Source organism: Aristolochia californica, unplaced genomic scaffold (assembly GCF_029961685.1).
Source record: "Aristolochia californica isolate CCGP_79_NKW_82.1479 unplaced genomic scaffold, dmAriCali1.0.hap1 SCAF_16, whole genome shotgun sequence".
NCBI classification, from domain to species: domain Eukaryota; kingdom Viridiplantae; phylum Streptophyta; class Magnoliopsida; order Piperales; family Aristolochiaceae; genus Aristolochia; species Aristolochia californica.
In genome coordinates this window covers 11,828,435-11,900,523 of record NW_027181837.1, presented here as the reverse complement: position 1 = coordinate 11,900,523, position 72,089 = coordinate 11,828,435, and the positions used below count along the sequence as shown (strand labels likewise).

The 72,089-nt window shown below is 42.3% G+C and overlaps 1 protein-coding gene and 2 pseudogenes across 1 annotated transcript; all 3 read left to right on the top strand.

Annotated features, from left to right (window-relative positions):
- The first annotated feature begins 12,842 nt into the window (after positions 1-12,842).
- Positions 12,843-14,650, top strand: LOC137952591 (aspartate carbamoyltransferase 1, chloroplastic-like; annotated as a pseudogene).
- Positions 14,651-19,304: 4,654 nt separating this feature from the next.
- On the top strand, positions 19,305-46,442 carry LOC137952590 (3-ketoacyl-CoA thiolase 1, peroxisomal-like; annotated as a pseudogene).
- Positions 46,443-56,775: 10,333 nt separating this feature from the next.
- Positions 56,776-57,636, top strand: LOC137952589 (puromycin-sensitive aminopeptidase-like). Its single transcript, XM_068799667.1, has one exon. It carries the CDS (start codon positions 56,776-56,778, stop codon positions 57,634-57,636), a length of 861 nt encoding a protein of 286 aa, XP_068655768.1.
- Positions 57,637-72,089: the final 14,453 nt, after the last annotated feature.

Genomic DNA, 72,089 nt, shown 5'->3' with positions numbered 1-72,089 from the left:
ACCACACTCACGTGTCCGTTTGGCACCTATGCTTACAGACGCATGCCTTTTGGTTTATGCAATGCGGCCGCCACTTTCCAACGGTGCATGATGAGTATCTTTTCTGACATGATTGGTGACTTTTTAGAGGTCTTTATGGATGACTTTTCTGTGTTTGGCTCTAGTTTTGATACATGTCTGCATAATCTTTCACTCGTATTGTCCCGTTGCATTAAGTCCAATTTAGTCTTGAATTGGGAGAAATGCCATTTCATGGTAAAAGAATGAATTGTTTTAGGACATGTAGTGTCTGAGCGGGGTGTAGAAGTGGACAAAGCCAAGGTTGACCTAATTGCCAATCTGCCACCACCTAATTATGTGAAGGGGGTGTGTTCTTTCCTTGGCCATGCTGGGTTCTATAGGCGCTTCATTAAGGACTTTGGCAAAATTTCTCGTCCTTTGACGAATTTGCTTGCTCAAGATGTTGCTTTTGCCTTTGATGATGCATGTATTCATGCTTTTGAGACACTGAAGAAATGTTTGTCCACTGTACCCATTGTCCAACCCCCTACTTGGTCTTTACCTTTTGAGTTGATGTGTGATGCCTCTGATTATGCATTGGAGGCTGTTTTGGGGCAAAAGACGGATAAAATTCCCTGTATCATTTAGTATGCTAGCCGCACTCTTCATGATGCTCAATTGAATTACACTACCACTGAGAAGGAGTTGCTAGCTGTTGTGTTTGCCTTGAACAAATTCAGATCATATCTGTTAGGGTCAAAGGTTAGAGTGTTCACTGATCATTTTGCTTTGAAGTACTTATTATCCATCAAGGACACTAAACCTCGCTTGATTAGATGGATCTTGCAATTGCAAGAATTTGACCTTGAGATTCGAGATAAGAAGGGTTGTGAGAATGTTGTTGCTGATCATCTATCTAGGATCTATGTAGCACCTCAGGAAGGATTCCTTCCTTTAAATGATTCCTTCCCTGATGAACAACTTCTCCAAGTATCCCAGTTGCCTTGGTTTGCTGACATAGTCAACTATCTTGTAACTCATAAGATTCTTGATTATTGAAGTAAACAAGATCGGTTGAAATTCTTTTCCCAAGTCAAACATTTTTTTTGGGATGACCCTTATTTGTTCAAGGTGTGTCCTGACCAAGTAATTAGGCGTTGTGTACCTGAGTAAGACTTTGCCAACATTCTTGAATTTTGTCATTCCCACGCATGTGGTGGACATTTTGGTGCTAGAAAGACCGTGGCTAAAGTCTTGCAATGTGGTTTCTATTGGCCTTCATTATTTAGAGATGCCCATGAGTTTTGTCGTGTGTGTGATAGATGCCAACGGACTGGTTGTTTGTCTAAGAAGAACATGATGCCTCTTAACCCCATTCTTATTGTTGAATTGTTTGATGTGTGGGGTATTGACTTCATGGGTCCTTTTCTTGTCTTGTTCGACTATCAATACATCCTTGTTGCTGTTGAATATGTCTCTAGATGGATTGAAGCTATTGCATGTAAGACAAATGATCACAAAGTAGTGGTAAAGTTTTTAAAAGAAAACATCTTTAATTGGTTTGGTACCCCGAGAGCGATCATCAGTGATGGGGGATCTCATTTTTGTAACAAAGCATTTGAGACCTTATTGAAGAAATACTCCATCACTCATCGGGTGTCCACTCCGTACCACCCGCAAACTTGTGGTCAAGTTGAAATCTCTAATAGGGAGATCAAACGGATTTGGGAGAAGTCGGTTCGCTTTGATAGGAAAGATTGGTCCACTTGATTGGACGATGCTTTATGGGCCTATCGAACCGCTTATAAGACTCCTATTGGGATGTCTCCATTTCGCCTAGTGTTCGACAACGCATGTCATCTACCAGTTGAGCTTGAGCATAGAGCTTATTGGGCCATTAAGGCTTTGAATTTTGATTTGACTCAAGTGGGTGAGGAGAGAAAATTGCAATTGAATGAGTTGGAGGAGATACGTCATGATGCTTATGAGAATGCCAAACTGTATAAGGAACGAACAAAGCTTTTACATGATAAATCTATTTTTCGCAAGTCTTTTACTGTTGGGCAGAATTTTTTACTTTATAACTCACGATTGCATTTGTTTCCAGGGAAGCTAAGATCCAGGTGATCCGGTCCATTTGAAGTTACACAGGTGTTTCCTCATGGCGCTGTTGAGATCCGCAATCACGGAGACGGGTCGGTCTTCAAAATTAACGGTCAGAGGCTCAAACCGTATCTTGAGAATGTCCCCACACCAGAGGAGGTGATGGATTTTCTTGGAGGAACCTATCATTTCATCTTGACTGCGTCAGAGTCTTGCTTACGACTATAAACTTAGCACATTGTGGGCAATCCCCACGTTTCTATCCCTTTGTACATTACAGTTTTATTTGTGGTTTATTCATTCTTATTGGGATAACCTTTGGTGTACTCTGGTCTTGATTGATCGGAGATCCCCCGGCGATGCCGGCCCCATCATGGACTCGGGGTACTCTCTTGCCGGCTGAGAGCATAAATGGTTCCAGTAGTCGATGACCAGACTTTTGGTCCCTAGTTTGAGAGGTCTGTACTCAAACAACCGTTCTGGGATTGACCAGTTCGATCTTGAAGTATTGAATGAAAACCTTATGGTGAGTAACTCAAGGACTTGTGTTCAGCGTGTGATTCTTGCTGCCTTCAGTGGCCCGGTGATTTCTTCAAAGTGTGATGTGGGATAGCGGTTTCATCTATGGATGATTACCTATGGGTACGGCTGATACGAGTAAATATTCTTCGAGGGAGACTATGTATCATTCCGGGGGGTCTTTATTGACTCTTCGGTATTATTGTTGATGACCAAACACATATGGTCCCACATATGGATTTAGGAGCCCTGAGGGAGCTTAACCCTTACTCTGCTGGAGTATAACTAGTTAAGCTGTGAGTCAACTGGAGTAGTAGCTACTAGACGAGAAGACTGGCACCAGAACCGACGTTAAGGCCAGCGATAAATCATCTAGTAAATCAGATATTTGAGTGATTGTTAGTTGGTTTGCTTGACGATGTGTCATGCTCTAGATTTGGGGGTGTTTGTTGATATCTCTTTTCCTTGCACTGTTTTGGCTTTGCTTTACTTGTTGTGTGCCAATGGAGCATGTAGTTTCCATGAGTTTTATTATTCTTTAGCTGTTATTCCTTTTTGTAGTCGTGTTTTAATTTTTCCCCATTGAGGACAATGTCAGGTTTAGGTTTAGGGGGGAAACGGCTCTTTTATGTCTTAGCAATGATTTTTTTTTTTTTTTTGTTCGTGGTTTTCGAATTACTCCTCTTAGTATGTGGTTAACTTTAGTAGAGTTAAAATAAGTTGCTCAAATGTATTTCAAAATTTTTCGTAAAACTGTGTAGAATATGCCTATTAGAAATCTGATATCATTTGTTGTGATCCATGGGAATTCAGTGGGATAACTTACTACTGCATTAGACTTGGAACTTAGTTGCAAAAGAGAACATGTAAATCTAGTGTTGATCTATGTTAGTCTGAATAGTCTTGTATGCCTGTTTGAACTCTTTCCTTTTTATATCTCAGTGAAATTCCTTGTTGTAATGTATGAATGCAAATGGAAATGCTCTTTCATACAAAAGACAGATAACTTCAGAAACAGCCTGGGCTAACCCAGGGACATGCACCGGAACAGTGGGTTACTTAAAAATAAGTGCATCTGCAGTGAAGACGAATACAAAATGCTGGTAATACCAAAAATATTCAGTGAAACAAAAATTACGCTGGTAATAGCAAAAATGCGCTGGTAATAGCGTAATATGGGTTTAAATCTGGAAGCAATGAGTTTCCTTAACTTTGATGATGAATTGTAAGTTGAAAGAAGTTGCAAGTCAAGATTGAAATTGGTATATTTCTTTTGTGAGATTGTCAGACAACAGGCGTACTCTACTATTTTCTCTTAACTCTGATGTGACCAGGATTTTATTGTTATTTGTTGCCTCTTTGTTCTGTTGAAGTAATTGGTTATGGGTCACATTGGTTCAGGTGGAGTAACAATGAGTGTATTTGGATTGATAATGTGCTATATTTTACACAGATTTTCAAATTGAGTAGGGTTTCAAATGATTTTCAGATATTTTACGATACTAAGTGTTAGTAATATGCTAATGAGGAGTAAATTTTCTTCAGTTTTCTTTTTATATTGTTGATTTAGATGAATTTTGTGGGTAAATTCCATGCAAACCCTCACGAGACACAACTCGTCCACTACTGTAAAGTAGGGGTTTAACGGCTTGTTGCATGCGCTAAATGCAATCGTGTTCCCTACGAAAGTGACATTTTGTTTTCCTAGGCTTAATTTTGGTTATGTTGTTGTTTTGCTAGGGACTAGCAAAGACTTAGGTTTGGGGGTGTAATAGATGCCAGATTCTGACATGAGAACTAGGTTAATTATAATTGAATAACCCTTATAATTGTGTTATAGGTGGTTATTTGTCGATTTTCACTTGAAACGTGCATTTATTGAATTTGACATTAATTACTGCTTATATTGCATATTTTTCTCTCCTGAATGATATTTCATTCCTTTTAGGGTTTATTTCTTCTTGAAATGATTTTTATGGATTTAATTATGGAATTTCAGGAGAATTTTGTGTGGAGAAGGAGATATTTACCAAAATGCCATTAGTAGGGGAGGTGATTTTTTAGGGCAAATCGTATTGAAAAGGGGAGATCGTTGACCGTAAGAGAGGAAGACCCGAGAGGATTTTTCAACTGTCGTTCGTCGCACCACCGTCCTCCACCGCCGTCCGGCAACCGAGAACAGACCCGAGGAGAGCTCGAGAGAGTCTCCATCGCGGCGAGTTCGACAGTGCCAGTTTCTGCTCGCAAGGCCGAGAGGTGACCGGAGAGGGCTCCTCCGGCGCCGATTCCGCATTCCGACCATCCTCTGGCGTCAATTACACATTTCCGACCATTCCCAGAGCTATTCCGACTCCGACCGAGACTCGAGAGAGCCGGTTAGAGGACTTCAGCTCCGTTCCGTTCTTCGCCGGTCGTCACCTCCATCCGTGGGTTTCTATCCTTCTTCGCCGGCGTCGTCTCTACCTCCGGCCACTCGCTCTTGCTACCCGAAGCCATCAATTTTGGGAAATTGCAGCACCCGTGAGAACGAGTTTGCTGCCCGAGCGAGAGGAAGGAGAAGGGGAGTAATCCGTCATTTTGGAATTTAATTTTCCTATAGTTTGAACTTAGGTTTTGAATGTTTATTAAATTTGATTTTAAAATTAATGTTTATCGAATATTTGTTTTCCGGATATTTGATTAAATTAGATAATTAGGGTAGGATTGTAATCTAGGTTGGAATTTGGTATTTTAATCCGTTTTCTATCTTTCATTCTATGCACCCGAGAGGGGATAGACACAAGGATTGAGAAATCGGATTCATGGTTACGTGGCGCTCGAGATAGGCATGAATCACGGTAAAATCTAGAGTTGATAATTTTAGCATCATCATAATAGGAAATTGATTCTCTGCATTCTATTGTAATCCGATCTCTGTCATTAACTCTAGGCGCCTGAGAGGGGCTAGACGCAAGGATTGAGAATTCGGATTCGTGGTTACGTGGCGCTCGAGAGAGGCACGTATCAAAGTAAAATCCAGAGTTGACATTTCCTGTTGTGCAAGTAGTTAATCAGATTATTGCTTGATAATTTAGGATATAATTAGTGTTTAGTTCAGATTAATTCATCATATTTGGTTAGGCTAGTTGACTGAAGAATACACAAAATTCAATCCTCCCTATGGATATGACCCTCGCTTCCCGCTAGATTACATTAACGATTCGTACGCTTGCGAGGTATAAAAGCCAATGTAATTAAATTTCACATCAGTAGGGGGGAAGGACCAATTCGCCATGTTGGTAGGGGGGGGGGGGGGGGGGGGGGGGGGCATAACACCCAAAAATAGTCCACTAAATACAATGGCAATAGACACAAGAATCAAAAATTCAACTACCCCATTTATCAAAAGCATACAGCGGCAAAACATCTTCAACTTGGTATCCAGCCTCAACCAAATGTCACAGTTTCAGTTGCCAATGGTGAAAAAGTCCCTAGCTACGGGGTCAATGAGGCGGTAAAATTTTCCATTGGAAACACCCACTTCACCACTGAATGTTTTGTCATCCCCTTAGGCAGATTTGATATTGTGCTCGGGATCAAATAGTTGCAAATCTTGGGCCCAATTTTTTGGGATTTCTTGGCCTTAACAATGAGTTTTGTGTCAGAAGGCAGCCCAATGACGCTCAGGGGCAGTCAAGCTGCAAGAGCCCCCCACGTCCACCTACTACATGAGCAGGCACCATTGGGCAGAAACATAGACAAGTTACTAGAGGAGTTCACCGACATGTTTCGGGAACCTTCAAGGCTGCCCCCATTGAGGCACTGTGACCACAAAATTTGTTTAAAAGCTAGATCAGATGTGGTTGTTGTTAGACCATACAGGTATCCACACCTCCAGAAAGATAAAATAGAATGGCAGTGCCAAACCATGTTGGAACAGAGCCTTATCCGCAGTAGTTGTTCCCCATTTTCTTCACCAGTCCTATTAGTTAAAAAACATGTTGGCACATGGTGGTTTTGTGTGGACTACATGGACCTAAATGCAAAAACCGTCAAAGACAAGTTTCCCATACCAGTGGTGGATGAGCTATTGGATGAATTACATGTCTCAAATTTTTACCAAGCAGGATTTACAATCGGGTTATCACAAGTTGTTAGGGTCCCGAGTCATGGATCGCTTAATACGGCGAGGGACGGATGGATCCAATGCTATGAGGGGTCCCACAGATCCGGAATGGTCTGGCCCACAGATCTGGGTAGGTTGGGATAGGAGCTTGCTGTTGTTGCTTAATGGAATGTGGATTTTATTTATCACCGTAGCTCATCGATATGGAAGATGCAGCTCGCTGGAGGTTGGCCAGATCAGATTGCTACCTTCCGGCCGTCACCGGGGGTCGGGAAATCCACTGTGGTAGTGCTCAGTGGCTGGACAGTAAGGGACCACCGGTGGCTCAACGTCTGAACAGAGCCCTACTGTCGTCGTGCTCAGGGCCCTCCTCAACAAACGAACTACGCTTCTGCCCTGTTGTAGGAAGCTACCTACTTGCCAAGGTGTTGCTTCATCTTCCCAGTGCCTGGGTTCTGCCATGAAACACCATGAACAACAGCAGCTAAAACCAAAGAAGCTTTGGCTACTGTTCAGTGCTTAGATCTCTAGAAAACGGAATGATTTAACAACAATAGGGGAGGATAAGGGGGGATAACTAGAGCTCAAGAAGGAGACCTCAGATCCTGTTTGGAGGTAAAATGCATCTTGACGTTTCATTTCCAACTCTGCCTTACAAATATTTCACGCCAACATGAATTTAGGACAAAAATTATAAAAATTACCTTGAGGCAAATTTAAACAGAAATAGCATAAAAATAGAAATGTAATTAAAAGATTCAGTACCTAATGACTCACCCACGGTGCCGTTGAGTTACACGGCTCACTATCGAGTTCATAACATCATTCTCCCCCTGGAGAAAGAGTTTGTCCTCAAGTTTGAAGGTAGGACAGGCTCGGCGAAAAGTCTCCACATCTTCCCATGTGGCTGCTGCTGCATCGGTGTTAGCCCACTGGATGAGAACCTCCCACTTGTTGTGACGTTGATGCACTTGCAAGGCAGTGGCAGGAGAGAAAATAACACGCCCCTCCTTGACTGGCAGTAAGAACGATGGTGGAGATGGTGTGGATCCCTTAAGGGTTTGAGGAGGGAAACATGAAAGACGTTGTGGAGTTGAGCGTCAGGAGGAAGCTGCAACTGGTACGCCACTTGGCCAATGCGCTGAAGAACTGGAGAGGGCCCAAAGAATTTGGGAGAGAGCTTGTTCCGAGGCCCGGCAAGAGATTGTTGATGGTGTGGTTGTAAGCAAAGCCACACATGCTCATCGGGGTTTTACGTCACATCTTGGTGACCCTTGTCATAGTAAGCTTTCATTCTGGCCTGAGTGTGTTGGAGACGTTGGGTGGCTGCTAGTGGTCTGTGCGGATGAGGAAAGTGCGTCCCTACAAGTAGGGCCGCCAGTGTTGAACTACCTTGTCCAACCCAATCAGCTCACGCTCATAAGCTGGTAATTTCTAGTGATGTGCTGCTAGCTGCCGGCTAAAATATGCGATAGGGTGTTGTGCTTGCTGTAGGACCGCCCCCTGAAGTGTTACACTCCACTACAAATAGGGCCTCAAAGTCCGGTAGTTGTAGGACAGGAGTAGAAGCTAAAGCCTGCTTGAGTGTCCTGAAAGATTCTATTGCTGCCTCCCCCCAGACAAAGGCGTTGCGCTTGAGGAGATTGGTCAATGGACAGGCTAGTGGACCATAATTCTATATAAATTTCCGATAGTAGCCTGAGAGCCACAAAAATCCCCGTAGGGTCGAAATATTATGCGGTTGCGGCCATTTGGTGATTGCTGTGATTTTTTTTGGCTCCACTGTGACACCCGTTGCTGAAATGATGTGACCAAGATTGGCTACCTAGGCCTCCCCAAAGGAGCATTTTGAGCGTTTGATGAATAAGTGATGTGCTCGGAGGAGTTGGAAGACATGCCATAAGTCTTCGAAATGTTGTGCTCTTGATTTGCTGTAAATGAGGATATCGTCAAAGAAAACCAACACAAATTTGCGAAGATAATCACGGAATACCTCATTCATCAAAGGTTTAAATGAGAACGGTGCATTGGATAACTCGAAAGGCATCACCACAAATTTGAAGTGGCCATGGGAATGAGGTTTTCTTGATATCTGGCGGGTGTATTCTGATATGGTGATATCCCGATCTCAAATCCAGCTTGGTAAAAATGGTTGATCCATGTAATTCGTCCAAGAGCTCGTCCACCACTGGAATGGGAAACTTGTCTTTGATGGTCTTGGCATTGAGCACCCTGTAGTCCACGCAAAACCGCCATGTGCCATCATGTGTCTTAACTAGGATAACCGGCAAAGAAAACAGGGAGTGACTACTGATGATAAGGTGCTATTCTAGCATGGTCGGGCATTGCCGTTCGATTTCATCTTTCTGAAGGTGTGGGTATCTTTATGGTCTAACCACCACTGCATCTGAGCTGGATATTAAACAAATACGGTGGTCACAGTGCCACAATGGGGGAAGCCCGGACGACTCCCAAAACACGTCGGTGAACTCCGCAAGTAACTGGTCCATGTTGCTGGCCAGTGGTTGCTGCTCGTGTAATAGGTGGACATGGGAACCGGCTGTAGTATGACTGCCCTTTAACTGCACAGATTTGCCTTCCACTACAAAGCTCATCATTAACGCCGAGAAGTCCCACAAAATGGGGCCAAGTGTTTGCAGCCACTTAACCCCGAGGACCATATCAAATCCGGCGAGAGGGATGACAAAAAATGCAGTGGTAAAGTGAGTGTTACCAATGGAAAATTGTACCTCTTTGCTGACCCCGTAGCTCGAAACCTTCTCCCCATTTGTGACTGAAGTTGTGGCAATTGGGTGACGTTGGATTTCCAATCGAAGATGTTTTGCCACTGTCATGCTGAGGAAGTTATGTGTGCTGCCTAAGTCCACTAATCCCACTAGTTCCTGGTCAGATACTTTGGCTCACACTTGCATGGTTTTGGCAAATTACTGTCTGGTAATGGCATGTAAAGAAATTTCTGGTTCTGCCTCCTCTGGAGCATCTTCTGGTGGTTCTTCTTCCTCGGTCCACGCTTCCAACCCAACAAAAAAAAATGTTTACATTGGTGGCCTGCCCGGTAAGGTTCGTTACAATTATAGCAGATGTCGGTCAGCCATTTCCATCCTCGTTAATTTTCTGATATAAGGGGTTGGGTGTTAAGCACCTAGCCAATATTACCCAAAAGACCGGCCTGTTAGGAGCGGAAGACATAAGTACATAACCCAGGACCATAACATCAAACCCACGCTGGCGAGAGCCGACCTCCACGGTGGCCCACTTGCGACGGCCTACTCTAGCGATGGCCCATGGTACGGGAACACACTATGGTCGCCCCTTCCGCATATAGCGGTTGCCCATTGGTGCGGGAATCACACTCTGGTCGCCCCTTCCGCTAGGTTGCCCCCTCCGCAGTCACCCCCTCCGGGATTTGAACTCGCGACGTAGCGCTAGCTCTGATACCAAATGTTAAGTACCTAGCCAATACTACACAAAAGACCGACCTGTTATTTATTTTAATATATAATTATCCATATAAAGTCTCTTTCTTAATAGCATAAAATACCTCGGAAGCTGAGGCTTTCTGATGTTGCTCGAACCTTTTTTCAATCTGACCTTTACTGCTTCAAATATCGATTTCTCTTTGTAGATAACTCAGATAAAAAATTGGTTGAATAGGTAAAAGAATATACTTACATATATTTCTTTTTATATACATTTTTACACTTAAATTCTAGTACTAGGTAGCAAAAAATACCTCAGAATCTGAAGATTGCTGCTGCTGCTCGAACCTTTTTTCAATATGACTTTTGCTCATTCAAATATCGATATCTCTTTGTAGATAACTCCGATTGGAACAAATCATTCTTCTTTAGAAAGTAGACTCAAATATCTTTCTGTAAATATATAATTTTCAATATGTTAAAATCCTTATAGAGGTAAAAAATACAAATAAATATAATAGTGTAGGGACTGAAAAAATAACTACGAACCTAGACCTAGGGTTTAGGGTTTAGAGAAAAGGATCACATTACCTCTGTGGGTTGACCACGTCAACTCACAGAACCTGCTCTGATACCATGTTGAATTTATGAAAAAGATAAATACTTTATTGACTTGTTATAATCAGAGTACACGAACCTCTATTTATAATAGAGGAAGGTAGTAGAGTCCAATTACAATAAAACTGCCTTTGTCCCAATTACACCCAAAATCTAACACTTAAAGATAAGTCCTAGCATAATTAAATAACTCAATATAGATAAAAGACAAACATAACTCAAACTAAAACTCTTCTTGGTCGTGAACCTATGATAAAGATACTTTTGTGGGTCCCTTTTTATCGTCCAACTGATGTGATAAGGATGCCAGCTCATGGTAATCATTGTGGGTCCTACTTCTTATGGGCTTGGGCCCATCTTGTCGGCCTTCCTTGGTCGAATGGGCCTGGGCCCTATCTTCCAACACATCTCTGAATTACCAACTCATCCACGTCACCTCTGTATGACTCATCCTGCTATCGAGTCCACAACACTTCCCTTTTGGCTTGATCTTCGTCTTTCTCTTCTTCCTCCCTACGAATCCATGTGTCAGATTCGGGACCGTAACAACTTGGTATCAGAGCTGCATAACATGGGGAATTCCAGCAATGGGGAGTTAAGAGAGTTGCCGATCAGAGAGCTGAATGCGCATGCAAAGGCACATACAAAAAAAGAGAGAAGGTTTGCTCAGATCATGCAAAAGTTGGATCTAATCCTAATTATGAACCAGAAATTACACATTTTCAAACGGGGAATGGCAGATATGAATGAAAGGGCCGCAGTCAAGAAGTATTTTGCCCATGACGCAGAGAGGAAATTCATGGAGAAAAATTGTCTAACAGATGCTATCTGGGACGGGAGGACAGGCCACGGGCCAGAAAAATTAGAAACTTCCCAAGCAGGGAAATGCTCATCTTGCTGTTCACCCTCCAAATTTGTTGTGGACGATTTGGGTGCAACCTCAAATCCAAAACCGGGAACCATGAAAATATCCGAGAAGGACACCGAAAATCCAAAATCAATCCGCTCCTGCTCACGGAATGCAAAAATCCTTCCCGAATAGAAGAAGGTAATATTTCCAGCAACTCTTCCTACCAGGATATGTTTCTGAGAGCCCTCTGTCTCGAAAAATCCCCAACCGGCGAAGACCCAAAGGGCTGCTATTCGCCATTAGAAATAGAGGAGGCTCCATCGGCACCGTCAGAAACAAATCTGGTGGGCTTTGGCTTTCGGAGTCTCACTCTCACTCTCAATCTTGCACTCGACAGTCCAGTGGGGAACCAACTTCAACGTATTTTGGGGTAAGTTTCTGAAATGCCCTCAATTGATATGTCTAGATGATTTTTCCATGGGGGTGAAGGGGCTGAGCACCAACGACGCTGGTTGAATTTTTGGCCTGGTGGTTTTTTGTTCCGGGAAGCAGAGAAACAAAACCATTTTGACGAAATTCCAGCTTTTGTGAAAGAATTCTGAGATGAAATTTTTTTGGGGATGCCGGGATTGATAGAAAAAATTTTAAGTGTGCTGTTTCATTTTTCTATTGACGAGAACAACAGCAGTGTGCATGTCCCATATCAATTGGCAACCTTGTGTTTAATTTTTTGGATGATTTGTATGCTGCTCGACCACTATTTGTCAAAATTCTTCAACCAGGTGTGAATTTTGGTGATAAAATTTTGTTGGGTATTTAGGGCAGGGTTGAGATAATTTTTTGGATGAAGGATTTTTTTATTGATGGGACCAGCAGCAATGAGTTTGTTATTGGTCAAATTGACAACGTTGTGCTGATATTTTTAGGTCCCATGTATGGACTGGTTATGCAATATTTAGTGTCGTGGAATTCCATGATTATGGGTTATGCAAGGGGCACCATAACAAAGTGTCATCCAGCCACTTCGTGTGGTTATGCAAGATTTCTATCTTAACATTTTCTGGTTCATAACTTTCTGTATAGAAGTTCATTTCCATCACATCAACGAGGCTTGCCATGTATGGACTGGTTGGAAGAGCAAAATGAAAGAATGTCACTTGGTCAAGGAACTCAAGGCTTTTACTCAGGTTCTTGAATTACAACTTATTATTTGTGAGAAATATTTCAACTAGATGATGTAATTGTGGCTCAACAATTTGATATTCTCAATGCAATATGTGAAGTGGCGTGGGAAATGGAAAAGATAAAGAAACATTCTTCTAATTGTCAAAATTTGAGGGGTTATCTCCTGGCCACTCTCTTTTATGAGCCTTCAACTAGGACCAGATTGTCCTTTGAGTCGACCTTGAAAAGGTTGGATGGAGAAGTTTTGACGATAGAAAATGCACGAAAATTTTCTTCGGCAGAAAAAGGAGACACACTTGAAGATACCATAAGAATTGTCGAAGGATACTCTGATATAATTGTCATGAGGCACTTTGATAGTGGTGCTGTCAGAAGAGCTGCATCAACAGTAGGGATTTCTGTTATTATTGTTGGGGATGGTCTAGGCCAGCACCCTACACAGGCTATGTTGGATGTGTATCCAATCGGAAGAGAGATAGGCAAATTGGATGGTATTAGTGTTGCCTTAGTGGGATATCTGGCAAATGGTAGGCATGTTCGCTCATTAGCTTATCTGCTCGAGAAGTACCAAGATGTGAAATTCTACTTGGTGGCTCCTGATGTTGTGAATATGAAGGATGATATCAAGGAATACCTGACATCTAAGGGGAAGAGTGGGAAGAAAGCACATATATGATGGAAGTCGCGACTAAATGCGATGAAGTCCATGATCTTTTGTATTTTGGAGAGGCTCATCGGTTGTTCCACCAACAACAGTGTTGTTTTTCCAAGGACCCATTGCTACTAGACAGCCAAGGACTCAGGCTGCTACAGTGCAAAAAAATATTGCTGCTAGCCAGCCAGCAACCAGTGTTGAAAACGGTGGCAGTACAACAAAACTTACTACTAGACAGCCAAAAACCACTACTGAAAAACAATGATTTTTTTGCTTTGCAATTGGGTTTTTCTAGAAATGGTGGAGAATAAACTGTGGAGAATGATTTTTCATACTGTGGATAGAACACAAATCAATATCTGGACAGTCTCATGGACAGCAATGTTGTTGAGCTCTACACAAAGGTTTTCCGAGGCTTATTCATTGTCTTCAACAAAGGGAGCTGATGGTCATCGCCTTGGGGCAGCTGGGACAGTTGAAGCATTCCTTACTGTCCTTTTGACAGTAATAGCGATGCCATACATGGCAAGGACTGCCAATTTCCACGTTGCTGCTACAGAAATTCCCCAGAGCTCACTACATACTCTTGGTGACTACTTTCAACAGAATTCCCACAATGTTGCTACTGCCAACACAGGTATCCACCATATTGGTCTACAGCTATAGCAAAGACTTCAACAACGGAATGTTGTTGTTTGTGCGAACTTCATCAGTAAGGGATCCATAGATAAAGTTGATGGTTTTGCAACAAGGATTATGCATAGCTTCACTAGAACTATTTGGTTCAATGGAAACTCATGCCGTTGGACTAGATGAGGTCACTTACCTACGTCCATTCAGTGCTTACACTCATGGTACTTTAGTCAAGAATGTTGAGAACTTTGTTGAACATTAATTGGGTCCAAAGACTGATGTTACTGGGGACATGCTGCATTTTGCCAATGAGGCAACTGTTGAGGCAGATCACACAAGGGCTGTTCATATCAAAGTAGAAGTTGCCAATTTGGAGCAGGTGATACTTCAACTTGTTGTTCAGTTGCTTATTCGTATTGGGGTATGCTACAGCAAGTGATGCTGGCAATGTCGGCAAAAAAAAAAAAAAAACTGTTTCTCTGGTTGGATGCTCCATTTTTGTAGTCTAGAGGGCTGCAACAGATACCGCGGTTGATACTTGAGATCAGGTGGAGATGTCAACACGGGCAAGTAGACCCTACCTTCAAGCTTGAGGACAAGTTCTTTCTGCCTGAGGGGTGTAATGTTATGCACGCAATAACATTAATATTTTAATTATTTTTCTTTACTTTACTTTATTTTATTTCAGTTAAATAATTAATTGGCCACATGGGTATTTTTGGAATATTTTATTTACAAGGGTATTTTTATAATATTTTATCTTAAACCTTGTCAGCGTGAACCCTATTTAAGGGGTAAGATTAATGATAAAGGGAATCATTGATTTAGAGTAAACAAGGGTTTTGAGTTCTCCTCAACGAGCTCAAGGGTGTGCATTCTTCTCAAAGAACCTAGGGTTTTCAAGTTTCCTTTTGGCTTGATCTTCGTCTTTCTCTTCTTCCTCCCTACTAATCCATGTGTCAGATCCAGGACAGTAAACCATGCAGGTGTGAGCCAAAGTATCTGACTAGGAACTAGTGGGATTAGTGGACTCGGGCAGCACACATAACTTCCTCAACGTGACAAAAGCGAAACACCTCCGATTGGGAATCCAACATCACCCAATTGCCACAGTTTCAGTTGCAAATGGGGAGAAGGTTACGAGCTATGGGGTCAGCAAGGAGGTACAATTTTCCATTGGTAACACTCACTTTACCACTGCATTTTTTGTCATCCCTCTCGTCGGATTTGATATGGTCCTCGAGGTTAAGTGACTGCAAACATTAGGCCCCATTTTGTGGGACTTCTCGCCATTAACGATGAGCTTCATAGCAGAAGGTAAATCAGTGCTTTTAAAAGGCAGTGGTACTACGGCCGGGTCCCATGTCCACCTATTATGAGAGTAGCAACCACCGGCCAGCAACATGGACCAGTTACTTGCGGAGTTCACCAACGTATTTTGGGAGCCATCTGGGCTTTCCCCATTGCGGCACTATGACCACCGTATTTGTTTAAAAGCCGGCTCAGATGTAGTGGTGGTTAGACCATACAGATACCCACACCTTCAGAAAGATGAAATTGAACGGCAATGCCCGACCATGCTAGAACAAGGCCTTATCCGCAGCAACTGTTCCCCATTTTCTGCACCGGTTATCCTAGTTAAGAAACATGATGACACATGGCGGTTCTGCGTGGACTCTAGGGAGCTCAATGCCAAGACCATCAAAGACAAGTTTCCCAGTCCAATGGTGGATGAGCTCTTGGACGAATTACATGGATCAACCATTTTCACCAAGCTGGATTTGAGATCAGGATATCACCAAATCAGAATGCACCAGATATCAAGAAAACCACATTCCGTACTCACCATGGCCACTTCGAATTCGTGGTGATGCTTTTCGGGTTATCCAATGCACCGTCCACTTTCAGACTTTGATGAACGAGGTATTCCGTGATTATCTCCACAAATTTGTGTTGTTTTTCTTTGACGATATTCTCATTTACAGCAAATAAAGAGCATAACATTTCGAAGACTTAAGGAGTGTCTTCCAACTCCTCCGAGCACATCACTTATTCGTCAAACTCTCCAAATGCTCCTTCAAGGAGGCTCAAGTAGCCTATCTTGGCCACATCATTTCAGCAACGGGTGTCACAATGGACCTAGAAAAAATCACAACAATCACCAAATGGCCGCAACCACACAACATTTCGGCCATAAGAGGATTTTTGGGGCTCACAGGCTACTATCAGAAATTTGTATAGAATTATGGTCCACTGGCCACTCCATTGGCCAATCTCCTCAAGTGCAACGCCTTCGTCTGGGGAGAGGCAGTAACAGAATATTTCATGGCACTTAAGCAGGCTTTATCTTCTACTCCGGTCCAGCAACTACCGGACTTTGAGGCCCTATTTGTGGTGGAGTGTGAGGCTTCAGGGGGTGGCAATGGGGTGATCCTACAACAAGCACAACACCCTATCACATATTTTAGCCGGCAGCTAGCAGCACATCACCAGAAATTACTAGCTTATGAGGGCGAGCTGATTGGGTTGGCCAAGGCAGTTCAACACTGGTGGCCTTACTTGTGGGGATGCACTTTCCTCATCCGCACAGACCACTACAACCTGAAACTTCTGCTAGCACAGCGCATCTCGACATCGCCACAACAACACTGGATTAGCAAATTATTAGGGTTTTGACTTCACAGTGGAACACAGAACAAGGTGGTTGATGCATTGTCTGGAGGAATCACCACAACTCTATGCAATTAGCCAGCCCAGATCTCTCTTGCTAGCTTCCATTAAAGACGACCAAAGGATTAACCCCACTCTCTAGGTGCTATCTCAGAAGATCACTGCGGGAACCATGGACTCCAGGTGGGCCATTCAGAATGACATTGTTATGTATAGTGATCGTATATATGTTTCGCACTCCTCCCCCTTGGTTGCCATCATTTTGTCTACCTACCATGATAGCTCACATGACGGAGTTCAAAAGACACTACATCGGATCAGGGCTGATGTTTACTGGCAAGGCATGAAGTCCGCAATTTCTAAGTACGTCGCCTCGTGCCATACATGTCAACAAAACAAGGATGATCATTTATTACCTACGGGCGTCCTTCAATTTCTTGCCCTTCCATCACAGGTTTGGGCTGATCTTTCCATGGACTTTATTGATGGCCTTCCCAAGGCAGCTGAAAAATCCGTCCTCTTGGTGGTGCTTGACAGATTCTCCAAGTATGTTCATTTTATCCCGTTGGCTCATCCGTATAGGGCTTCCAGAGTCACTGAAGTATTTTTCGACCAGATTGTTCGTCTGCACGGCATTCCATAGTCTATTGTGAGTGACTGTGATGCGATCTTCACCAGCCACTTTTGGAGAGAACTCTTCCAATTATGCGGTACCAAGCTAAACTTTTCTTCTTCTTATCACCCGCAATCAGATGGGCAGACAGAGGTTATTAACCACACAGTGGAAATGTACTTACAGTGTTCGTGGGAGACCGGTCACACCGGTGGCTGGAATGGTTCCCCTGGGCTGAATATTGCTACAACACCACATTCCACACCGCCTTGCAATCCACACCCTTCAAGGTCCTCTACGACTGGAATCCACCCTGGTTGCTGTCCTATATGGCCGGTTCCACCGAGTTGATGTCTTGGACCAGGCACTGCGGGACCGTGATGTATTTCAAGCAGCCACCCAATGTCTCCAACACGAGTAGGCCAGAAAGAAAGCTTACTGTGACAAGGGCCACCGAGATGTGACGTACAACCCCGATGAGTATGTGTAGCTTCACTTACAACCATACCGTCAACAGTCTCTTGTCGGGCCCCAGAACAAGCTCTCTCCCAAATTCTTTGGGCCCTTTCCAGTTCTTCAGCACATTGACCAAGTGGCGTACTAGCTGCAACTTCCTCCCGATGCTCAACTCCACAACGTCTTTCATGTTTCCCTCCTCAAACCCTTCAAAGGATCCGAACCACCTCCGTCGTTGTTCTTACCGCCAGTCAAGGAAGGGCGTGTTATTTTCTCTCCGGCCACGGCCTTGTAAGCGCGTCAATTTCACAACAAGTGGGAGGTTATCATCCAGTGGGCTAACACCAATGCAGCAGTGGCCACATGGGAAGATGTGGAGACTTTTCATCAAGCCTATCCTACCTTCGAGCTTGAGGACAAGCTCTTTCTTCAGGGTGAGATTGATGTTATGAACTTGATAGCGAGCCGGGTAACTCAGCGGCACCATGGGTGAGTCACTGGGTAAAATATCTTTTAATTACATTTCTGTTTTTATGCTATTTCTGTTTAAATATGCCTCAGGGGCATTTTTGTAATTTTTGCCCTAAACTCTTGTTGGCGTGAACTATTTGTAAAGCAGAAATGGAAATGAATCGTCAAGACTCATTTTATCTCCAAACAGGATCTGAGGTCTCGTTCTAGAGCTCAGGGTCGGAGTTCCCCTTGAGCTCTAGTTATCTCCCCCATAATCCTCCCTTATTGTGTTAAATCATAAAGTTTCCTACAGATCTAAGTACTGAACAGCAGCCGAAGCTTCTCTGGTTTTAGCTGCTGCTGTTCGTGGTGTTTCACGGCAGAAACCAGGCATGGGAAGATGAAGCAACACCTCGGGGAGCTGCTGCTGAGGTGGTCGGAGAGAAGCTGGCAGGTAGCTTCCTACAGCAGGGCAGAAGTGTAGTTTGTGTGTAGAGAAGGGTCCTGAGCACGACGACAGCAGGGAGGTGCTGTCGGATTTCCGCCAGAACAGACAATGAGCCACCGGTGGTCCTTTGCTGTCCAGCCACCGAGCACGACCAGGGTGGATTTCCAGTCCTCCGGCGACGACAGGGAGGTCGCAACCCATTTTGGCTACCTCCAACGAGCTACATCTCCCCCATCGACGAGCTACGGTGAATAATAAAATCTCACATTTCATTTGGCAACAGCAGTAAGCTGCTGTCCCGACCTGCCAGATTCGTGGGCCAGATCAGTCCAGATCTGTGGGGCAGACCTATCCCGATCTTTGGGTCAGATTAGTCCAGATCTGTGGGTTAGACCAGTCCAGATCTGTGGGCCCACGTCTTCACAGTCACTGCTGTGTTCCAGATCAGTTCAGATCTGTGGGCTAGACCAGTCTAGATCGGTGGGCCCACTCCTTCACTGCACTGGATCCATCCGTCCCTCCCGGTGTTACGCGATCCATGACTCGGGACCTAACAATGGGTTCATGCTTGAATTCATTACTTGGAATTTCTTTATTGGATATGTATGTGCAATGTGGGAACATTGGTGATGCTCGTTGGTTATTTAATGAACTAACTGGCGTTGATCTAGTCTCGTGGACAACACTGATTTTGGGCTATACAGAACACCTTTCTGTAATTGTAGTTCTAAAACCTCCGTGGGTCCGTCAGGGTGGGGATGCACCTGACAAAACAATTGACGAAACAATTGACAGTGCAGTTTTAACAAGAATCAAACATTTCAAGGCAATGTGCCCCGTGGAGGGTGTTAAGCTTAATGGGGTAAAACCTAATCATATTACTATAGTGGTTGTATGTCAGAGTGAATAATCTTTAAGGTAGTGTTATATTGGGTAAACACCATGGCACAAAAAGACATAAAAAGAGGTGTTGAATTTATGGAAAAGAGAAATACTTAATTGACTTATATAATTAGAGTACATGAACCTCTATTTACAATAGAGGAAGGTAGTAGAGTCCAATTACAATAAAACCTTTGACCCAATTACGCCCAAACTCTAACACTTAAATATAAGTTCTAGCATAATTAAATAACTCAATATAAATAGGAGACAACATAACTCAAACTAGAACTTTTCTATGGGGACGTGGCCATAAGATAAAGATGCCAGCTTGTGACTATCTTTTTGGGTCCCACTTGATCTTCTAACCAGCTTGTGGTTACCTTTGTGAGTCTTTCTCGATCTTCCAACCAGCTTGTGGTTATCTTTGTGAATCCCACTTGATCTTCCAACTTATGTGAGAAGGATGTCAGCTCATGGTAATCATGGTGGGTCCTACTTCCTATGGGCTTGGGCCAATCTTACAATACTCTTAGATATGTGGGTCTTCCTTGGTCGTGTGGGCTTGGACCCATCTTCCAACACTCTCCCTTAAGCTGGGGGTGAGAGAACATCATGAACTCTCAGCTTGTTGAAAATTATGTATATGATCTTTTTATATAAAATGGCAGTCCTCCATATCTTTCTGCACTCCCCCTTATGCTGGTGGCTCTTCCATGAAGCCCAGTTGGCATAAGATAAGTGAGAGTAAAATCACTCCAAACTGTGTGACATTGCTCCATACTCTAGTAGGTAGGAGCACAGTCCTATCTTCTATAAGTGGTGGGTCTATACACAATGCTCCCAACCCGGGCACTGACTCTCATAGGTAAAAATTAATGGGTAACATAGATGTAGCAATAAGCTCCTCTTTCATGGTGTCTCAACCATAGCAACACTCATAAGGTTACAATAAGGGTTGGCCCAAAGATATTTGTAAGAGTCAAATAAAGGATGGTATGAGAAAGGATACTGAGACCACCACTTCTTCAATAATAATGTCTCATCCAAAGAGACACAATAGTTGCAGCTAAATGGGTTTGGGCCCATATAACACGAACCAAAATAATAAACTTTATAAAAGGACCCAATAAATAATCTGATGCAAAAAGTTCTTCTTAGATGCATTTACCACAAGGAGGACAAGTACTCCAGTGCTGTTTACTCACTTGACAGTTTTCACAATTGAGACTGGAAATGGAATGTAGCAATAATCTATTTAAGTGATTGAAGGGAAGGATGACCTAACTTATTGTGCCACTGAGGAGCCGTATGTGGTGGTTCTTAGTGCTTTTCAATCAAGATAGTAGAGCCACCCCCTTTCATGACCTCCACAAATAACTTACTTTGTGTTCAGATCTTGAAGAACACAAAACATGGGAGAAAAAGTGAAGGAACAATTAATTTTTTTGTTAGTTGATTAACAACAACAAGAGGTAAGACTTCTAATCTCTCTTTTTTTGGGAACAACCATGTACTTCGGGAGAAATCATCCACAAATGTAATGAAATACTTAGACCAGGAAATATTGGAGATGTTCATAGGACCCCATATATTAGTATAAACTAAAGAAAATGGGGCAACACTCTGTGTTTTACCACAAGGAGAATAAGTACTCTAGTGGTGTTTACTCTGGAAATGGAATGTAGGAATAATTTGTTCAAGTGATTGAAGGGAAGAATGACCTAACCTATTGTGCAACTGAGGAGCCATATGTGGTAGCTCTTAGTGCTTATGAATCAAGATAGTAGAGCCCCTCCTTTCAGGGCCTCCACAAATTACTTGCTTTGTCTTCAGATCTTGAAGAACACAAGAGGTGGGAGAAAAAGTGAGGGAACAATTAATTTTTTCGTTAGCTGATTAACAGATAAAAGATTTGATGGAAAATTAAGAACAAATAAGACATCTTTTAAATGAAGAGTAGGTGTAGAAAATGTGGATCACACCCCACATACCTTGGTTTGGGATCCATCTACTATGGAAACAAACTTATCAAGTAAATAAGGAGATATAGAATTCAATAAGGTACCATTACCTGTTAAGTGATTAGAGGCCCTAGAGTCAATGATCCAGGATGGAGAAGTAGCTTAAACCATATCTGTTATAGAAGTAATAGCAATAGAAGAATTTATGTTGGAGGTGGCCTGGCTATTTGCATAATCCATCAGACACGTTATCATCTGAAGTAGTGTAAATTCTTCTATAGAAACAATTTTCATTGTAGTGCAAGGTAATACAAATCACTGAATATTAATCCAAGGTAATTACCCAATATGCAGTAATGAGGGTAATGAGACACAAGGAGCGTGTCAAGCCAAGTTAGGATCCAAAAGAAGTCAGTCAAGAGACTGAGTCCAGCCGACCAAGGTATTGATTTAACTTGACTCAAGCGACAAAGTCGAGATGAGATAGGTACTGAGTTAGGATTTTGAGTGAAGTTGAGTCAGTTGACCAATGTAGCCGAGTCAATGGATGAGTAGATTTTAGATTAATAATGCACAAGCTTTCCTTAGAATGCAATAATAAAGTTGATTTTTAGGACTCCATGGATGACATCTTGGGTAAAGGAGAGAACACACGTTGGGGAGAAAACAAGAGGAAGAATGGGTTATGGACTTAGTCCAAACCCTTCCCCTTAAACTATACTTATAGATATTAAAAGTATAATATTACAATTATGCCCTTAACCTAGTAAGAGTGAAAAAGAAACAGAAAACATAAACTAATTACATCATTGGCGCCCTAATTACATCATATCTTCCAATACTCCACCTCAAGCTGGGAGGTAATGGTAGTGATCCATGCTTGAAATGAATAACATGTAGTAAAAATTTCCTCAACCCCGGATTTCCAAGGATAAGTATAAAATAGGGCACAAATTGTCAAAGGGTAGAGATGGGTGAAAACATAAGTCTTAACCAACCTCAAATGATTTTGAACAAATATAGTGTTATGGTCCCTAGCCATGGATTGAGTAACTCGGTGTAGGATTGGTGAATCCAGCACTGTAATAGAGCTACTGCTCTCGGTAAAGATGAAAAGAGTCTCTTTTCTTTACATCTCGGTTGTTGTTCTCGGTAAGGTTTGAGAAACCCTTGCTGCTCTCAGACAGGAGAGATATTGGCCTGGCTGCTCACTGCTGGGTTAGATTAGGACCCTTCTTAATTCTTGTTGTTGCTCAAGGCTGAGAGCGGTTAGGGATCCCTAACCCTGCTGCTCGCTGGAATAGGGGCTGAAGCACCTCTATTTGGGGTTGCTCACGGTATAGGGATGGGAAGCCCCAAACTTTCGTCAGAACGAGAGAAAGAAACCTTCTCTTACTCCTGTGGATGATTGAGAGGCTATAGCCTCTGGTTGTGCTCAAAAAAAGGGAAAAAACTCCCCCCCTTGGTTTCTATAAGATCAAGATAAAACAGAAATGAAGAGAGAAAGAAGAAAAATTAGATTCAAGAAGGAACCTGTATGTTAGGTTCTCTCGCCATGGATCGAGTCGCCCGGCGATCTCCTCTGGCTTCCAGATTGGCAGACAAAGAAGGGAAAGCCTAGGGGGTCTTAGAACGCCCAATGATGTAGGAACGTGAGCTTTTGAAGAAGCTCCACCCTTAGGCCTCCTTAGAGAGAGTACCCGATCTCGTCTATACTAATTGATCAATACTTGTTTCCCTTTATTCACCTGACCCCCTAAATAGATTAGGGAAAACGTCAAAGGTTCCATAATTACAATTAGACCCTTATTGAACTTTAAATTACAATTAAACCCCTAAGATACTGAAATACAAGTTTACTCCATCTATCCTCTTCTCCGGTTCGCCACTCTTGATGCTATGGAGTCCATAACATCACCCCCCCTTCTGAAGAAAGAGCTTGTCCTCAAGGTCGAAAGTGGGGAATAGAGTCTGGAAGGACTCGAGTGTCTCTCAAGAGGCTTCCACCAATTCCGCGTCTGTCCACTGAACGAGCACTTCCCATGGGGAATAGAGTCTGGAAGGACTCGAGTGTCTCTCAAGAGGCTACAAGAGAGAGTTGGCGGTATGGTTGAAGTTTGAGCCAAACAAATTCTTCGGGTGCAAAGGAAAGGGGATGATGTCCTTTGTCATAAGTGTGCTTCATCGTGGCTTGTGAACGTTGTAACTGAAGGCGAACCTGAGCAAGCATTTCATCTCTGTCAGCTAATGCTTGGTCCAGTGCTGCTACTAGAGAAGACCCCGGTTCATAAGATAGTAGACGCGGGGGGTCTCTTCCATAAACGACTCAAAAGGGGGAAGTATCCAGTGCGGTGTGGTATGACGTATTGTAACAATACTTTGCCCATGCTAACCAACGAACCCACTGCTGGGGAGTGTCCCCCACAAAGCACCGCAAATACATCTCCAGTGTGCGGTTTACCACCTCTGTCTGGCCGTCTGTCTGAAGGTGGTATGATGAAGAGAAGGCTAACTTGGAGCCGTAGAACTTAAATAGTTTCCCCCATAATTTACTGGTGAATATAGCATCACAGTCGCTCATGATGGTCTCCGGAAGCCCATGGAGTTGGACAATATGATCCATGAAGAGCTAAGCGACTTGTGTGGCAGTATAAGGATGGTTGTGGGCCATAAAGTGTACATATTTTGAGAACCGGTCTACCACAACAAGAATAACAGATTTCCCTATAGAAGGAGGAAGGCCATCAATAAAATCCATTGAGAGATCTACCCATACCTGTGAAGGAAGTTGAAGGGGTTGTAGTAAGTCGGCGGGTTATTCCGCTGACAGACCTAGCACGCGGCAACATAATCAGCAATGGCCCGCTTCATACCCCTCCAATAAAACTCCCGGCTAAGGCGGAAGTATGTTTTCTGCTGACCCTCATGTGTACTGTCATGAAAGGAGGAAATAATGGTGGGAAGGAGTGCCGAAGAAGGATGTAGATATATGCGTCCTTTATAGAGAATGAGACCTTCCTATAGTGTCCAGTTATTATCCTTGGAATGGTTCTCGATTTGAGCTTGTAGGGCAAGGAGATCTGGATGATGGCGAGTATCCTGATGGATTGTGTCTAGCAAGAGGGACCCGGGGTGGCTCAGTGCCTGCAGGTGTGAATCCCCTAGTTCTCTGCGTGACAAGGTGTCTGCCCCACGGTTGAGATAAGCTGGTTTGCATTCCACCTGAAAATCAAATCTCATTAATTTATTGAGCCAATGTTGTGGTGGGGATGTAGTAAGGCACTGCTCCAATAAGTATTTGAGGCTACAGTGGTCTGTTCGGATCATAAAAGGTCTGCCCCACAGATACGGCCTCCAATGCTGCATGGCTTTGGCCAAACCGATGAGTTCCCTTTCGTAAGTGGCTAACTTGTGATAGTGAGGAGCGAGGTGGTGGCTGAAATAAGCGATGGGGTGTCCCTGTTGCTGCAAGGCGGCACCTATGCCTCCCTCGGATGCATCACATTCTATTATGAAATTTTTGGCAAAGTTTGGCAATTGAAGAACTGGAGTTGTCGCTAATGCTTGTTTCAATTGGTGAAACGATGAGTCCGCCAACTGAGACCACTGAAAGGCATGCTTCTTCAATAAATTGTGCAACGGTGCTGCCAGCTGACCATAATCTTTTATAAATTTTCTATAATACCCTTCGAGACCAAGGAACCCTTTCAAAGATGTGGCGGAGTGAGGTGTGGGCCATTCCATAATAGCCTGTATTTTTCTGAAGTCTAGTTTCACCCCAGAGGCAGAGATCACATGCCCCAAATAAGCTACTTCAGAAGTGGCAAAGTCACATTTGGCTCTATTGAGAAATAAATGGTGTGCTCGGAGAATGGTGAAAACCTGTCTCAATTGGTGCAAATGTGCTTCCCAAGTTTTGCTATAGACCAGTATATCGTAAAAAAAAACTAAGATATGCTTTCGTAATAAAAGGGTGAAATACCTCGTTCATAAGCGCTTGAAAGGTGGACGGGGCGTTGGATAGCCCAAATGGCATCACCAGGAACTCGTAGTGACCAAGGTGGGTGCGGAAGGCCGTTTTTTGACATCCTCCGAATAAACCCGAATCTGATGGTACCCAGATTTCAAGTCCAGTTTAGTAAATAATTGAGATCCGTGTAGCTCATCCAATAATTCATCTACCACCGGAATTGGAAATTTATCTTTGATGGTGCAAGCATTGAGTTCACGATAATCCACACAAAAGCGCCAAGATTTATCCAACTTTTTTACCAGCAATACCGGGGACGAGAAGGGGGAATGGCTAGGCTGAATAATACCCTATTGGAGCATTTGTTGACATTGCCTTTCTATCTCATCTTTGTACACATGTGGATAGCTGTAGGGACGCACTACCACTGGTTTTGTGCCCATCTTCAAACGAATTATGTGATCACAAGCTCAAATAGGCGGGAGATCTGCAGGTTCCAGAAATAAATCGACATATTCGGCCAACAATGAAGCTAAGTTATCCCACTCTAAAGGACCCACGGAAAGTGTCTGGAGAGTGCATGGGCATTGGGTGCTAGTGCCCTGGAGGGTGAACTGATGGTTGTCCTGTATAAAACTCATGGTAAGGGATTGGAAATCCCATAAGATCGGACCCAATCGCTGCAGCCATTTAATGCCCAATACCAGGTCAAAACCAGCCAGTGGTATGACCAAAAAATCCGCCACAAAGGAGTGACCCTCAATAGTAAAGGGCACTGCCGAACAAAAGCTGACAGTGGTGACCTTGTCACCGTTAGCCACTAGACTGATATTCCTGACTTCTGCTGGAGTGATAAACCCAACTGTTGTACTGCCTGGCTGCTTATAAAATTATGGGTGTTGCCTGAGTCCACCAGTGCTAGCAAAATAAGATGATTTGATGGTGGCGTGGACCTGCATGGTATTTGTACTGTGCAGGCCTGTCATTGTGTGGAGGGAGATTTCTGGTTCCTCCTCCTCAGTGTGGTCCACATCTTTCGGAAAGTCATCCTCTGTTAGGTCTTCTATTTCTACCCAAAAGAGCCTTTTGCATTGATGGCCCCTTATAAATTTTTCATCACAATTGAAACATAGTCCCTGAGCCCTTTTCTGATCAATTTCTGCTTTTGTAAGACGTTTGATAAATCCAAGTGGTGGTGTTGTAGAGGGGGTGGGGGTTGAGGCCGTGGGTTAGTGGAAAAAGGGCCATTGGGCTATGGCCGAGGTTGCCATGGGGGACGTTTGGTTAATGAATCTCAGAAGAGGTGCTGTTTGGTGTCCAATACACTTGCCAAATTCAAGGAGTGGGCGAGAGAGGTGGGGGCTTCCAATTCCACTTCTAGGCGAAGTGGTTCCACAAGGCCAGCAGTGAACAAACTGACATAAAGTTCAGGGCGCACCAAATGACTTGCACGGGCAAGCTTTTTCTGGAACAATTTCATGTATTGTTCTATAGTTCCAATCTATTTTAAACTAACCAAATCCCCAACTGGGTTGCTGCGAATCAGAGGACCAAACCGTAGCATGCAATTTTCCTTGAAAAATTCCAAATCATAGACCACAAACTCGTTTTTGAATTGATGAAACCACATAAGTGCTTCATCGAGCATGTGGAAGGCAGCTAATTGAACCTTGACCTTGGGCAGAATTCCTTGATTGGAAAAGAAATGATTACACCTGTGGAACCACATTAAAGGGTCGGAAGACCCATCATACGTTGAAAAATCAAGCTTTGTGTACCTGGGCATAGTAGGGGGTGCTGGATTGATGCCCCCCACGAGGTGGAGGTGTTTGGTGCAGGGGAGGAGGTGGTGGCGGGGGCTGAGGGTGTAGATGTTCTATTGTGCGTGAGGAAGAAGTCATCAGGGCAGAAAGCTGAGCAAAGCCCTCCTCCACTCGGGACATCAACATGTGGAATTTTCCATCAAGGCCATTGATTTGAGATTGAAGATCAGCATGGTTCTCTTCCACAAAATTCTGAATTTCTGCAGGGAAAGAGGAATCGCCAATTGTGGTCCTGTCTGATACCACGATGTTAGGTTCTCTCGCCATGGATCGAGTCATCCGGTGATCTCCTTTGGCTTCCAGATTGGCTGACGAAGAAGGGAAAGCCTTGGGGGTCTTAGATCGCCCAATGATGTAGGAACGTGAGCTTTTGAAGGAGCTCCACCCTTAGGCCTCCTTAGAGAGAGTACCCAATCTCATCTATACTAATTGATCAATACTTGTTTCCCTTCATTCACCTGACGCCCTAAATAGATTAGGGAAAGCGTCAAAAGTTCCATAATTACAATTAGACCCTTATTGAACTTCAAATTACAATTAAACCCCTAAGATATTGAAATACAAGTTTACTCCATCTATCCTCTTCTCCGATTTGCCACTCTTGATGTTATGGAGTGTCGCTGCATCGCGCTCAAAGGTTGGATTAAAATACAGGTAGGTCGTAGGATAAAAACCCGGGTTGGGCCTGTGTCGTTGCGTCGCCATGGTCGACGGCTCACGAAGGAGGAGGGGGGGGGGGGGGGGGCGCGGGGATGTTATGGGACATCCTGGTTATGGGACTGGGTTAAGTACCTAGGTCTTCCACTCCTAACAGGCCGGTCTTTTGGGTAGTATTGGCTAGGTGCTTAACATTTGGTATCAGAGTCGACCCTCGGTCGCGAGTTCAATTCCCGGCAATGGTGCAGAGGCTGGATTTAGTAGGTCGTAGGATAAAAACCCGGGTCGGGCCAGTGTCGTTGCATCGCGCGCAAAGGCTGGATTAAAATACAGGTAGGCCATAGGATAAAAACCCGGGTCGGGCCTATGTCGTTACGCCACCGTGGTCGTCGGCTCGTGAAGGGGGGGGGGGGGGGGGGGGGGTGATGTTATGGGACATCCTGGTTATGGGCCTGGGTTAAGTACCTATGTCTTCTGCTCCTAACATGCCAGTCTTTTGGGTAGTATTGGCTAGGTGTTTAACACTGTACTCTTGAGCTCGTCAAGGAGACCTCCCAAACCCTAGAGCTCGTCAAGGAGAACTCCAACCCTGTTTAACCTAATTCAATGTTTTCCTTTCTTCTATTCCTTTACCCTCTAAATAGGGTCTGACGTCATTAGAGTTTAGGGCTTAAAAATTATAATTATGCCCTTGTGACTTGTACCCTTACATACTTAATGAAAAATTATACTTAAAAGCAATATAAAATATGAAAGTAAAAGTAATTAACTCAGTGAGTCATTGACACCTCCTTTGGGTGACTCGGTTAGCTATTGAGTCCTCAACATTTGCCTCTCCTTGGAGAAAGAGCTTGTCCTCAAGCTTGTAAGTTGGGTAGACCTATTTGAAATTGTCCAATTGTTCCCATGTAGCAACTACTGGTTCGGTGTCCTTCCATTGTGCTAAAATCTCCCACTGGTCATTAATAAGGTGGGCACTCAAAACCATAGCTGGATTAAGAGTAACTCCCACATTGTCCACCAGAGGAAGTGACGGGGTTGAAGGGGGAGGTGGACCCTGAAAGCGTTTATGTAAGGAGACGTGGAACACATCATGAAGTTTGGCCGTTGTTGGAAGTTACAGTTGATAGGCGACTGGCCCAATACGCCGAATAAAAGAGAAAGGTCCAAAGTTTATGACGGTGTTGGCCAGCTATTGAGTGTTGGTGGTAAGGTTGAAGTCATAACCATACGTAGTCTCCTTCCTTGTATGAGATTTCCTGGTGTCCCTTGTCATAGAAGTCCTTCATACAAACTTGTGCTTTGAGGAGGCTAGCCGAAATATTATGTAGCACCTGGTCCTGTTCAATTAGTGCTTGATCAATAGAGTCCACTCGAGTGGAGCCCGGAGTATACGAGAGAAGTCGAGGAGGATCTCTTCCACGTAGAACGTTGAAGGGAGTAGACTGCAATGCGATGTGGAAGGAAGTGTTGTAGCAATATTCAGCCTGCGGTAGCCATTGCATCCAGTTTTTTGGATGATTGCCTATTTGGCAGTAGAGATACATTTTGATAGTGCGGTTAACTACCTCTATTTGGTAGTTTGTTTGAGGATGATAGGACGAGGAGAATTTTAACTTAGTGCCACATAGACGAAAAAGTTTTCGCCAAAAAGTGCTAGTAAAGACTGCATCATGATCATTGACAATCAATTCTGGAATGCCATGTAAACGAACAATGTGCTCGAGAAATATATGTGCCACACTGGATGTCGTATAAGGGTGTGCCATGGGAATAAAGTGAGCATACTTGGAGAACCTATCCACTACCACAAATAATACCAATTTGTCGAAAGATTGTGGAAGACCTTCAACGAAATCCATAGAAATATCAGCCCACACTTGTGTAGGAAGTGCAAGAGGGTTCACAAGACCCGCTAGACTTAAGTGTTCGGCCTTGTTCATTGACACACCAGACAGGATGTTACATATGCTGCAATGGAGGTATTCATAGCCTGCCAATAAAAATCCGCTCTAATGTGATGCAATGTTTTTTGTGTGCCTTCATGAGTGCTGTCATGGTATGCAGAGATGATGGCTGAAACTAAATCTGAATTTTGTGGTACATATAATCGCAATTTGTAGTAAATAAGAGAATCCTGAATGGCCCATCTAGAGTCCAGTGCCCCCTCTATAATTTTGTTGTGCAGATTGAGAAGAACCTGATTGCTGGCATTTTCCTTCTTTACCAATTCTAAAAGAATAAAACGAGGCTGGCTGATAGCATAGAGAAGTGGTGGAGTCTCCAAATATTGTGACAAGGCATCAACCACCTTGTTTAACAACCTAGAGCGGTATTCCACAGTAAAGTCGAATCCCATCAATTTACTAATCCAGTGTTGTTGAGGAGAAGTCATGAGGCGCTGCTCCAGCAAATATATAAGACTGTACTGATCAGAGCGAATGAGAAATGCACGGCCCCATAAGTACGGTCTCCACTGTTGGACAACTTTGGACAACCTGATTAACTCGCGTTCATATGTTGGCAATTTGTGATGTCGTTCTGTCAATTGTCTGCTGAAATATGCAATAGGGTGAAAGTACTGTTGTAGAACGACCCCAATGCCCCCACCGATTGTGTCACACTTGACCTCAAATAAATCTTCAAAATTGGGAAGTTGTAGAACTAGTGTGGATGCAAGAGCTAATTTGAGATCTGAGAAGGACTGTGTCACCTGATCATTCCAAATAAAGAATTTTTTCTTGAGGAGACTTGTCAATGGTGCTACTAACGGCCCATAATTCTTGATGATTTTTTTGTAATATCCTTCCAATCCCAAAAACCCTCGCAAAGCAAAGGTATTCATAGGTTGCGGCCAATCGGCAATTGCTAGAATGTTTTGGGATCAACCATGATTTCATCATGAGAAATAATATGGCCGAGATATGCCACATGTGATGTCTAAAATGAGCATTTAGATTTCTTTAAATATAGTTGATGTGCATGTCACAGTTGAAATACCATTCTTAAATGCTCTAAATGTTGAGTTCCTGACTGGTTGTAAATGAGTATATCATCAAAGAAAACAAGTACAAATTTTCGGAGATAGTTGCGGAATGCCTCGTTCGTTAACACTTGGAATGTGGAGGGTGCGTTGGACAACCCAAATGGCATGACCACAAATTCAAAATGGCCGTGATGAGTGCGGAAGGCAGTTTTCTCGTTGTCGGTTGGACGCATACGAACCTGATGATATTCGGAGCTCAAGTCCAATTTGTTGAATATAATTGACCCATGTAATTCATCTAGAAGGTCCTCCACCACAGGAATAGGGAATTTGTCTTTCCTAGTTTGGGCATTCAAATCCCGATAATTAAAACAAAATCGTCATGTACCATCATGTTTCTTAAAGAGGAGGACTGGTGACGAAAAATGGTGAACAACTGTTGTGAATAAGGCCTTGCTGCAGCATGGCTTGGCACTGTCTTTCGATTTTAGAGGTAGGGGTACTGATAAGGTCAAACTACCACCACTTCTGAGCCCTGTTTTAAACATATCCGATGGTCACAATGCCTCAAGGGAGGCAGCCCGGAGGGCTCTTGGAACAAGTCTGAGAATTCATCTAGGAGATGTTCTATAGTGCGGTCCGGATTGTCCTGTGTGTGAAGCGTATGAATGTGATGTGGCTTGTCCACTTGATTGCCCTGAAATAGAACTTGGTGTCCACCCATTTCAAAACTCATAGTTAAAGCAGTAACGTCCCATAAAATAGGGCCTAAGGTTTGTAACCATTTAATACCCAATACCATATCGAACCCAGCTAGAGGTATGACAAAAAAATCTGAATGAAAGAAAGTCATACGTATTTAGAATTTTACTTCTCTATTGATGCCATAAATAGGAACTTTTTCTCAATTGGCAACCGAAACAGTTGTTGTTGAGTGTGGAACGATATGTAGTTGAAGATGTTTAGTAGTTGTTAAACTGAGAAAATTATGTGTACTTTCGGAATCCACAAGACTGACAAGGTCATGGTCCATCACCTGAGTCTGCACTTGCATAGTTTTGTCGGATTTCAAGCCAGTAATAGCATGTACAGATATTTCTGGTGCATCTTCCTTAGTAGGATCATCAATATGTTGTGGTTCTGTGATTTAATCGACTTCTAACCAGAACAACCTTTTACACTGATGGCCTGCCCTGTATGGTTCATCACAGTTGTAACATAATTTCTTTGCCTTGCATTCAACCATCTCCAAACTAGTTAATTTTCAAATATACTGGTTGGGTGGGTTGTAGGGCCGTGTATCTGCTGCAAGAGTAGTAATGGGATTATTTCTGGCTTATTGCCCTGCTGGAAAAGTTATATGAGGGGTAGTGTTTCGCCTCCCTTGCCAACTATTGGAAGTGTTCCGGTCCCAGTGCCAAGTTGTCCTCTTGTTTTGAACTTTTTGTCGAGTTTCCAGTGTGCGAGCTAGATTCATTGCTCGAACTAAGTCAGCATGTGTGTGGAGTTCCACTTCTAACCTTACTGACTCATTAAGGCTTATTGTAAATAAATTGACTTGCCAGTCTACGTGAACCATCCGACTGGCTCGTGCCAATTTTTCTTCTGACTATTTTTTATATATTTCCACTGGCCCAGTTTGTCGTAACGGCACCAAATCCCACAAGGGGTTACTGTGGGCTGGAGGACCGAATCTTATAGTGCATAATTCTTTAAACTCTTCCCAATCCAGCACCAATCTATCCAACTCTACTTTATGAAACCAAAGTTGTGCTTCATCGAGCATGTGGAAGGCGGCTACTCCCACCTTATCAATTGATGATGTTCTTTGATGGGTAAATTTTTTTGCGCACCTATGTAACCAAATCAATGGGTCGTCTAACCCATTAAAAGTAAGAAAATCAAGTTTTGTATACCTTGGTATGGTGCCTCCTTATTGGTTGAAATTTCCAGTCTGCGCAAGAAAGGCAGTGCGTCCTGCAAACCGGTCTCCCCCTCTGTTGTGTGAGTTGTCTTCTCATCTTTCTTCTGGGGTTGAGTTCCTTCAAGCTGTAATATTTCCCTTCATTCCAAAAAGTCTATCGCTCTGGAGATTCATATTCAGAAGTTGTTCCAACTTCTTCATGATTAGAGCAAACTTTCTGTCATTCTCTGCCTACGCATTAGTCACCAATTCTTTTAACTCACCGATGCTGGTCTCCCCCGTGTTACCCTGCTCTGATACCATGTTGTTATGGTCCCTAGCCATGGATCGAGTAACTCGACGTAGGATTGGTGAATCCAGCATTGTAATAGAGTTGTTGCTCTCAGTAAAGATGAAAAGATTCTCTTTTCTTTATAGCTTGGTTGCTCTTTTCTTTATAGCATGGCTGCTCACTGCTGGGTTAGATTAGGACCCTTCTTAATTCTTGTTGAATTTATGGAAAACTGAAATACTTCATTGACTTCAATAACTTGTTGTAATCAAAGTACATGAACCTCTATTTATAATAGAGGAAGGTAGTAGAGTCCAATTACAATAAAACTACCCTTGTCCCAATTACACCCAAACTCTAACACTTAAAGATAAGTCCTAATATAATTAAATAACTCAATATAGATAAAAGACAAACATAACTCAAACTAAAACTCTTCTTTGACTCAACCATAAGATAAGATACTTTTGTGAGTCCTTCTTGATCTTCCAACTGATGTGATAAGGAAGCCAGCTCATGGTAATCATTGTGGGTCCAACTTCTTATGGGTTGTGGCCAATCTTGTGGGCCTTCCTTGGTCGTGTGGCCATCTTATAATAATCTTAGATATGTGGGTCTTCCTTAGTCGTATGGGCTTGAACTTATCTTCCAACACTCCCCCTCAAGCTGGGGGTGAGAGAACAACATGAACTCCCAGCTTGCTGCAAATGATGTATAGAATATTTTTGTATAAAATGGCACATCTTCCAATATTTCTTCATCTTCCAACATTCCCCCTCACGCTATTGTGTCCTTCCATGAGGCCTTGCTGGCATAATATAAGTGAGATTAAAAATTACTCCTAAACTATAAGACATTGCTTCATACTCTAGTCCTAATGCTGGATGTAGGGCATACTCCGTCTTCTATCGGTAGTGTGTCTATCGGCATTGCTCTGAAGTGTCCACCACCGTGTCCCTCCACAGGACAACGACTCTCAAGTAGTAGGAGTCATAAAAGCCATTATCGTGGGGGATAACATAGATGTAATAATGAGTTCCTCCATCATGGTTTCCCAACCATGATATTTTTTTTCAGGGCCTATCATGGTTTCCCAACCGTGATATTTTTTTACAGGGTATCCTCCGTCATGGTTTCCCAACTGTGATAAAAAAAAAAATTGACAGGGCCCATCATGGTTTCCCAACCGGGATATTTTTTTATAGGGTATCCTCCGTCATGGTTTCCTACCCGTGATATTTTTTGATGAGGTAAAATAAAGTATGATATGAGGCCACCTCTTCTTCAATAATAATGTCCCCAAAGAGACATAATAACAGAATCTGTATATAACACGAACCAAATAATAAACTTTGTAAAAGAACCCATGAAATTATCCGATATAAAAATTTCTTCTTAGATGCACAAGTTTCATCTTTTGAGCTTCACCTTTCTTGAATATTTTGGTCAAATAAACTTATTCACAACATATGAAATAAAATACTTCTTTCTTGTACTTCTTCTTCTTCTCCCCCTCTAGCTGGGAGGTAATGGCAGTGATCCCAGCTTGAACCAAATATCATAGATGTAGCAATAGGCCAAAATAAAAGAGATGTATAAATAAGCCCTCAAACCAGGGAGAAGTGAGATATTTTCCTGATATATCAACTCCAAAAGTGACACAAAAAAATCAAATTAAATTCGGATTTTCAATCTAAAAGAATACCAGCATGACCTTTTATTATTCCAATGTGAATATATCTTTAAATATAGATCAGATTGACATGAAATTTTCTCCTTATTGAACTAGACTTAAATAAATTTCATCCAAGTATAAATTTATTTCATAAAATATAATTATCAGAAGATAAATAATCTGATAGCTTCGGGTCTCTGTCATGTGGCTGAAGTAAGTACTTTTTCTGCTTTTTTTCCAGTATGACCAGCGACTCTTCCAAGGTCAATATCTCCTTATAGAAAAATCATACCGAGAATTGGTTGAATATTTAAGAAAATAGACTTACGTATCTTTCTTTTGATATATTTTTCTCCATATAAAGTCTATTTCTTGATAGCATAAAATACCTCGGAAGTTGAGGCTTTCTGCTGCCGGTTGAACCTCTTTTTCAATCTGACTTTTGATGCAATATCGATTTCTCTTTGTAGATAACTCAGATAAAAAATTGGTTGAATAGGTAAAAGAATATACTTACAGATATTTCTTTTGATATATATTTCTACATATAAAGTCTAGTGATTAATAGCAAAAAATATCTCGGAATCTGAAGATTGCAGCTGCTGCTAGAACCTTTTTTCAATCTGCCCTTAGCTCATTAAAATATCGGCATCTCTCTGTAGATAACTTCGATTGGAACAAATAGTTTTTTTTTGGAAAGTAGACTAAAATTTATTTCCGTCAATATATAATTTGAAATATTAAAAACTCCGTATAGAGGTAAAAAAACGCAAAGAAAACTATGGGTATAGGGACTAAAAAAAATAACTACGAACCTAGACTTAGGGTTTAGGGTTTAGAGAAAAGGATCACATTAGCTCCGTGAGTTGACCACGTCAACTCACAAAACTTGTTCCGATACCATGTTGAATTTATGGAAAAGTGAAATACTTCATTGACTTCAATAACTTGCTGTAATTAGAGTACATGAACCTCTATTTATAATAGAGGAAGGTAGTAGAGTCCAATTACAATAAAACTACTCTTGTCCCAAGTACACCTAAACTCTAACACTTAAAGATAAGTCCTAACGTAATTAAATAACTCAATATAGATAAAAGACAAACATAACTCAAACTAAAACTCTTCTTTGATGTGACCATAAGACAAGATACTTTTGTGAGTCCTTCTTGATCTTCCAACTGATGTGATAAGGATTCCAGCTAATGGTAATCATTGTGGGTCCTACTTCTTAAGGGTTGTAGCCCATCTTGTGGGCCTTCCTTGGTCATGTGGCCCATCTTATAATAATCTTAGATATGTGGGCCTTCCTTGGTCGTGTGGGCTTTAGCTTATCTTCCAACAATTCTTGCTACTGCTCACGGCTGAGTGGGGTTAGGGATCCCTAACCCTGCTGCTTGTTGGAATAGGGGCTCAAGCACTTCTATTTGGGGTTGCTCTTGGTATAGGGCTAGGAAGCCCCAAACTGTGCTCAGAAAGAGAGAAAGAAACTCTCTCTTACTGTTGTGGACGAATGAGGGGCTATAGCCTCTAGTTGTGCTCGAAAAAAGGGAAAAACTCCCCCCGTGGTTTCAGTAAGATAAAGATAAAACAGAAATCAAAAGAGAGAAAAAAAATCAGATTCAAGAAGGAACCTGTACCTGGAGCTCGTCAAGGAGACCTCCCAAACCCTAAAGCTCGTCAAGGAGAACTCCAAACCCTGTTTAACCTAATTCAATGCTTCCCTTTCTTCTATTCCTTTACCCTCTAAATAGGGTTTGACGTCATTAGAGTTTAGGGCTTAAAAATTACAATTTTGCCCCTGCGGCCTGTACCCTTACATACTTAATGAAAATTATACTTAAAAGCAATATAAAATATGAAATTAAAAGTAATTGACTCAATGAGTCATTGACACCTCCTTTGGGTGACTCGGTTAGCTATTGAGACCTCAACATGTAGTGATAATAATCACTAAACTGTGTAATGCCTTTCATTCACAAGATGGCGATAATTAATCCAAAGGTACCAATAAAAGTCTCAATGGACTTAAAAATACCCATAAAAGGGACCGACCAAAGTAATGCTCCAAGAAGGGTTGGCCAAAGGGGTAAGTGAGATTCAAATAAATGATGGTGGGAGAAAGGCTGCCAAATAATAAGAGGGTATTGGGGAAGATAAGATGTCGGAGCCACCATGTGCGTTATTTTCCTAAGAAATTCAAATTCTTCACCAGATGAACCTATGCCAACAACAGTCAGTAAATAATGAACCCAAGGCAAGCAACCAAGGAGTTCATCTTTAATAATAATGTCTTAATCAAAGAGACCAATAACAACAACGGTAATGAGCCAATGCCCAAATAACACGTATCAGATATGCAGTTGTATAGCAGTGGATGACTGGTAAATAATGAAAGTCCTTAACAGTATTAAAGACACATGAAATAATCTACAACAAGTCCATCCTTAAATAAGGAAGTAGTGCACCATGGAATAAGCTGGCCATAATTCAAGATAATAATCAAGCCGAAGTCAAGGATCCGAGTCAAGAGTAAGTGAGCCCAAGTTAAAAGTCTAAGTAACACCGAGTCGAGTGCTAAGTCAAGATGCTGAGTGACTGGGTGGAGGGACCGGGTTGAGATGACCGAGTCAGGCTGACTCGCGAGTCCAATTTGACTTAATCCAAATTAACCCGAGTTAAGTAGATGACACTGGTCTTCAGAAGATACCCAATATGTCAATCCGAGTTAGACTAATATGTAACGAATAGAGATACTGAAAGAAACGATCTGATGTTCTCCTTTTTTTGGTGCAAGATTTCACACCAGTCAAAGTGAAATGGATAGCAGTAAAAGAGATGAATAATCTCGGAATAACAGCAGTGAGCCAGAGAAGGAAATGTAATTGTTGGTGATGAACTGAAGACGAGCCAGCGAAGGCCACTCTCCAATGGAAAAAAAAAAAAGCTAGAAACATTTTGTTATGCATGTAATAACATTGCTAAGTTATATAGAGTCTAATTATTTGTTTTTCTTTACTTTACACTTTATTTTATTTTAGTTAAAGAATTAATAGTCCATAGGGGCATTTTTGTAATATTTTATCTTGAACCTTGTAAGGGTGAACCCTATTTAAGGGGTAAGAGTAATGAGAAAAATCAAGTATTGATTTAGAGTAAACAAGGGTTTTAACTTCTCTTCAACGAGCTCATGGGTGTGGGTTCTCCTCAAAGAACCTAGGGTTTTCAAGTTTCCCTTCGACTTGATTTTCTTATCTTTTCTTCTTCTTCCCTACGAATCGTTGTGTTAGATCCGGGATCGTAACAACTGGTATCAGAGAGGGAACACAATGATCGATTCTTCAACCCAAGAGGAAATACTGGCCATACTCTTGGAATTGCACACAACAGTATGTGAGATGCATCAGGGTTCATAGAGGTTTTAGCATTGCATGATGGAATGTGTGAGTCTTCCATTAGAGTGTATTAGGCATTGGGTTGCAATCAAGAGGCATTTTGCCAAGGCCGCAGAGAGAAAGGTCGTGCAACCTCAAATCTCCGAGTAGGGAATTCCAGAGGCACAACCCAGAGCCTGGAAAGGGAATTCTAAAGGTGCAGTCCAGAGCCTGAAAATCTGAAATTGGACCCAGAAAATCTGAAATTGAAGGGGTATTTAGCACAACCCTCGTCGGTAATGGCTGATTTGGGTTCAGCATCAACAACCCCCTTCTCACGGGAAGTAAAACATCTCCCAGAACAGCAAACGAAAAAAATCCGAGGTACCTCTGTCTCGGAAAAATTTCAACCTAAATTCCTATCAGAACAGAAGACAAAAAATCCCCAGGCGGAGAAACCCCAAAGGGCTACTGTTCGCCATTGGAAAAAAGTGAGGCTCCATCGGAAAAATGTCCGGTTGGCTTTGGCTTCAGGACTCTCACTCTCACTCTTGCTTTCGGTAACCCAGCTAGAAACCAACCTCAACGAATTTTGGGGTAAGTTTATGAGACGATTTTCTCCAACATTTGTCTTCTCCTTCCTCAAGCCCCTCCAAGTTTTACGAAATCCCCCTCCAATGGCGTTGGGATTGTTCCTTGAAGTAGAGCAATAGAGCAGTTACTCCAATTTTGACGAAGTTCTTGTTTTTCTGTTTGCAATGCGAGATGGGAATTTTTTGGGTATTTTAGGATTGGTCGAGAAATTTCTATGGGGGGTGAATTATTTTTCTGTTGATGAGAACAAAACCAGTGAGTCTGTTCAATGTAAAACTTTGTGCTTAATTTTTTGGGTCATATGTATTTCGCTCGGATACTATTCCTTGCAATTCTTCAACCAGGTGTGAGTTTTGGAAATAATATGGTAGCCGACGTGAAAAAAATGGGGAGACTGCTAGGTTGAACAGTCTGACAAAATTTCAACTTGTTGTTGCTATTGCAATGTAGAAAGGGGCACTACAATAGCAAATAAAAACTGTTAGAAAGGATGCAGATGAGCATCACCTGGAATATGTAGAGAATAAAAGGGATATTACTATCCAAAATATTTCAGGAGCACACATGAAGTCTAAGATGATGAAGAATTCTAAAATTGCTGATTCAGTTGCAGTGAAGAAAGATGCACAATAGCAGATGAAAACTGACGGTAAGGATTGGGAAGAAGTTGAGCAGAATGAAGCAAGGGCTGTTAATTTTGTAAAGAATAACTTAATTTGATCAGTGGCAAACTTGGGTCCTCTAGTTGAACAAGGGACTATTGGTGGCATTGTATTTACTTCACCAATGGATGTGGAGAGGAGACAGGAGGAAGCTGCTGGTTTTGCCACACATGGCTTATGCAGTGATTCACTTGAATTGTTTGGTAAAATGCACACTCAGCCCGTTAGACCAGAATAGGTCAGCATGCTGCTAAGTGCTTGCGCTCATGGTATTTTAGTACAGCATGCTGGCCAATTGTTAGGTTCTTCCCTTGCCATGGATCGAGTCACCCTTCTTTCCTCTCTTCCCTCCATGGATGATCTTGACGTTGGAAGAGAATTCTTGTTTCTTGAATGAGTAATGGTGGAACTCAATTAGAACGAAGGAGCTTTGGAGGAAGTTCAACCTTGGACCTCAAAGGGAGAATCCGACCTTGACCTCTGAGGGAGAATCAGACCTGTAAAATATAATTTTCTCAATACTTGCCTCTCTTTTCCTTCACGTCCCCCTAAATAGGGTTGAGGACAAAAATACAAAGATGACCCATAGGTCAAGTGGTTCAGGCCACATTACACTGAACCAACCCAAAGTAAACCAAACCAAATAAAGTAAACCAAACCGAATTGAAATTATATGAAAAGTAAATTGACATAATTTAATTCCTATGCCTATGGATAACTCATGATGCTATGGAGTCCATAACATCAGCCCCCCCCCCCCCCCCCTTGGAGAAAGAGCTTGTCCTCAAGCTCAAAGTATGGGTAGAGGGTGCGAAACGCTGCTAATGGCTCCCATGTTGTGTCACTGGGGTCAACATCTACCCATTGCACTAAGATCTCCCAATCACCCTGAATACGGCGAGTTTGTAATACCTGTGCCGGGGTAGAAAGTACACGTCCCTCATGGAGTGGGGGCAGCGGGGTGTGAAGCAAAGGCAAATCACCTTGGAAGGCCTTTAATTGTGAGACATGAAAGACGTTGTGAATTCTGGCATCTGGCGGAAGCTACAATCTGTAGGCCACTGTCCCAATGCGGTCCATCACCTGAAAGGGACCATAATATTTTGGAGAGAGCTTGTAACGTTTGGAGGTTGTCAATGACAGCTGCCTGTAGTGTTGGAGACACAACCAAACATAATCTCTAGGAGAAAAGAAGACTTCCCGGTGCTTCTTGTCATAATATTTTTTCATAGAATGTTGTGCCTGTTGTAGATGAGTGCGCACCTCAGTGATGAATGTGTCTCTTTCAGCTAATGCTTGGTCCAAAGTGGCGACTTTAGAGGCCCCTGGTTCATAGGCTAAAAATCGGGGAGGTTCTCTACCATATACCACCTTGAATGGGGTTGTGCCGAGTGCGTTGTGGTAGGAGGTGTTGTAACAGAACTCAGCCCAGGCGAGCCACTTAACCCACCTCTTAGGTGAGTCCCCCACGAAACAGCAGAGATACATTTCAATGGTTCTGTTGACGACCTCTGTCTGACCATCTGTCTGCGGATGGTAGGCTGAAGAAAAGGCTAACATTGTGCCCTATAACTTGAAGAGTTCTTTCCAGACGGTACTTGTAAAGATTACATCCCTATCACTGGTAATTGAATTAGGCATCCCATGTAAGCGGACAATGTTATCCATAAAAAGTTGAGCGACCTGAGTTGCAGTGTAAGGATGCGCCAGAGGAATGAAATGCCCATATTTAGAGAAACGATCCACCACTACAAAGATAACAGATTTACCCGACGAAGAGGGAAGTCCATCTATGAAGTCCATAGAAATATCAGACCAGACCTGTGACGGAAGCTGAAGTGGTTGGAGCAACCCCGCTGGACTTAATGTTTCAGCTTTATTCCGTTGACAAGTCTGACAAGCTGCCACATAATCAGCAATACTGCGCTTCATGCCCCTCCAATAAAATTCCCTACTGATCCGGAAATATGTTTTCTGTCGGCCCTCATGTGTACTGTCATGGAAGGAGGCTAAAATGCTATTAATCAGAGGCAATGTGTGGTGTAGAAAAATTCTGTTTTTGTAGAGGACGAGATTGTCCTGAACCCTCCAATGTGGTGCCGATGTCCCCTGCTGGATATCCTGGCATAAGGAGATAATATCCGGGTACTGTTGTGCCTCTTCCCGTATAGAATCCAACAAGAGAGCTCTGGGCTGACTGATGGCGTTTAATTGCGGCTTTGGAACATCCCGGCGAGATAAGGCATCAGCCCCTACATTCAAACTTCCCGGTTTATACTCGACAGAAAAGTCAAACCCCATAAGCTTACTTAACCAATGCTGTTGTGGTGAAGTAGTGAGACGTCGCTCAAGAAGATACTTGAGACTGCAATGATCAGTGCGTTTCAAAAAAGAAAGTCCCCATAGATAAGGGCGCCAATATTGTGTAGCTTTCGCCAATCTGATCAATTCCCTCTCATAAGCTGCCAACTTGTGGTGGTGTTGGCCCAGTTGACGGCTAAAATAAGCAATCGGGTGGCCCTGTTGGTGCAACATTGCGCCAATACCGCCCCCCGAAGCATCACATTCCACTACAAAGGACTCCTCAAAGTCGGGTAGCTGCAAAACTGGGGCTGGTGATAACGCGTCTTTCAATTGCTGAAAGGAATGAGCTGCTGTCTCTGACCAGGTAAAAGCATTTTTCTTGAGGAGATTGTTGAGCGGAGCTGCAAGCTGGCCATAGCTACGAATAAATTTTCTATAATATCCAACTAGGCCCAAAAATCCTCTTAAGGCTGTAATAGATGTAGGAATAGGCCAATCTGTGACCGCCTATATCTTACTCTGGTCTACCTTCACCCCCGATGTTGAAATAACGTGGCCCAAATATGCCACTTCTGATGTGCCCATAGAACATTTTGACCGATTTAAAACCAAATGATGAGAACGTATAAGAGAAAATACCTGGTGAAGGTGCTGAAGATGTTCTTCCCAGCTGTTGCTATAGACCAAAATATCGTCGAAAAATACCAATACATATTTTCTCAAGAGAGAAGAAAATACCTCATTCATGAGGGCCTGGAAGGTGGAAGGCGCATTTGACAGACCAAATGGCATTACGAGGAATTCAAAATGGTCGTGATGCGTGCGGAATGTTGTTTTCTCCACATCTGAGGGATGAACTCGGATTTGATGATAGCCAGATTTCAAATCGAGTTTAGTAAAAATAGTAGCTCCATGTAGCTCGCCTAACAGCTCGTCCACCACTGGAATAGGAAATTTATCTTTAATCATATGGGCATTGAGTTGTCGGTAATCCACACAGAACCTCCATGACTTTTCATGCTTGCGGACTAGTAATATCGGTGACGAAAAAGGAGACCTGCTGGGCTGAATAATACCTTGTGCTAACATCTGCTGGCACTGCCTTTCAATCTCATCCTTCTGTAAGTGAGGGTAACGATATGGACGGACCACTACCGGCTCGGTACCCATTTTCAAACGGATACGGTGATCACAGTGCCTAAGTGGCGGTAAGGCAGTAGGCTCCTAAAAGATATCTTCAAATTCTTTAAGTAAGTGAGATAACTTACATGTGTTGGTGGACTGGACCTGGGCAACCTGTAGTGCGCAGGTGAGTGGTGCTTGTGTGCCATGCAATATAATCTGATGTTGGTCCTCTATAAAAGACATAGTTAGAGCTTGGAAATCCCATAGTATTGGTCCCAACAATTGTAGCCATTTAATTCCTAGCACCAAATCGAATCCTGATAGTGGAATCACCAGAAGATCTGCAACAAATGCATATCCCTCAATATCAAAGTGTGTGGCTGGTGATATGCCTACACTAGTAATTTTAGCCCCATTGGCTACTGATACAGAAAGACCAGTCTGTTGCTGTACTACTAACCCAAGTTGTTCTGCCGCCTGCTGACTGATGAAATTATGTGTACTACCCGAGTCAACTAAAGCCAGTAACTGTAAATGATGTAATTGGACTTTAACCTGCATTGTGCTTGCACTGCGTAGACCAGTCATAGCATGAAGGGAAATCTCTGGATCTTCTTGGTCAGTTTCCACAATTTCCTCCTCTGGTGGTATTTCTTCTCCATCCTCCCACAGACATATACTGAATAATCGTTTGCAGTGGTGTCCAATGACATATTGTTCATCACAGTTAAAACAGAGGCCCTTGGCCTTTCTCTGGTCCATTTCCTGTCTAGTCAGTTTTTTGAAGTAAGGAGCAGGTGGAGCCGAATTAGAGATGTCTGGGGGCTGCACTGTCTCTAAATCTTGGAGGGCCAGAGGAAGGGTTTGGCGCTGAGGCATTGTGCCTGGCCAAGCTGGTTTTTTTACCAGTGACTCCTTTAGAACACGCTGCTTGTGCTCAATTGCCCTGGCTAAATTAATAGCGTGGTCTAAATCTTTAGGAGCATGTAATTCAACTTCTAAACGCAGAGCTTCTGTCAAACCAGCAGTAAAAATATGAACATACTGTGTGTGGCTAACAAACTGGTTTGCTCGGGCTAACCTTTCCTGGAAGGTCTTTTGGTACACCTCTAGTGTTCCAGTTTGTTTGTAATTGATTAATTCTCCCAAAGGATTGCTACTAGCTGGAGGACCAAATCTCATCATGCAAGACTGTCTAAAAGTTGCCCAATCCTGAACAACTTGGTCATTTCGGAATTGGTGGTACCATAGAAGCGCTTCATCGAGCATGTGGTAGGCGGCCAAATACACTTTTTCATCCACAGGTGTTTTTTTATGATAAAAGAACTGATCACACTTGGCTAACCAAATCAAAGGGTCCTTAGACCCATCATACGTAGGAAAGTCAAGTTTTAAATACCTGGGCACAACGTTTGGTCCTTGAACGGCAGGCCCCAGATGGGGATGGTGTTGACGCATTGGTGGTTGTGGGGGAGGTGGTGGGTGGAATGGATGGTGGTCGGCCGGTGGAGAGTAGGCAGCTGGAGGTTGGCTCGTGTATCATGGTCCTCTTGTCGCCGGAGGAGAGCTTGGATGGCAGCATCCATTGATTTGATTGCCTCACGCAAATCAGAGGTTGTTTGACGCACCTCTTCCAGGGCATGAGCCTGGTTATCTATCCTCTACCTAGTATCTTCCACTAACTGTCTCAAATCGTCAGGGGAAGAGGAATCCCCAAGGGCAGACCTGTCTGATACCAAGATGTTAGGTTCTTCCCTTGCCATGGATCGAGTCACCCTTCTTTCCTCTCTTCCCTCCATGGATGATCTTGACGTTGGAAGATAATTCTTGTTTCTTGAACAAGTAATGGTGGAACTCAATTAGAACGAAGGAGCATTGGAGGAAGCTCAACCTTGGACCTCAAAGGGAGAATCCGACCTTGACCTCTGAGGGAGAATCAGACCTATAAAATATAATTTTCTCAATACTTGCCTCTCTTTTCCTTCACATCCCCCAAAATAGGGTTGAGGACGAAAATACAAAGATGACCCATAGGTCAAGTGGTTCACGCCACATTACACTGAACCAACCCAAAGTAAACCAAACCAAATAAAGTAAACCAAACCGAATTGAAATTACATGAAAATTAAATTGACATAATTTAATTCCTGTGCCTATGGATAACTCATGATGCTATGGAGTCCATAACACCAATGTAATGAACTTAGACGGGCTCCACAACTGAAAACTGTGACTGCAGGGTGGCTGTTCTCAATACTGCAGGGTATGCACCTAACAGGCCACCTGAAGAGGCTCATGGGTCCTTCAACAAGATGATGTCTGCAAGTGCCATTCTTAGAGCTCTTGACATTGACAAATGGGTTCAATTCTACATAACAAGGAACAGGTTGGAACTGCCTGTTAATCTAGGAACTACTTTTCTGAATTTCTATGCAAAATGTGAATTGTTAGATAACTCCTTGGCCGTAATAAATCAGATACTCCAGAAATTTTTTTTGTCTTTGACAGACTTAGTTCTAGCACATGGGTTAATGTAGAGATCCTCCTAGTGTTGGGGGTGATGTAGACTGCAAGATCTATGTTGGCATGCTCAGACGGATTCAGACAAGTGTTGGCTGCAGGTTTGAAATCGTAATTGATACAACTAACATAAAACCCAGTGAAGTTGGAGATAATGGAGTGGGGACTGTTTTGGGTCCAAGCTCTCAGAGGGCAAGTGCATGCAGGATACAAGCTTTCTATGCTGGTTTTCCAGAAACTGTGCCAATTAGAACTGTGAACCAGCAACGTTCTTCTTGCCTTCAGGCTGTTACAACTGTTGTTGCAGCTATAAAAGCTGACTTCTATGACATAGGAATTGGAACTGGATTAGAATCGATGACCACAAATCCTATGGAGTGGGAAGGCTCAATGCACCATGAGATAAATAATTTCCAGTTAGCTCAAGATTGTCTTCCTCTAGGTATTACTTATGAAAATGTTGCTCATCGATTTGGTGTCACCAGGCAGGAGCAAGACCAAACTACTGTTCTCTCCCATAAGAAAGCTGCTGCAGCAACTACATCAGTGGCTACAAAGATCATTGACCCTAAAACTCAGGAGGAGAAAAATGTTGTAATTTCTGTGGATGATGGCTTTCGACGAAATGCATTTGTGTCCGACCTGGCTAAGCTGAAGCCTGTTTTCAAGAATTATGGCACGACCACTGCTGGTAACTCGAGCCAAGTAAGTGATGGTGCTGGTGTAATCCTCCTTATGAGAAGATCAGTTGCATAGCCGAAAGGATTACCAATTCTTGGTTTATTCAGGAATTTTGCTACTGTTGGTGTGGACCCTTTTGTAATAGGCATAGGTCCACCTGTTGCAATTCCTGCTGTAGTGAAGGCTGCTGCAATGACGGTAGAGTGGGTAAATACTATGCACGAAATCAGTGAGTTGCAGGACCTTGATTTTCTTATTGAACCTTCACTACATGAAATTTAGGCTGAACCAAATTCACCACCCCCAGCCTCAAAAGAGGTGGTTTCCAGCCTTCCAGTCACACATGAAATCTTAGTAAACCTAGGGAGAGAGACAGAATGGGCAGTTTGTAGGGAGCACTTGGGTATAGATGCCAACATGCAGGAGTTGCCTTGAAAGTAATTATTTCACCCAAATTACCTCAAGCCATGGCTGGATGAGCATACTTCGTGCCCGATCTGCGGTCATGAGCTACAAACAGATGACCATACCTATGAGAGTTGGAAAGCATGTGAAAAGGAGTCTGAAGATGACAGGACAGGAACAACATCCGAAGTAGAGTAGACAAAAATAAATTTTGCTTCTCGGGTGGAATGCTTCTGTTTTGTCATCGAGAGCGCTGCAAAGATACCGTGGATGCTACTTGGGAATAGGTGGAGACGTTCGGCAAGCAGACCCTACCTTCGAGCTTGAGGACAAGCTCTTTCTCCTTGAGGGGGGAGGGGGGGGGGGTTATGTTGTGCACGCAATAACATTGATAAGTTATTTAGAGTCATGGATCTTGTCACCCTCCTCTCTTCTCTTCCTTCCATTACCTTGCTTGACGTTGAGATGGAATGAGGGGTTGAAGGGAATTGAATTTCGGAAAGGAGAATTGGGGGAAAACGGAAGAGAGCTTGAAAGAGCTCTTGACCTGTTTATCTAAATTACGTTAACTAAAGTGAACTCAATTGATAATCTTCATTACCCTAGCCGTCCCCTTAAATAGGGTGGAGGACGTCCAAAACCCTAAAGACCTCTTGGGTCAATGGTTCAAACCAGTAAATGCTAAACCAACCCAAACCAAAGACAAAACCAAACCAAGAAACAATTACATGGAAATTGAAAAACACATTCATTAATTCCTACGCCTGTTGGTAACTCGTGATGCTATAGAGTCCATAACATCACCCCCCCTCCTGGAGAAAGAGCTTGTCCTCAAGCTCGAAGGAAGGATATAAAAGTCGAAATGCTGATAACGGCTCCCATGTGGTGTCACTGGGATCGGCATCTGCCCACTGGACTAGAATTTCCCAATCCCCTTGAATCTGGCATGCTTGTATTACCTGAGCCGGAATAGAAAGGACTCTGCCCTCATGTAGTGGCGGCAGTGGAGTGTGTAGTAGGGGCGAGTCACCCTGGAAGGGCTTCAATTGGGAGACGTGAAATACATTGTGGATCTTTGCTTATGGTGGGAGCTGCAAGCGGTATGCCACGGGCCCAATTTGGTCCAATATAAAAAATGGACCATAATATTTTGGAGACAGCTTCTGGCGCTTTGCTGCAGTCAGGGACAGCTGGCGGTAGTGTTGAAGCTTTAACCACACATAGTCTCCAGGGCAATAAGATGCCTCCCGGTGCTTCTTATCATAAAAGCGGTTCATAGAGTGTTGGGCCGTTTGCAAATGTGTACGTACCTCAGTGAGCATAGCGTCTCGTTCAGCTAATGCTTGGTCCAAAGTGACGACTTTGGATGCCCCCGGTTCATATGGTAACAAACGAGGTGGATCTCTGCCATAAACTACCCTGAAAGGAGTAGTACCCAGTGTTGTGTGGTAAGATGTGTTATAGCAAAATTCTGCCCATGAAAGCCATTTCACCCATCTTCTAGGTGTGTCCCCCACAAAACAACGAAGATACATTTCAATCGTGCGATTGACAACCTCTGTTTGGCCGTCCGTTTGTGGATGATAGGCTGACGAAAATGCCAATTGGGTGCCCTGTAATTTGAATAATTCCTTCCAAAAGAGACTGGTAAAAATGGCATCCCTGTCACTGATAATGGATGAGGGAATTCCATGTAATCGGACAATGTTATCCATAAATAATTGAGCAACCTGAGCAGCAGTATATGGATGCGCCAAAGCAAGGAAGTGCCCATATTTTGAAAACCGATCAACGACGACGAATATCACCGATTTACCTGATGAAATGGGAAGTCCAACAATGAAGTCCATGGAAATATCAGACCAGATTTGAGATGGTAGTTGCAGAGGTTGCAGTAGGCCGGCTGGACTTAAGGATTCGGCCTTGTTTCTTTGACAAATCTGACAAGCAGCTACATAATCAGCAATTGTGCTCTTCATGCCCTTCCAGTAAAAGTCCCGACTGATTTAAAAATATGTTTTCTGTCGACCCTCATGTGTGCTATCATGGATAGAGGACAAGATGGTGTGAAGAAGTGGGGATGTATTATGCAAAAAGATCATGTTTTTGTAGAGAATGAGACGATCCTGAATCGTCCAATGAGGAGCAGTTGTCCCCTGTTGAATATCCTGATATAAAGACATGAGATCCGGATATTGATTTACTTCCTCATGAATAGAATCTAATAGCAGTGCACGTGGGTGACTGATAGCATAAATTTGAGTGGCGGAAATATCCCGATGTGATAAGGCACCAGCCCCCAAATTCGAACTACCTAGCTTATAATGAACCGTAAAATCGAAGCCCATGAGTTTAGTTAACCAATGCTGCTGTGGGGATGTGGTGAGGCGCTGTTCAAGAAGATACTTGAGGCTGCAATGATCTGTACGAATGAGAAACGGTCGTCCCCAAAGATAAGGTCACCAATGTTGGACAGCCTTGGCTAACCCAATCAATTCCCTCTCATATGCAGCTAACTTATGGTAGTGTTGTCCCAACTGACGGCTGAAATAAGCAATGGGGTGTCCCAATTGTTGTAACACTGCCCCTATACCTCCCCCGGAGGCATCACATTCCACCACAAATTCTGCCTCAAAGTTTGGTAATTGTAGGACTGGCACTGAGGCTAAGGCCTCCTTTAACAGGTTAAAGGCCTGTTCTGCTGAAGAAGACCAGTGGAAGGCATTTTTTTTTAGCAGGTTGTTGAGTGGTGCTGCTATCTGGCCATAAGATTGGATAAATTTTCTATAATATCCCGCAAAGCCCAAAAATCCCTTCAATGCTGTGGTGGAGGTGGGAACCGGCCAATCTGTAACTGCCTGTATCTTGCTCTAGTCAACTTTCACGCCCATAGCTGATATGACGTGGCCCAAATATGCCACCTCAGATGTACCCATAGAACATTTCGATTTATTCAAAACCAAATGATGAGACCGTAGAATGGTAAATACCTGATGGAGGTGGTGGAGATGTTCTTCCCAATTTTTGCTGTAGACCAGAATGTCATCAAAAAAGACTAACACATAGTGGCGCAGAAGTGATGAAAAGACCTCATTCATGAGGGCCTGAAAGGTGGATGGTGCATTGGAGAGACCGAAGGGCATGACGAGGAACTCGAAATGATCGTGATGTGTGCGGAAGGCAGTCTTCTTCACATCCGCCTGGTGAACTCGTATTTGATGATAGCCCGATTTCAAATCTAATTTTGTAAAAATCGTGGCACCATGTAACTCATCCAGCAACTCGTCCACGACTGGAATGGGGAACTTGTCCTTAACTGTGTGCAAGTTGAGTTGCCTATAGTCGACACAAAATCTCCAAGATTTATCTTTTTTACGTACCAGTAACACTGGTGAGGAGAAAGGAGATCGACTGGGCTGGATCACACCCTGAGCGAGCATATGCATGCACTGTCGTTCTATTTCATCTTTCTGGATATGCGGGTAACGATAAGGCCGCACCACTACTGGATCAGTTCCCAACTTTAAACGAATGCGGTGATCGCAATGACGCACTGGTGGTAGACCTGTAGGGTCATTAAATAAATCCGCAAATGCTATAAGTAAAGGAGCTAACTGATAATCACCCGTGTGTTGAATATGCAAAGTGTGAAGTGCGTTAGTGACCTGTGCCACAATGCCTTGTAATGTAATATGGCCCTGTGGTGCTGAAAATGTCATAGTCCGAGCCTGAAAGTCCCATAATATCGGTCCTAATAACTGGAGCCATTTGACCCCGAGCACCAAATCAAATCCAGCCAATGGAATGACTAGTAAATCTGCCTGAAAGGAATGCCCCTCAATGGTGAAAGGGGTGTTAGCACATAACCCCACACTAGCAATTTTGGCCCCATTGGCCACTGAAACTGAGAGTCCCCTTTGCTGTTGAATTTCCAATCCCAATTGTTGCGCGGCTGGTTCACTGATAAAATTATGTGTGCTGTCCGAATCAACTAAAGCAAGTAGCATGAGATGATGTAACCTGGCCTTTACCTGCATGGTATTAGAACTACGCAGGCCATGCATGGCATGGAGGGAGAGCTCTGCTTCCTGTTGTACCTCTTCAACAATTTCATTTTCAAGAAGCTCTTCTGAATCTTCTTCCAACAATTCAATACTGAATAAACGTTTACAGGTATGTCCGGGCAGGAATTGTTCGTCACAATTAAAACATAGGCCCTTTGCCTTTCGAGCGTCTATTTCCTGTTTAGTCAAAAATTTACGTGGCATAGAGTGTGGAGGCACACTAGTAGCCTGATCTGCTCGGTTAGGGGCAGAAGACCCAAAACGTGGACCAGATGTAGTACCCTGTATTCTGCTTTGCCAAAATGGTTTTCTTTGTAAAGACTCTTTTAGAACTCTCTGTTTGTGTTCCACAGCTCTGGCATAATTCATTGCTGAGTCCAAATTTGTCGGACCAAGTAATTCCACTTCCAATCTGACTGCCTCTGTCAATCCAGCATTAAAAATCTGAACATGTAGGTGAGGAGGAACAAATTCACTAGCTCTGGCCAACCTTTCTTGGAACGTTTTTTGGTAAACTTCTAAGGTGCTGGTCTGTTTGTAGTTGATCAATTCCCCCACTGGGTTGCTGCTAGCTGGAGGTCCGAACCTCAATTGGCAAGCATGTTTAAAGTGTAGCCAATCCTGAATGGAAAGGACATTTCGGTAGTGATGGAACCACATGAGCGCTATCGAGCATGTGGTAGGCGGCCAAAGTAACCTTGTCCATTTCCACCGTTTGTTGATGATAGAAGAATTGTTCACATTTTGTGAACCACAGTAAAGGATCTTTAGAGCCATCATATGTAGGAAAATTAAGTTTAAAGTACCTGGGGACCGTTGATGGTCCTTGTGCGTGAGTGGTCATTGAACCCATTGGTTGGCGCAGGGGTGGATTTGGTGGTGGCGTGAAATGTTGGTGGGGAACTGGTTGTGGTTGAAAATTGGTTGCTGTTGGTGCTTGAAGTGCAGCAAGTTGTCGGAGGATGGTTTGTAGAGATGATTCCACAGTTTGTAAGGTAGTATTGATGTGAGAAATTTCAGTACCTTGAAGAGTGGATCGTTGTTGAAGTTCTGAAAGGACTTGACGTATGTCCTCTGGAGAAGAGGAATCACCGAGGGTGGACCTGTTTGATACCACGTTGTTAGGATCCTCACGAGCCATGGATCTTGTCACCCTCCTCTCTTCTCTTCCTTCCATTACCTTGCTTGACGTTGAGATGGAATGAGGGGTTGAAGGGAATTGAATTTCGGAAAGGAGAATTGGGGGAAAACGGAAGAGAGCTTGAAAGAGCTCTTGACCTGTTTATCTAAATTACGTTAACTAAAGTGAACTCAATTGATAATCTTCATTACCCTAGCCATCCCCTTAAATAGGGTGGAGGACGTCCAAAACCCTAAAGACCTCTTGGGTCAATGGTTCAAACCAATAAATGCTAAACCAACCCAAACCAAAGACAAAACCAAACCAAGAAACAATTACATGGAAATTGAAAAACACATTCATTAATTCCTACGCCTGTTGGTAACTCGTGATGCTATAGAGTCAATAACAGATAGTCATCCCATAGCTATTAAAAAGAGATTCAGTTATGCATTCTTTCCAATGCCTCAACATCCCATCCCATGTCTAATTTTATTTCTACTCACCGACTCTCCTAAAAGTGTTACACCTTTTTTTCTTCCTTTTCTTCTATGTCTATTCAAAGGGCTCATATTGAACCTATGAATCATCCAAGATGCAGAGTTGAAAAGAGAGAAGAAATAACAACTATAGATCATAATCATATGTGGGACTTGACTTCTTTACCCTATGGCAAAACACATGTGGGATGTAGATGGATTTTTACAATCAAGCATAATCTTGAAGGCTCAGCTGATTGGTTAAAAGCCTGGCTTGTTCCTAAGGGCTTCACATCTCACCCTTCTGATTGTATTTTTCATGATAGCTAGCCCAAGTAGGTGATTGGTGACGCCCATGAAAAAGAAGGTCTTTATTTCATAGATTCAACTCTCATTTAAGCAATGTATGCTTCATCAATCGGTTGGGGCATGCTTCCTTGAACACCTTATAGTCACTAGTTTATTCCTTAAAGTCAATTTCATCTTTGCCATGTAAAGTATATGAGTAGCAAACATCGTGGAAGTTCCTTTAACTTCTCAATTTGAGGAAGTTAGTTTTATCCTTCTTTTGTTAGTCCATTCGGATCTTTGGAGATCTATCAAAATGAAAATACTTTGTGATTTTTTGTAGGTAATTGTACTCGAGTCACTTGGTTATTTTTAATGAAAGATAGATATGAACTCTTTTCTATTTTTGAATCATTTTGTCTATATGGAAGAAACTCAATTTGAGAAGAAAATGTAGCTCCTTCATTTTTATTTTATGAAAGAATATCTTTTCTTTTAGTTTCTGTTGAATTGAGGATCCCTTTTCTGAAATCACGAGCAAGAAGAAACAGGGAGAAAAAAGAAAGAGGAGAGACAGTGCCCTAGGGTAAGGATGAGAAGAGAGAAAAGGGAAAAAAAAAAGAGAGGTTAAGCAAGTGAAGAGTTCTTCATGTGAAAGAGAAAAACTTTATTGGAATATGGACCCAAGCCCACACGACCAAGGAAGGCCCACATATCTAAGAGTATTGCAAGATGGGCCCAAACACATAAGAAGTAGGACCCACCATGATTACCACGAGCTGGCATCCTTATCACATAAGTTGGAAGATCAAGAATGACTCACAAAGATACCCACAAGCTTGTTGGAATATCAAAAAGAACTAACAAAGATGTACGAGCTGGCATCTTTATCTTATGGTCACGTCCTAGAATAGTTCTAGTTTGAATTATGTTTGTCTTCTATTTATATTGAGTTATTTAACTACGTTAGGACTTATCTTTAAGTGTTAGAGTTTGGGTATAATTGGGACAAAGGTAGTTTTATTGTAATTGGACTTTACTACCTTCCTCTATTATAAATAGAGGTTCATGTACTCTGATTTGTTGGAAGAAATGGCCCAAACCCACACGACCAAGGAAGCTCACATATCCAAGTGTATTAGAAGATGAGCGCAAGCCCATAAGACCAAGGAAGACCCATGCATCCAAGAGATATAGAAGACGGGTTCAAGGCCCACATATCAAAAGAAGGCCCATAGGCCCACATACAAGATGGTAGGATGGTAAATAAAGAATTGTCTCATAGAGATGGCATTGGTGTAATTAAGTTAAAGTTCTAGGGTTAAAACTCTAAACCCTAAACCCTATGTTCAAGGGTATTATTGTAATAAAGTAGTTTCATAAATTTATAAATAGAGCTTCAGAGGGAGGGTTAGGAATAAGTCCATAACACTTCTTCCTCCAGTTTTCTCCCAATGGGTTTCTCTCCCTTTTTCTCCATGAGCTAAATTCATAGAGTCTTGAAAATCAACATGATATCATATCTTTGATTTTCAGAACTCGTAGTATAGTTTCAGAATTGCTGAAACCCATTTTTTTATTTTCCTGTGTCTATGTCTCTTTATAGTTGCTATAATTGGTCTTAGATTTTGTTCTCTACTACTGGTATTTTAAATTACTGCTATCCTGCTCCATTCAGTGTCAGTAAGTTCTCAGGTTCTGCTTCTCGTACATGGCAGAGATTAGTTTTTTGAATCCATATCATCCTTCCTTGGCCTTATCAAGGCGTCGCTTTCGTTGAGTTTCGTGGCCAATGGTGCGGCATCCTCATCCGAGACATAGTTTCTTTCTGTTTATTTCTTGGCAAGCCAAGAACAGAGACAAGCTACGGAAGAGAGAAAGAGAACCTCTGTCAGCCAGCATCCAGAATTTTTTTTTTATTGCTGATTTATCATCTTCATTGCCGCTATGTGACCTTTTCTAGAGGACAAATATGCGGCTATCTTCATCTTTGTTCTTCCGATGACGGGAGTTTTTTCATAGGTCAAAAAGCTTGCTGCGCTGGTATTCAGTCTCTGCTGAAATTTTGGTTGTCTCTTCACTGGAGTTTCTTTCTCTGGCTGTTGCTACAATCTCTCCGCCATCGGTTATGGACTCTTTCTACCGAGAATCCATTACAGCGTCGGCGTCCGGGAAGAAGATGACTGCTGCTGCCATTTTGTTGGTTGGCAGAACGTCTCAGAAGGTCATCCGAGTTCCTGCTACTGCAAGGCTATCTTGGGAAAGATTTTCTGGAAAGCAGCTCTCTGGTTTATTCCGTAAAGTTTCCCGTTGCTGTTCCGCTCTGTTTCTCTGTTTCCATTCGCGAGGGGAAGAAGATGACGCAATGTTGAAATATTTCATATTTCTTAAGTTAGGAAACACGAAATAATCAGCGCCGGGTTTAGCGCAGCCAGACTCGGACTCGCCCGAGTCAACTCGGACAGCGAGCCAGCGCACTAGCAACCGAGGGTTTTGGTTCTGGCCAGACCGAGTCAACTCGAACCAACTCGGGTTCGGGTCAACCTGACTTGGGCCTCTTATTTTCTACCTTGCTATATGTGCCCAAGTTTATACATATTTTGGCACGACTCGATAAATTTTTTCTTTGGCTGGTTTATTATTTTTGAAGAATTGACAGATTATTCCTTGGTCTGTATATTATTTGGTACATATATGTGCATTAGATTATTTCATGAGTCAATATTACAAGAATTATTTTGGTTCGTGTTATATGGGCCCAAGACATTACAGTTGTGTTATGTACGCAGTAACATTATTATTTTAATTATTTTTTTAATTTACTTTATTTTATTTCAGTTTTAGGCCACATGGGTATTTTTGAAATATTTCATTTATATGGGTATTTTTGTAATATTTTATCTTAAACCATGTAAAAGTGAACCCTATTTAAGGGGTAAGAGTAATGAGAAAGGGAAGGATTAATTTTAGGTTCAACAAGGTTTTGAGTTCTCCTCAACGAGTTCAGGGGTGTGCGTTCTCCTTAACAAACATAGGGTTTTCAAGCTTTTCTTTGGCTTGATCTTCGTCTTTCTCCATACGAATCCATGTGTCAGATCCGGGACCATAATAGCTGGTATCAGAGCGGGAACACAATAAGTCATTCTATGTCCCGAGAAAAATGGAGTGTCATGCGCGTTCAATCGGAAGAAACGCGTGCATGGTGTCGAGCATTTGACGAAAGATGGCGTGCAATAGAGAAATTTGTTGCTGTAGAAAAGGTCACAGGAACTAAACTCATTGCTGCGATATAGAAACTCGCTACTGCAGTTGCTCGAAATGCTGTCTCGGACAGGTAGGAGACGCAAGAACTCAGAGAACCCTCTGTCTCTCCAGCGACGGTGAAATCCAAAATTGGGGACTCAAAAATTCCTTTGTCGAAAAATACGGAATGGGGTTCAACACCAAACCCTTTTCCACTAGACGCCATACGTCTTCCTGAACAGAAGACGCAGGAAATCTGAGAGCTCTCTGTCTCGATAAAACTCCCCGAACTTCTGAAATCAGACGGCGGGGACCAAGGTTTGGGAAAATTGGAAGGGTATTATGCCACAACTTCGGCGGTCAGGGGAAATTTGGGTGCGGCCTCAAATCAGAAATTGGGGACAAGTGCAATCTTCGAGCAAGGACGTCAATTTCCGAAATCACACCAATGAGGCTCACGGCAAGCAACCTGTACTAGACACCCTCAAGGTCTGTCGTTCACCGTCGAGAGGGAAAAATTCCAAACGGCCAAGACCCAAAGGGTTGTTGTTCAACGTCGGGAACAAGTCAGTATCTCACTTTCACTCTCGCTCTCGGCATTCCAGCGGAAAAAGGACTGGAACGAATTTTGGGATGAGTTCCTAAGACAATTTTCTACCAACTTCGCCTCCAATCCATAAATACTTTGGAAAACAACTCTAGAATTGCGTTGAGGGTGTTTCGTGGGGCTGAGAAACAGAGGGGTTTTCTGTTCCGTAAGGCAGATAAACAAAACCTTTTTGACAAAATTCCGGCTTGGGTGTATGAATTTCAAGATAATTTTTTCTGGATAAGCCGGAATTCATAGAATTTATGGGGACTGCTGAAATTTTTTTTGGGGGGCAATGTTTTGCTGTTGATGAGCATCCCTGTGCGTGGGTTCGTTGTCATATGGAAAATGTGGGGCTTTATTTTTGGGGTTCCATGTGTTTAGTAATGAGAAATCCACAATAGAAAAGGGAGCAGAGGTTGTCAGAATGTACAAAACTTTGCTTGGAGGTGCTGGGTTTTGGAAGGGTATGGATTTCTATTTCCATAGGCATAATAGTCAGGCAGTAACCTGCGTAGATTTTTTTGCTGCAATGAGAGATGCGAATGGTGCAGATTTTGAACTTTTTTTACTAGGGTACTCCCAAGCTGGAACACCCAAGGTGATGGTTACCTCCTCATACAACCCCGAGGCCCGGACTTTTTCCTTCAAGTTCAGCCTAGAGGTCCCATCAACACCTGGTCAACCAGTGAAAGAGCCCATGTTTATACCTGTGGCAGTTGGCCTCCTCAATTCAAATGGAAAAGACATTCCTCTCATGTCAGTATATCATAATGGTTTACTTCAAATCGTGACTGTTGATGGTCAGCCTGTCTCCACTACAGTTCTTCGAGTTACTAAGAAGGACGAAGAATTTGTATTTCCTGATATATTCGAGCGGCCTATACCTTCTATATTGAGGGGTTTTTGTGCTCCTATACGTCTTGATTCTGATCTTACTGACAGCGATTTATTTTTCCTTCTTGCCTACGATTCAAATGAATTCAATCGTTGGGAGGCAGGACAACTATTGGCAAGGAAACTGATGCTGAACCATGTTACTGATTCCCAAGAAAACAAAGAATTGACTTTGAACCCAAAATTTGTGGATGGGTTGAAACGCATCCTCTGTGATTCTAACTTGGACAAAGAATTTATTGGAAAGGCAATGACACTACCGGGTGAGGGGGAGCGCATGGACATGATGCCAATTGCAGATCCAGATGTTGTTCATGCCACACGGACAGTCCTCAGAAAGCATTGCTCTTCACCTAAAACAAGAATTTTTAGCCACAGTCAAGAGCAATAGCAGCTCAGAATCTTATGTGTTTGATCATGAGAGTATGGCTAAACGAACCCTAAAGCATTTTGCTCTTGTAGATCTTGCTCTATGTTATGGACTCCATAGCATCCCGGGTAATAAACAGGCGTAGAAATTAAATTATGGAATTTTCCTTTTTATGTATGTTGGTTTTGGTTCGAGTTGGTTTGATTGTAATTTTCGTAAACTTAGTAACTCATGGGTCAGGTTTGTCATTCACGTCCCTAATCCTATTTATAGGGGAGAAAGGCTTAATGAAGATTAAACATTGAATCAAGTAGAAAGTTAGAGGTCGGATTTTCCCTCCTGAGGTTCAGGTCGAGCCTCCTTCAAGGTTCAATTCGCTTTCACCATTCCACGTTCCAAACATCGAAATCTGCTTCCCACGTCAAGGGCAAATCTGGAGGGAAGAGAAGGAAGAAGGGTGACGAGATCCATGGCCTGGGAAGATCTCAAAATCTTAGTATCAGACAGGTCCACCCTTGGGGATTCCTCTTCCCCAGAGGATTTACGTCAACTTATAGAGGAACAACGTCAAAGGTCAGAGGCACAACATCAACCCATTATAGATAATCGCCAACACACTGCTGACCTTCAATCGGCAATGGCCGCCTTGAATGATTATGTCCAGCAAATCCTCTGGCGATTGGATGAAGGTGTGGTTCGAGGGCCGCCGCCGGCCCGGAAGCTACAATCCTCCGGCCGAGCACCATCATCACCACCCCCCACCACCACCACCACCACCACAGCTGCACCCCCCACATCCCATAATGGGACCCCACGCACATGCCCCTAATTCGGTACCAAGGTACATTAAATTGGATTTTTCGACATTTGATGGGTCTACAGACCCCTTGATTTGGTTACACCGATGTGACTAGTTCTTTTACAATCCAAGAACACTTGCGGATGACCGGGTCCAGTTACCCGCATACCATATGCTCGATGAAGCGCTTCTATGGTTCCACCAGTTTAAGAATGAACATCTGGTTCAAGATTGGGATTTATTTAAAAAATCTTGCATGTTGAGGTTTGGTCCTCCCACCCGTAGTAATCTTTTGGGTGATTTGGTGAATTTAAAACAGACGGGAGTTATTGAATTGTACCAAAAGCACTTTCAGGAACGCTTGGCCCGAGCCAGTAGCTTTGTCAGCCCCTTGTAGTATGTTCATCTCTTTACTGGTGGCTTGACTGAGGCCCTGCATCTTGAAGTAGAATTACATGACCCTCGAGACGTGGACCACGCTATGAACTTGGCCAGGATAATTGATGCTAAACAGCACGTCCTCAAAGAGTCCCTGGTCAGAAAACCCTCTTGGCCAAACAGGGTGCCCACCAATGCCCCCTCTTCCTATTCAGGGACTACACGCCCTAGGCCAAATTCAGCACCCCGTGCAGACATTTCACCCTCCACGTCATCAGCTCCATACATTAAAAAACTGTCCAGGCAAGAGATGGAATAGCGGCTGGCCAAGGGCCTTTGTTATAACTGTGATGAACAATATGTCCAGGGTCACCTATGCAAGAGGTTATTCTGTTTGGAGGTCTTCGATGACACAGAGGAAGTTCAACCAGTGGCGACAGTGTTGAGGCCGAATAGGATGCACCTGCTACTTCACTTCATGCTATGACTGGTATGCACAACTCCAACACAATGCAAGTTCGGGTGGGTTGCAACACCTCCAATTACTGGCCTTAGTTGACACCGGCAGAAATCATGTTACTGTTGTTTCTTCATAAAACCCCAGTTTATCTTGTAAAGGCAACAAAGTATTTGGAAGTCACTGAAACGGAAATTTTTGGCTCATATTCAGTTGGAAGTATTTCAGGAAGTTTTCTCTTGCCACTGGCATCTTCCGCAAACAGCAAAGCCAAATAGAATATGCCAGCCATAGAAACGATCTGATTTTGGAAATTCCTTTTTGGCTCCTGTCTCGGCTCTGGACGACGAACTGGGGGGGTTGGGGAGGATGTGCGAGCAAGCCCAATGGTCTAAACGCCAACACCGCAGAGATCCCTCTCCCACCTGAGAACTGCACCGTTTGCGATTCCAAGGCTTTGGAGGAGGCGTTCGCTGTCTCTGACGCCAATTCAGCGGAGGAAATCCAGAAGGAGGGGCCCAAGGTCGAAGAATTCAAAGCCGAGGGAGGTGACGATGGATGAAGAAAGTTTTTTCCCAATCTCTGTTTCCGCACTATTCGGACGAGAGGGATATATGGTTGCTGTTTCTGATCTTAGGTCAAGCTTATTACATAACAGCCCATGGGCCCAATACAATGCAACCCGGCCCATTAAACCCTATCAGCATGGTATCGGAGCTTTGATTTTCAGGACTCCAACTGTGGTTTTTCAAGTTTTATTCTCAAATGTAGGGTTAGAAAATATTTTTTTCTTTCGTCTCGTGCTTGGTTCTCTCATATCGTGATACCCAGTTTTCTTTACTACTGTTGTTTTTTTATCTAATGCCGCCATCCGAAGAAGCTGGCAGAATCAAGCCTTCTCTTTTCTCGGCCAGAGGCAGCTATTCTCCGTCTCCTCTAATAAGCCCAACAACTCTTGTTGCTCTGATCCTCATCATCGGAGCCTCCTCCATCCTATGTTTTTTTTCCTTTCACTAAAAACTCCTGCCTAACACCGATTTTTTCTTGATGGTGGATCACTTCATTGCAAATTGTTCTTGTTGAACTCCGTAATAGTAAATTCTAATTCAGAATTTACAACATGTTAGAATATTAGAATTGAAAACATACCTGGATCTATTCCGTAAATTTTGCCTTCTGATGCGGAATCTCTATGACGAACGATAAGAACGGATATGGTCTTCCTCAACTAAATCGCCTTATTCCTCAATGGGACCTTCGTCTCTCTTCCGGATGGGGAGAAGGGAAACTGTGTGTGATTTAGTATATTGGGGACCATAACCATGTTGTGTGTCTTTATATAGGGTTCCCATAATTCCCTATGGTATCTACTCAATTGGCCCATATTCATAGCCCATATCCATGACCCATTCCTTAATGGGCTTAACAAAATTAGATCACTTAATTTCAGCCCATTCCATTAATAATAGAAAATATAATTGCATAATAAATATGTTACCCAAATTAGAATAGGAAATGTGAATTTCCTAACAATCTCCCACTTGGGTTACATATCATTCCTGAAACAATTATACCACAATTTTTTAGGCGCGCATCTGTATACTATTAATAATGGAACCATCGTATATATTAATAATGGAACTACCGCGACTTTCATCACATTACATTCGTGACTAAACCACGATGATCACCACACTAATACACTCAATGACATAGATCAAATATGGATGAGTAGCATGGAAATTACATGCAATATGATCTCAAACATTCCTATTTCCAACTGGTCCTTCTTTAGTCTTTAGTGAGATCTTTCCATAGTCCTTAATGCAATGTGAACATTGCACATAGAAAAATACAAGCAAGTTCATAAATAAAATAATAAGCAATCAATTTTATTAAAAAATCAAATAACTCAATGTCTAAAGCAATCATATAGTACAAAAAATGACTCCTACTAAACCAAGGTATCCTCATAAATAACGCCCATATGAGCAGTGTGCTCATGAAAGACCTTAGGCGGTAAACCCTTGGTTAATGGGTCTGCTAGCATAGAGTCCGTCCCTATATGTTCTATAGAAATCTGTTTATTTTGAACTCTCTCCTTAACAACTAGAAACTTGATGTCAATAAACTTTGACTTTGTCGAGCTCCTGTTGTTGTTGGAATAAAGTACCACCGAGTTATTGTCACAGTAAATCTTTAATGGTCTGTCAAAGATATCTACCACTCGCAGCCCAGTGACAAAGTTTCGCAACCATATTCCGTGGTTGGATGCCTCAAAACAAGCAATGAACTCCGCAGCCATGATTGAAGAAGCTATAAGAGTCTGCTTAGCAAACTTCCATGAGATAGCTCCTTCACCCAACATAAAGATGTAGCCTGATGTGGAGCGTCTGCTATCTTGGCATCCGGCAAAGTCAGAGTCAGAGAACCCAATGATCTCTAAACGGTCTGATCTCCGATAAGTAAGCATGTAGTCTTTTGTTCTCCTCAAATAACGCATCACACGTTTGGCTGCCTTCCAATGTTGCATACCCGGATTACTCAAATATCTGCCCAGAATTCCTACTATAAATGCTATGTCGGGACGAGTACAAACTCGAGCGTACATTAAACTCCCTATTACTGAGGCATAGGGAATTTTCTGTATCTCTGTTCTTTCAAGATCATTTTTAGGGCACTGTTTGAGACTAAACTTGTCTCCTTTAGCGACGGGTGTGTCTCCTAGTTTACTATCTTTCATGCCGAATCTACTCAACACCTTATCAATATAGCTCTTTTGTGACAACCTAAGGATACCTTGAGAACGATCTCTAAGTATCTGTATACCTAATACAAAAGAGGCATCACCAAGATCTTTCATCTCAAATTTCTTCGTCAGAAATTTCTTGGTTTCGTGCAGTAAGCCTATAACGCTACTAGCGAGTAGAATATCATCGACATATAATATCAGAAAGATGTATCTACTCCCATTGAACTTATGATATACACAATCATCAACAACATTCGCCTCAAAACCGTACGAAGTTATGACTTGATGAAACTTGTGATACCATCGATGGGAAGCCTGTTTGAGACCATAGATGGATTTCTTCAATTTACAGACCATAGACTTTGGATCACCAGATACAAAGTTTTCTGGTTGTACCATATAAATCCTCTCATCATTGTCTCCATTGAGAAACGCAGTTTTGACATCCATCTGATATAGCGCTAGATCTAAATGAGCCACTAGTGCCATTATTGTTCTAAAAGAGACTTTCAAAGATATCGGAGAGAAAGTCTCTTTATAGTCTATACCTTCCCTTTGAGTAAAGCCTTTAGCGACTAGACGAGCCTTATATCTCTCGACATTGCCCTTTGAATCCCTCTTGGTTTTAAATATCCATTTACAACCAATGGGCTTCGCACCTTTAGGCAACTCGATGAGATCCCAAATGTCATTGTCTTTCATAGACTTTATCTCATCCTTCATGGCATCAATCCACTTTTGAGAGTTAGAACTGTGTAAGGCTTGACATAAGTTAATCGGGTCATCTTTTATCAATCCGATGTCATCCTCATGTTCTTGGAGAAATATGATATAATCATCTGGAATCGAATTTCTCCTCTCTCTAGTGGATCTTCTTAATGGCATTTCTTGAGGTTGTTGAGTTTGTACTAAAGGTGGTGCAAGAGGAAGAATCTCAATGTTGTCTTGATCTGGAACAATGTCAGGAATAGGAGCCTGAACATTGTCCTCTAGTGCCTGAACTGTGTCTTGAACAGCAATAAGTATGAAGACCTGATCACTATCAATAACAGATTCTTCTTCAAAGACAACATTCCTTATGTTTTCTTCCCCTCCAAACTCAATATCCTCAAGGAATCTCACATTTCCAGTTTCAAAGAAGGATCGTGATGTGGGATCGTAAAACTTATAACCCCGAGAGCGTTCAACGTAACCAACAAAATAACAGCTAACCGTCCTTGATTCCGGTTTTCTTTCATGTGGCCTATAAGGCTACACCTCAGCTGGACAACCCCAAATGTGCAAGTGCCTAATGCTAGGCTTCTTGCCTGTCCAAAGTTCATAGGGGGTTTTGGCAACTACTTTGCTCGATACCCTTTTAAGGATGTATACTGCAGTCTTGAGAGCTTCTCCCCAAAGTGACTCTGGCAAAAAGGAATGACTGATCATACTCCTTACCATATCCTTAAGAGTTCGGTTTCGTCACTCTGCAACACCGTTCATTCTGGGTTTGCTTGGCATGGTGTATTGCGGAACAATTTCACACTCTTTGAGGAAAATCGCGAAGGGTCCTGGACGTTGTTCTTTTGATCCATCATACCATCCGTAGTATTCACCACCACGGTCGGATTTGACAGCCTTGATTTTGTTTCCAAGTTGAAGTTCAACCTCAGCTTTGAAAGACTTGAAGACGTCCAGGGATTGAGACTTCTCATGTATTAAATATAGGTAACCGAATCTAGAGTAATCGTCTATGAACGTAATGAAGTACTGTTGGCCATTCCATGAAGCTGTAAGGAATGGACCACAGATATCTGTATGTATAAGTTCTAAGACATCTTTAGCTCTTTCGGAACCTAATTTTCTAATATTTGTTTGTTTCCCCTTGATGCACTCAACACAAACTTGGAAGTTTGTAGTATTTAGGGGTTCAAGAATTCCATCCGACACAAGCCTTTGAATTCTCTGTTTAGAGATATGTCCTAAACGTTTGTGCCATAATGTGGCGGAATTCTCACTTAATTTTTGTTTCGTACCACGTGAACTAATTTGCAATATTTCTCTATAGGAACTAACAACATCAAACATATATAGATTATCAATTAAGGGACCAGAACCAACCAAATTTGAATTTTGGTAGAAACTAACTTGATTATTTCCAAAAGAACAAGAAAAACCTGATTTGTCCAAAATGGAAATAGAAATTAAATTCCGTCGAAAAGACGGTGCAACCAATGTCTCAAATAAATCCAAATAAATCCAGTGCTTAATTGTAATCTGAAAGTTCCTATAGCCTCTACTGCAACTTTATTGCCGTTGCCCACAAAGATGAATTTTTCAGCATCACTTGGCGGTCGGCTCCACAGGCAACCCTGCAAAGACATACTAATGTGAGTGGTAGCACCAGAATCCACCCACCAAGTGTCTTTAGGTACAGAAGCTAAATTAACTTCAGAACAAACTAAAGTTAGAGGCATACCCTTCTTTACACGCCAAGCGGCGTACTTGGGACAATCCTTCTTCATATGTCCCGACTTCTTGCAGAAGAAGCAGGTACACTCCTCAGCCTGCTTCTTCTGTTTCTTAGTCTGAGAAGAACCTACCACAGTATCTTTACCTCTCTTCTTCTTCTTGTACTGAGAGGTTGAGGCCAAGCGAGCACTTTCAGTCTTATCCCGTTGTTGTCTCTCTTCCTCTTGCACACAATGAGATATAAGCTCATTTACGGACCATTTGTCCTTCTGAGTGTTATAAGTCACTTTGAATTGGCCAAAGTGTGTAGCAAGAGAGATCAAAACCAAGTGCACAAGCAAGTCCTCAGACAGCTCTAACTTAAGTGACTTGAGTTTTGATGCGAGATGAGACATTTCCATGACGTACTCTCTTATGTTCCCTTTACCTTTATACTTCATCGAAACGAGTTTAGCCAAAAGGCTACTCGCCTCTGATTTTTCATTCTTGGCAAAATATTGTTCAATTTATTTTAGGAACTTCTTGCCGCTCTCGCTCTCTGTCATAGAGCCCCGAAACGCCTCCGGAATGGAGCGTTTCATGATCATCAAACATATTCGGTTAGAGCGCTCCCAGTTCTCAATTTTAACCTCATTGAGGTTATCAGGAGTAGAAATGGGTGCCTCTGCCCGAAGTGCAATTTAAATCCATACAATCGAGGATAATTTCCACGGTATCTTTCCAGGCCTTAAAATTCGTCCCGCTTAACATTGGAATGCTGCTTATTTGAACAGTAACATTTGAAGCAGTAGCAACAGAAACTGTATAAAGAACAAAATAAACAAACATACTTATATTAACTAGTATGTCATATAAAGAAAAATAGACAAGTACAAAATAAAATCCAAATTGGGGACCCATCTCAAGATACCTAGTACAACATTAATTCCTAGTCTTTGGACAGAGAAATTAATTGTAAGTGGTACTCTCAGTGCAATGATCAAATACTGACAATCAGTTCTGTCAAACAATAGCCTTTCTTTGGACCGACTATTGTTCACATGAAAAGTCTTTATAATTGTCACGCATTTATCATCACAGATACGTTGTTTATTTGGCCAAATTGTGTATTCCTTTGGGCCGAGCACAATTTGTATAAATAACTCGGTACAAACATCTATGTATTTCTAGTCAAATTATTCTACACTACAGAGGTTACTTTGGCAACATGTAGCTTCAAACAATTTGATTGAAAATACTAGACCAACTGAACAAAATAATTTTTATTTTTTTTATTCAGTTGCCCAACACTATAGCACCGCCCCATTGGCGCCACGGCGTTGACCTTTATTTCCTTGGAGCTGCAATAAATGTTTTGTAATATAATATATATAAAAAAAACATTTAGGCAAATGTAACAAACAAATATGAGCAGCCTTATTGGGCATATATGCCAAACACAACAGTCAGCTCGATCGAGCAAGCTTCGCCCGAGTCGACCCGATCTGTAGCAACTGGTTCGAATTGACTCACCCCAGTCAATCTCATTAGGTAAGTCTTAAAACCCCAAGTTGTTTTTTTTTTTTAAATAAATTTTTTTTATGGCAATGTTGCAGGTTGTCCAACGGACATAGCAGTGCACCCATTGCTTTGAACGAGCACAGCAGTTGCCCAACAGACGCACGCCCACTGCAGTGAGCCGGCACTGCAGTTGCCCAACGGGCATGGCAGCGCGCCCTGTGGAGGCAACGACCGCTGCTGTCGCCCAACGGCGACGGCAGCCCTCCCGACAGGCGCTGCTGCCGCCCAAGGGCCACGGCAGCGCTCCCGACGAGCTCTACGGGCACTGCACCACGCCCGACGGGCACTGCACCGTGCCCGACGGGCACTGTTAGCGCCCAACGGCACGGCAGCGCTCCCGATGGGCGCTGCTGTCGCCCAAGGTTCCTCCGGTGCCCCTCCCCTGTTCTCTCGCCGGACGTCGCTGCTACAGCGCGATTTTGTTGTTTTCCGACTCTCCTTTCCCCTTCCGACAACGGAAAAAAACGCTGCCAATGGACAGCTTCTTCCTTCGCCGTCGCCCTCTCTGCTCATGTGCAGAGAGAAAAACAAAAAAAAAACAAAAAACAGGTGGCGGGGTGGATGTCGGGGGGCATTGATGCAGCGGATTGCGTCACCGCTCCCATTTATCCCGTCGGACGTCGCTGCACCGTCCGACGATGTGGCTGCGCACTGCGCACAGGAGTGCAACTTCTCCTTCCTGCGCGCGTCGGAGGTGAACTTGCCAAAGGCGAATTCCATGGAGAAATTAAAATTTCTATACTTCACGGAATTAATCTAGAAATCCTAATAATCTAACGTCTACTGCTCTGATACCACTTGTTGAACTCCGTAATAGTAAATTCTAATTCAGAATTTATAACATGTTAGAATATTAGAATTGAAAACATACCTGGATCCATTCTGTAAATTTTGCCTTCTGATGTGGAATCTCTATGACGAACGATAAGAACGGATATGGTCTTCCTCAACTAAATCGCTTTATTCCTCAATGGGACCTTTGTCTCTCTTCCGGATGGGGAGAAGGGAAACTGTGTGTGATTTAGTATATTGGGGACCATAACCATGTTGTGTCTCTTTATATAGGGTTCCCATAATTCCCTATGGTATCTACTCAATTGGCCCATATTCATGGCCCATATCCATGACCCATTCCTTAATGGGCTTAGCAAAATTAGATCACTTAATTTCAGCCCATTCCATTAATAATAAAAAATATAATTACATAATAAATATGTTAGCCAAATTAGAATAAGAAATGTGAATTTCCTATGCTGCAGAATTTGATCATTGGGTGCAACCGGCTCTTCACCCAGAAAGCACGTTAATGCTGTTTCTTCATAAAAGCCCAGTTTATCTTCTACGGGCAACAAAGTATTTGGAAGTCACTGAAGCGAAATTTTTTGGCTCGTATTCAGTTGGAAGTATTTCAGGAAGTTTTCTCTTCCCACTGGCATCTTTCGCAAACAGTAAAGCCAAATAGAACATGTCAGCCATAGACACGATCTGATTTCAGAAATTCCTTTCTGGCTTCCGTCTCGGCTCTGGACGACGAACCGGGGGGAAGGGGGTGGATGTGCGAGCAAACCCAGTGGTCTGAATGTCGACACCGTAGAGATCCCTCTCCCGCCTGAGAAATGCACCGTTTGTGATTCCAAGGCTTCGGAGGAGGCGTTCGCTGTCTCCGACGCCAAGTCGGCGGAGGAAATCCAGCAGGAGGCGCCCAAGGTCAAAGAATTCAAAGCCGAGGGAGGTGACGATGGACGAAGAAAGTTTTTTCCCACTCTCTGTTTCCACACTGTTCGGCCGAGAGGGAGATATGGTTACCGTTTCTGGAAGCAGCTCTCTGGTTTATTCCGGAAAGTTTCCCGTTGTTGTTCCTCTCTGTTCGGCAGCCGGGATTGTCGTTGTGGGGAAGAAGGAATGAGTTACCTTTTTTGGACGATGATTCCGTTGTGGTTTAAGGAGTTTCTGTCCAAAAAGTTTCCTCCCGAAGATCTGGTTTTCCATCTCTTCCGCGCGGGGAAGATGCACTGTTTTCCGATTAAAGGTTGTCTAAGTTAAGAAATTTTAATTGATCAGCCGGGTCAGTGCCTGTTACAGCCCAACCCGGACCGGGCCGAAAGCAACCCAGCAAACTGCTGTTCTGTTCCAACTCGGACCAACTCGGGTCCGAGTCAACCTGACTCGGGCCACTTAATTTTTGCCTCGATAAACATGCCCAAGATTTTGGCGTGACTCGGTAATTTTTTTTCTCTGGCTAAATTATTATTTTTGAAGAATTGACAAATTATTCTTTGGTCAGCATATTATTTAGAACAGATATGTGCATTGGATTAGTTCATGGGTCAATTTTATAGGGATTATTTTGGGTCATGTTAAATGGGCCCAAGCCAAACCCATTTCAGCTGCTGCTATTGTATCTCTTTTGATGAGACATTATTATTGAAGAAGAGGTAGCCTCATACCATTATTTATTTTCAACCCCATCAAAAGTATCAATTTTTTATTTATTGAGAGTCCATGACGGAGGAACTTCATCCCCGTCAAAAATATCAAATTTATTTGTGGTTGGGAGAATGACGGAGAAACTTCATCCCCGTTAAAAATATCAAATTTATTTGTGGTTGGGAGTCTATGACGAAGGAACTTCATCGCCGTAAAAAATATCAAATTTATTTGTGGTTAGGAGTCCATGACGATGGGAGTCTATGACGAAGGAACTTCATCGCCGTAAAAAATATCAAATTTATTTGTGGTTAGGAGTCCATGACGAAGGCACTTCATTCATGTCAAAAATACCGAAATTTTTGACGTTGGAAGTCCATGATGGAGGAACTTCATCCCGGTCAAAAATATCACATTTTTGTGGTTGAAAGTCAATGACAGAGGAACTTATTGTCATATTTATGTTATTTCCCCCCATTAATATCATATATTACTCTACCACTTGAGAGTTGTTGTCCTGTGGAGGGACACGGTGGTAGAGGTGGACACTTCAGAGCAATGTCTTAGCGGCTAGGAGTGATTTACTCTTACTGATATTATACCTGCTAGGCCTCATGAACGAGAGCACTAGCGTGAGGGGGAGTGTTGGAAGATGAAGGCAAATTATACAAGAAAGATTTTATACATCATTTGCAGCAAGCTGCGAGTTCATGTTGTTCTCTCACCCCCAGCTTGAGGGGGAGTGTTGGAAGACAAGGCCCAAGCTCACACGATCAAGGAAGGCCCACATGTCAAAGTGTATAAAAATATGGGTCCAAGCCCATAAGACCAAGGAAGACCCATAGATCCAAGAGAAATAGAAGATGGGCTCAAGGCCCACAAATCAAGGACAAGGCCCATAGGCCCACATATATTGATGTCAGGATGGTAAATAAAGGGTCGTCTCATAGAGATGGCATTGATGTAATTAAGCTAAAGTTCTAGGGTTAAAACCCTAAACCCTAAACCCTAAGTTCAGGGGTATTATTGTAATACAGTAGTTTCATAAATCTATAAATAGAGCTTTAGGGGGAGGTTTAGGAAGAATCAAATCCATAACCTTCTTCCTCTTATTTTTCTCCCAATGGGTTTCTTTCCCTTTTTCTCCATGAGCTAAATTCATGGAGTCCTGAAAATCAACACTTTGTTAATGTGACATTAAAAATTTTGTAGACTCTTCCCAGTACTGTAATTAACGAGTTCACCCGTGATATCAGGGCTTTTATGCAAATATATTATGAACACCCTTAATTTTTTTTTCCAGAGTGGGGTATATGATATTTTGATTTATTTTGGTGGAGTTTTTTTATAATTGAGTGAATCACTGTTGGAACACTAAATATTTTGTAGGGCATTTGTGAATGGCCTATTGATTCTAGTGTTGAAATTGACGAACTGTGGTATATAACTAACTAATTGAAAAAGTGTCTCATTTCATATTTCCTTTTAGGGGCTTTTATATGGAGGAAACAATATGTTATTTGAGTCAACCTACCTATATAGGCAAGTGAGTTCTATAGATGTCAAACCCTATTCTTTTTATGAGTTATAGGTCATGATCATCACCAAGATTTACTGTGTTTTGATAGCACAAGATGTAGTTTTAAGATTCCAGATCATGGTTGAATTATTCTCTACTTGTATACTAAACATTTTATGTTGAAAATTTTTTAGGGGACCAATACCCTATTTACCTTATGCACATTATGATTTGTATAGCTATGGGACCAATTATTCGTTAAGGGGATCAAGGTACATGAACTTAAAGGAAGTGACTCAAACTCATAAAAGAAGCATTAAGTTGGTCTAACTTTTTTTATTGATTTTTTTAGCAACTCAGATCTAATTTTAACTATGAAAAATATGGATGTTGAATTATACTTAGTCTTCCTTGGACACTAAGTACAACTAAACCCAATAAATAATTGTTTGTGTTGTTATAAGTTAAATGCTTTAAAAAGAAACAACATCTACTATAAAGGAAAGAATGAAACAATGGTTGATTCAAATACTTTTGTTGAATTTTTAGGCAACTTAAATAAAAGTTTTTTTACTTAGTAAAAGTTATTAAGGTTGGTGTTTTAATATGACTGGGCATCTAATCATACAATCCAACAATTAGACACATAAAATATTAAACCAGTAGGGAATGTCTATAGACATATGATAACATTTGCTCTGGCCATTTAAACATGTAATAGTTTTGAAGGGTGAAAAAGTGAAGCCGGTATTTTCCACAAAGAAAAGAAAAAAAAAGAGGAAGTGAAGGAGGTGTTGGTAATCTCTATTAGGCTAGTTTTCAAGTTCCTTGTAGCCATGCAACATAAGCCTCTTGAAGATTTGGAATTGTTTGTGTAGGAGACTTTTATCTAGAATTAATGCTTAGGAGCCACTAGACCAAAGAACTGATAAGACACCTATATCTTATCAATGACCATGGCTATATGAGAAATGATTCAAATTTTGGCACACTAGTTTCACCTCCTTTCTAATTTGACCATTACATTTAAATTTAATTTTTCATAGTCTATTTTTTCCTTTATTGTGTTTTCATGGTTAATCTTTTTTCCAAAACTTATAAATTTTTTTTATTTTTAATGGTGGAATGAATTATTTTTCATTAAATTTAAATTATTTCCCGAAACCCTAAACCCTAAACCCTACACCCTAAATGAATCTAGTGGTATATTTGAATTATAATGAATGAAAAGTAATCTTCATCATGGCTGGATATAACTTCATATAACAATGCCTTAAATTGGAGAAAAAGCCAAATATGAAAAAGTTATAGCAGCCTGATAATGCTACCAAGCCATAAGAGCAATAGTTACATCTCTACCTAATATAACAGTCCCTTAAATTGGAGAAAAAGCCAAATGTGAAAAAGTTATAGCAGCCTGATAATGCTACCAGACCATAAGAGCAATAGTTACATCTCTACCTAAAAAGGTAAGGTTTCGCTTCTTTATCATATTCAATGGAATTGGAGATCTACATTCTTCATTGTCTCATTTCCCCTCCTTTTGTTACAATGTGGGACCCACCATGAGGACGTGAGACACCAAGAAGAGTCCTCACCCAAGCTAGCTCGAGTTAAGAAGGTAAGAAGTACAAGCTAAAATGAGTTAGAAGACTTGAAGATCAAGTGGGACTCACAAGTATACCACAAGCTAGCAACCTTATCAATATGAGCTGGAAGATAATGTGGGACCCACAAGGATAAGGCCACTACCTGGCATCTGCCCTTATATTCACGTTATTGAAGAAGAGTTCTCGTTCAACTCATATTAGACTTCTACTAGATTGTGTTGATATACTTATCCTACAGAGTTAGAGTTGGAATGTAATTAGGAGATTGAAAGGCTAATTGTATAAGGACTCTATTTCTTCCTCTACTATAAATAAAGGTATTGTAATTCGGAATTAATCAAGTTACACATCTCCTTCTTGAGTAAATTTCTCTCTCTTTTCTTTTTTTCTTCTCTCTACCTGAGAGCTCTTCTTCCCTTTTATTCTTTTTCTTTCTTCTTTCTCTTGCTTAGAATATTGGAAAAGGGATCCTAAATTCAACATGGTATCAGAGCATTAAATTTAGGATACCTCGTCAAAAT

Coding starts and splice junctions, on each gene's coding strand:
- LOC137952589 (XM_068799667.1), top strand. CDS start 56,776: ATGTACAAAACTTTGCTTGGAGGTGCTGGGTTTTGGAAGGGTATGGAT.